We start from the raw sequence: 72,089 nt of genomic DNA on the forward strand, positions 1-72,089 counted from the left end.
AATAATTTGCTTATAAGTACATTAACCAACTAGAAGTTAAACAAAAGTCAATGCTTTTGCAATAGTTTGTTAATAGCGCACTACAAGATATGCTATATAGCAAGTGTAGCGGCATAGCCCACAATCTGATTTTTTAGCTGAATTTATGGAAGGAGGTTGATTAATTACACTAATGCTTTTCAAAGTTAAACGAAGTGGCATGGCTTCTTTAATCAAAATTAAAGCAACTTTTTAGAGAAAAATTAGGTAAATAATTGGGATTATAGGCTGCTTAATCGTGTCAAAAGCAATGAAAGGGATGCCGAATTTCTGGGTTGGAGTGATAAGACTTCCACTAATATTATCATCTCGATAATCACACCCTTGAAATACAAGTACTAATGAAGACCTTCCTATATATACTTTTTTTTTCTCTGATGCTTAATAATTTTGTCTTATTTATTATTTTTATAAAATAACGAATAATAATTTTATTAACTGATGTATGTTTGATGGAGAACAAATAAGATGTTAATTAATATAATAGATAAAAAGTATAACAAGAAATAAAAAATATTTTATAAAATTTAAATACCTAGCTAATTTTTAAAAATTTTATACGAAATATTAAACGTTGAAGAGAGAAAAAAAATGAAGTATAAATATTTTTATTTTTTACATGGTGAGGTATATTTAGATAAAACTAAATTTTTAATGAAACCATTCTCATTCAGCTGCAAAAATATAAAGGTTATGTAGATGCACTCGTGTGTTTAGCTCTCATGAAGTAGTTGTCCTTTATTACCATGGATTGTTTTAATGTGTCGAGTGATACATGTTAAGAAGTTAAGTTTTTTAATTAAATATAACATTACTTATTATCTAAAAATCATAAAAATATTTAATAATTTTCAACCTAAACTTGAAATACAAGTTAAAAAAATCGTATTATCATTTCTAAACCCACCAAGCTAAAGAATGAATCAATGAATGAAGAGAAAGAAAATTCCGGTGTAAAGGGACCCAAAAATATACGACTATGATCAATTATATTCGTCTTTTTACATGGATAGTGCTGTTTGAGCTTCAAGTAGGAATTTGGCAAACATGGCTGCGGCTACTTGCCAGCTGAATTGAATATATATGTACAAATCAAATAATTTAATAGTTGAAAAATTATTTAAAAAGTATATAAAAATAATAATAAAAAATAACGTTTTAATTATTAAATTATTTAATTTGTATACTTAAATTTTAATATAAGTACATTTTTAGTGAACAAATCAATACAAGCACATACACTTCAATTGGAATACACGGTGCTGTGAAGGTAAAAATAATAAATTATATTGATATTTAATTATAGATTATTCTAGAAGTAAAAATTAATTATTTTTATAATAATTATTTTACAAATTATACCTAAAATTTTTTTTATTTAACTAATAACGTAGCAATTGTACATTGACAATTTTTACAAAAATTAAACTCATTTATTTAACACTTTGTTCAATAAATTTTCATTTGTGGCCACTAAAACTAAAGATGACATGCATTTTGAAATGGTTAATCAATATATACTCTCAATACACTTTTCCCTTTAAACAACTAACCTATTTTCCTTTGAAAATTCTTTGAGCATGGTGGTATTTGAGGATAATTAATTGAAATTTATTCATGCGCATACAATATATATATATATATATATATATATATATATATATATATAATTAGTTTTCCAATTATATTATTTGTCTTGTATTGAATTTTAAAAGTTTTTTTATATAAAATATTTTCAATTTTTTGGTATTTTACATGAATATTAATAGATTAAAATAATTTTTTAAATAACAAAATTTAAATATATTTCATAATTTTTAAATGTAATTGAAAAGAGATTTACTTAAATTAAGACTGCAGCTTAAAAAAATGGCGAACGTAAAAAGATAATAAAAAATCACGATTGACATCACAAATGAAAAACTAACTTTTAAAATCTCTCATTTAAAATGACTATCAATAATATACTCATTTAAAAATAACAACTCATTTAGTACATAAAGGTGGACTAATTTTTAAACTTTTCAAGCTTGTATGGAAAATAAATTCAGAAACATAAGTAATAGGATTTAGGGGACAAATTATATATTTTCAATAAAATTTATAATACATGAACAAATAAAAATAAGACAACCCATACTTTAACTAATATAATTCTCTTTAAAATAAAATATAATATAATTCCTTTTGAATTTTATTTTAAAATAACTAGCATATTAAAACACAACCAATACTATGCCAGAATGAAGTTTTGAGAGCAATTCCGTTTTAAATTAGAGAGCGTTTAGAACTATTTTAAAATCTTGCGCTATCTGATATGTTATATATAAAAGAGCGGTTAAACAATCTCTCTCAAAAGTTAAGATTGGAGAGCGGTTCCGCGTATAGGTGTAAGATTAAAAAGCGGTTCTACGTGTAACTGCTCTCTAAAGTATAAATGTAGACTGCGAATCTGAAATTTGAAATTGATTTTTTTTTTAGTTTTCTACTGCAAAGTAAAATTAATTTATTATTACGTTTAAATCAAAATTTGGAATTGATTTCTTTGAATTTTCTTCATTTTTATCACAAATCAAAATTGAATCTTGAGTTTATATGTTTGGTGTTAACCAAGTCCACATCTGCGTAAACCAAACAGAAAAAAAAAAAGAACAAATTAGTAGGATGATTTTTAATATTAATAGAGAGAAAAAAGAAAGAAAGAGAGAATGAATGATTCACCGTTAACAAAGAGAAGAAGAAAGAAAGAAAGAAAGAATGAAGAAGTACTTACAAATGTGAAAACAACCAATTTGTTAGCGCAAAAAATATGAAGAGATCAAGTTAACAAAGAATGAAGAGGTACCTACAGATATGAAAAAAAAAAACTAATTGTTAGCACAGAGAAGATGAAAAGAGCAGGCTAACAGAAAAAGATAAAAAAAACATAAGAGAATAGAGAAGATAAACAAAACTTACAATAAAAGATACCAACTTTGTTAGCTAAGAAGAAGAAATACATTGAGCATGTTTCATTTATAAATAACTTTAATAACTTTAGAGAGCAGTCCTTTATTAACTACTTTCTAATATTTAGAGAGCGGCTAATAAATGACCGCTCTCAGAAGTATAGTTCTGAGAGCGGTTAACAAAGAACCGCTCTCAAAAGCATAGATCTCAGAGCGATTTTTTATTAATCGCTCCCAAAAGTATAGATCTAATAGTGGTTAATAGAGAACCGCTCTCTAAATATATAGTTACAAAACAATTTTTACTAATCGCTGTCTAATTTAGCGCTCCAAAAACTCATTTCTGGCGTAGTGCAAGGAATAATATTATGATATAGGGCAGCTGTTGAGAGGGTTTAATTAAGTGTGGAGACCATATATGTCATATATAATTTAAGCTTTAAGAATGATCCTTCAGTAAATTATCCTTAGTGAGCACTTCAATATATAGAAGCTAAATTTACAACAACTTGAAAGCATAAAAATCTTCTTAACCTTCTTCCTTAATTTTTAATTTAAAATAATATATCAAGAAAAAATTAATCAACAACTAAGAAAAATAATGTTAATATTTAAAAGAGAGCTAGGTTATTTTTAAATAAGTAATGTGATTTTTAAATTTATATATATATATATATATAGGAACATGATTTTCTTTCATTTAACTTAAATCTAATGGATTATATATATATATATATATATATATATATATATATATATAATATTTATCCAATAACCCACTACATGATGATGAACCCTTGTCAATTGACAAGAGATGGCGCATTAGAGAGGGTATACACATCATGGATTGCAGGATTTTAGGTCAAGTAATCACAACAATTAAAATCAATTACTGAGGAATTGTTAGCCATAATCTCACGACAATAAAAACAGTTTAATATTGACCCAGTGTTAGTGCAGCAATTTTTCATCACCATTCAATTTTATGTTGTTACTTTGTTTTGAATGATAATAAGAATTTAACTAGGATGTACTAATAATTTGAAAAAATTTTAAACTGTGATTTAATTATAATTTTAATATCAATAAAATCTATTAATTATAATTACATGATAGATTATTTGAATGAAAATTCTTTTCTTCATACTTGTACATCAAAATTAAATTCAGAGTAATATTAAAATATTGATCAAATAATAAACAGGGAAATATATAACTCATTTAAAACAATTTAATCAAGGATCATGCACAAATAATACAATTGAAACAAGAATAAGAACCAGTTAATACCAAAGAAGCAAACAGTGGAGAGAATAGTAACTCTCAAAGATCAATTTATGATGGTAAAACAAAGTGATCAATGTGATTAATGCAAAGAATAACACGATCTGAACACTTTACAACCAAACAAACAAGCATGTATGAAGATATAGCAAAGTAGAGGCCAATACAAACGTGGAAAACCCACAAAGCATTGTCTAGTCAATGGCCGACCCAACACAAGTTAGTGGGAGACAATCAAAACGTTAGCCACAATTCTCTTTCACTCTCTCACACAAAAGCTATAGCATCCATTTGATAAAGACTTTGACACTGACCTTGTTTGCCTTTCTTTTGCAAGATGTAGTTTACCTTTGTCTTGGCATACATAAATATCACAAAGAGTATATTTCTTTTGAAATTCACAAAATAAATGTGTATTTCTTTATAATTTCATTTAAAACATTTAGTAATTTAATTTTCTTAAAATTTCAAAATAAATGTATTCTTGTTTGTGCACTTCATACAAGAAACTCATTTAAAATGACATTATACATAAGTATATGATCTATCAAATATTATTAATATCTTTTTTAAGCTACGTAATTTGTAATTTGACAATTATCTCCATTACTGGTTCTTAAAACTATTTGTTTCTCCCACATGCATGCATACTTTTTACAGTATAGACAATGTTCTAGAGATTGATGGATTCTCAAAGTTTATACTCCCAACCCTGCACGTATTCCTTTTTGTTATACTTCTTTTGTAATATTATTTTATATACACCTTCTTTTTTTTTTTTATCAATTCAGATAAAAGTTCAGCAGAACTCATAAAAATTTGGATTTGGATTCTCAATAATTGAACTGCAGAAAAGGGAGAATAAGTGACTGCTGTACTTTCTGAAAATGTGATGTACATGATATTCTCTTTATTAACTGATCATCCTTGTAATTTGTACCTAAACTTTTAAAAATCTTAATTTTCTTTTACATCAAGCGACTGTTTTTCATCTTTAAAAAATCTGACCTACACATTTTTTTTATAAGCATTTAGGGTCAGTTTGCTGATAATTAAAAATATATATTTCCATTCAAGTCAAATATTTAATTTAATTTATTTTAAGTTTAACCTAACTTTTACACTTCCATTTAATTACTTGTTTCAAAATTAATAAAATAAATTTAATTGACTATAATACAACTACTATTCAGAAATTTTAACTATTTTAATAATATACTACATATTGTTAAAAGATAATATAATTAATGTCATTAAATGAAAATTTTTACAGTGGCAACGTGTCGTATTTAAACTATTCAAAATAATGTGTTTGTGTAAAGTTTGAATATAATATACTTCATCATAGTGTTTTTCTCATAAGATTTCTTATAATCTGATAGATTGTACATTTGATAATATTTGTGAATAACAAACAATAATTGAACTAAATTAAATTAATATGTTGAATTAATTTTTAAGCCCCTTAAACTTAAAATTTAATTATACCATTATGCTTGAAATGTTTGTATAAAATAACTTCTAAGTCATATCGTTAAAATTTTATAACAGTTCTCATAATATTGGGGTTCTAATTAGAAAATTTTAGAAATTAGTTTGACTAAAATATGAGTTTTTTGTTTAGAAATTTTTAATGGGACTAATTATTATGTTCAACCTACCGTTTGAAACTGTTAAATTAAGCTAATGATAGGGATATAATTACAAAAAATTTAAATTAGAAGAATCTGTGTAGAAACTTTGTATGAGCCTAATTTAAAATCTCGAAGTAGCAAGTATTATATCCACAAATTAATTCAACTTTTTCAAAAACATATTAATTTAATTTTTGAGTTTTGATTAAAAAAAGAAGAAGCAAGGTTAATATTCTTAATAATTTAAGTGAGTTGTTGTGGTTAAATTAAGTGATGCGACTAAGTATAGAGCTTTAGAACAATGATAACTAATAATTACATAAAATGTGTGGCATACGATCATAATGGCATTCATAATGACGTGATTAAAGATGTTTCATAATTAGTGTCCATTGACTAACACTTAAGCATTTTAACCAGTTCATTAGAAGAAAGAGATTTGGATAAAAAGCGATGATGACAGCATGAATATAATAATATAATATGAACGAAGTAAAATGAGAATCATTTGAAGGAAGAAGGCCAGGTTTACACGTATGTGTTATTCTTCTGCATGGAGTGATCAATAGCTTCAAACGCTTCGTCGTTTTCCCATCCAGCCATTATATATTTGGTCATGATTAATGCTAGTGATAAATAAATAAATAAATAACGTTATCAATAACTCTTTTATTTTTTTTGTCGTTTTTCACATATAGTGCGTAGGATATATATACTTTCCTTTCCCAAATTTTCGTATTTCTAATCAGTTTTGCTATATGCAATGGAAACAAATTTTATAATTATAAATATGGGACATAGATTTTGAGTTCATAGCTATATTAAATTTTTGCATAGCTAGCTACCTTTATATAAGGTAGGTAGGTTTGGGTAGAGAAAAGATATGGAAGTGTTTTCCATTAGGTTATAATATTATTAATGTATTAGGCTATAGCCCACAATATCTCTGTTTGGAGGCATATAAATAATATGATGATCCCAAAATAATGAAAGTCTCAATAAATTATATAGAAAGAGCCTTTTGATCATACAACACCATTAAGGAATATCCACTATATGTTTCAGGTGGACCACTACTCAATCACTTTAGTATAATGACATCCCTCACTATACGATGAATAGATTCAATGCTAAAAAGAAAGTGTGTGTGAGTGTTTTCTTTTCAATTGGATTTACATGAGTAAGTAAAGTAGTGCATTTGGATAATTTTTAAAAAAATCTGTAGATATTTTTTAATAATTTTTGTAAAGTTGATGATTTAGAACATTAAAATCACTTTTAAAAGTATTTTTTCTGAAATATATTTAATAAATTGAAAAAACATAAATAGAAGTGCATAAATTCATATTTCAAATGGATATGCTTTGTATAATTTAGGAAAAATTACGTTTATTTTTTCTGAGGTTTAATAAAATTTTATTTATATTTTTATATCATTTTTAATTTTTCATAATTTATATAATTACATAAAAAAAAATTATATAATTGAGAGGAACATACAATTTAATATCATTACATTAATTAAAAAATTATGTAAAATAAAAATATTATATAAAATTTTATTAAATTTTTAAAATGTGAGTATAATATATGATCAACTGTAAACAGTAAATCTCATACGAGAAATAATTGCTTTGAGAAAGTTGTTTCAGTGGGAAACTTCACATCTTTAATTTATGCTTTCCTTATTGGTATGATTTGTCAACCCAAATAAAATTAAATTAGAAAATAGTTTTTTAGAACAACAGTGAAGACGAGGGATAGTGATTGTTGTTGTTTGAAATTGATAAATATTTAATGTACTGCATGAGTATTTTTTAAATAAAAAAATACATAATATAAAAATAATAACGCATTTTTTGAAAAATTGAAAATAAAAAATAGCAGGACTCAAAAAATTATATTTTGAAATATAGGCAACATTATCAATATAAGCAGTAAAATATTTATTTTTTAATAGCGAATAATTAATTTTTTAAATTTTAATATTAAATTTTAACAACGCCAACGTTTTACCTCAAGTTAAATTTGTTCGATAATAAAATAATAGGTGAAGAACAAGAGACTAGAGAGAGTGAGGTACACAATAGATAGTGATCATCAAAATGATGGTAATAATAATTGTGTAGCAGAGGTGAAGGGGCTAATTATCGTTACATTGTGTATCTTTCAAGAGAAATGAGTTATAAATATAAATAAAAAATATAATTAATTTTCTTATCTTAAACATTGTAGAAAACTGTTTTGAAATTTAGTTAAAAATTAATTTAACTTTATTTTTAGTTGAACGTATTTTATTTTAAATTTATATTGAAAAAAAATTATATACACTTATCCTAATTTGAACTTTAATTTATTATTAAGGAGCTAATATATAAGATAAAATAAATTAAAAGAAAAACTATCGCTAATAAAATAAACTAAAAGAATAATTATCGTTAAGTATTCATGTGATATTAGAACAATCATTACTAAGTACTCATATGATATTAGAATTTATTTATCTATCAACTTGTTTTCAGATTCATACTACATCTCTTCACTAATTTAAAGAACTATAAACTACTTATAAAAAAATTAATATATCAGCATATAATCCAAATTGCGTCTGTAACACGTCAAAATTTAACGAGTTTAGAGATTTTAAACTCTCCAAAATAAACTATTTCACATTTCTCACTTCTAGATCGTTTTCATTTTTTGATATACATATTCTTTTCTATTAATCCAAGCTATTTTTAATAATTACTTTACGTTATTTAAAAAAATTAACGTTGAATCTTTTATCATTTCTTTAATTATACCTATGACATTTTTAAAAAAATAAATAATATAATGAAAGATTATTTAAAACAGTATTAATAAATGTTATTCTTTATTGTTGCTGCTATTACTATATTATTAGCATTATATTTTATTATCAATATTTTTTATTATTATAATTACTATCACAATTTTATCATAATAATTACCATTATTATTATTAATTTTATTTTTTCATGTATATAATTTTTTATTAGGAAATCCTATATAAAAATATAAGATATGAGCTCATTATATATATATATATATATATATATATATAATATTTTATTTATTATTTATATTTTTATCAGTAAATAATTTTAGGTGAAAATAATATAATTAATATTTATTTGTATTTTTATTTCATAATAATAAAAATTTAAATTACATTAAAACTTATAAAAATAACAGTTATAAAAAAGTAACGGAGGGAGGTGATAGAGAAGAGGTAACTATTTAATTAGATTACTCGGATATTTAAAAAATAATAATAAATATTTTTACTAATAACAAGTATTCTATTTTTGTGCATTAAAATGTATTTTTCTATTTTAATTAATTTATATTTTAAAAAATATATTTACCAGTAGTGTTGCGTCTAAAGTGTAAGCATGCACAGGTTTTTTCTCAGCGTTCACTCAGTGCAGGGAATGACTAAAGCAAGTACACATATAATGCATAATTTAGCATTCCACATAGTTAACTCCTTCCATAACTTATTTGAAATAATTATTAGTGTCTACTATGTAGATTCTATACCCTAACTATAAAGAAGTGATATTTCATGGAATCAAAATTTTCATTTCATGCATGTGCTTGTAATTTTCCATCCAGACATATTGCGTCACTCTATCTAATACCTGGAGCAGACAAGCAAAGACTTGGAACCCTCTGTTCAATAATTTCTATCTTAAACTTGAGTCTTCTTTTGAATTCTTAAGCCATTTTTCAAATTCTTCCGAGGAATCATTAACAGTGCACATAATTCTTTGTATATTTACATGCCTGTGAGGATGTGGACTATTCATAAAGTCACTCAATCTTTGGGGCTATGTCAAATTCACCAAAAGCACCCATCTCTACATGTGCTGCTCCTTCTAACTACTCATTTGCTGGAAGATTTTAAACGTTGATGTGATTTTTTATTTTAGAATTAATTTTCCATGTTATGGATTATATATATCAAGTTTCATGTATATCATCTTTGTATTGATACTGAATATGAGGTCTTTGTCAGATAAGATCTCATCATACACACACAGACCACCCATTTAGAAACCAAGAAGCAAGGGATAAAAATAAATGAATGTATTAAATATAATTTTAGTTATTTGTTAAAAACTATTTTTTTATGTAACATTTTAATTTTAAAAGCCTACAAATACATTCTAAGGATATTGATAAACATATAGTAATGAATTGAAATTATGAAAGAGCAATGGAGAGGGAGCTTGACTTTGATAATGTGGAATATATGCAGAAGATATAGTTGGGACTTGGGAGGTGAACCATTGAGACAAATACAATAATGCACTGACAAATGCACAAAGAAGGGGTGACATGTTATGGTTCCACTGAACACTTTGCCTAAATCCCATGCTATTGGTAGCCGAGTCATCACCCCCATGAAAGAAGCTTCCATGTCTCTCCTATGCTGCCAACCTGCTTGTAGGTGGGGACTGTTTTTGCCATTCAATTCAAACATGTCATGCTAACTATGTACCCTTCAGCTTCACCTAAGCATGCTCCTAACCCATCATCACCATTCATCTATGCATCATGTTAACTTCGATATGACATCTATTTAAGTCCATCTACATGCTCATGGTCAAAAAGAAACAACAAATTAATTAGCCATCATTATCATTATTAATCCACTTTCCTTTACGAGAATATGTTAATAATACATTTTTAATTATTTCTTAAATATGAGTGCCATTCAAATACTTTTTAATAAATTTCAATTAATAATTATAAATATGTTAAAAATAATGTATTGTTAACCTTCCTTTGTTAATTTTACTATAATCTTAACTTGATATTTAGACTTACAGCTGGCACTGGTAAAAGGTTTTTTCTTTATTAACTCTGCAATAATTATGCAAGTTCTTTTCTGTGAGGTTTTGAAGATGAGACTTATAAAAATAATTATTTTTTTATGTATGTTTAACTATATAAATTACAATAATAAAATATTTGAAATTTTAATATATTAATAATACTAAATGTTATATTTTTAATAAAAAAATTTATTATTTATTAATTTATCATTTCATACCATTAAACACACTTTTAAAAAGCTGATAAAAGAAAGTATGAAATATTTACTGTAATATTTTAGTACTCAAGTGCTTCACCAGGAGAGTACTTTTAACCAAGCACTATCATTTAATTTTAAATTGACAATTACTATAGGTACAATGTCTTTTTTCCTCCTAATGATAGTTGTTCTGAATGGGTATTTTTAATATGTATCTACAAATATATGATTAGAAGTCGTACATAATCAAATATTAAAAATATAAAATTTATTTTATGCATGTTTTTTTAAATTATTTAATAATCTAATAGGATAAATAAATTTATATCATATACTCTTGAATATATAAAAAAAATTCAAAGTAAGAGAAAATCTGGATAACTTATTTTATTTTTAAGAAATGAAGTGTTAAATCCCCCCTCCCCTTAAAAAGAAGAAGATAGTCAACCTTTTTTTTTCTCCCAGTTATATTAATTTTTAAAGCCTTGTGAAATATTTTAAAATAATATTTATTTTAAGATGGAAAGAATAAATAACACACAAGCTTACATTTATTAATAATTAATTTATACTACATTTACTTAACCTTTTTTTTAATAAATTATTTTTCATTTGCATTTTAAGCTTTATTACGTTTTTTATTTTAAAATAATGTTTAAAGCCAATTTTTTTAATGAAAGGATCCTCAACTTAAGACCTCACTCTTAAAGGCTTATTAATTTACTGGCATTAATTTTTTTAACAAGAAAACAATTATTAGCATCAACTTCATTGTATAGTACTCGTCAGCATTAAAATTTCACTCATAGGGTAAGGTAAAATATTTGAATTTTTTTTAATAATTTAAGGATTTTATTAATCAGTGTTTAAATAATTAAACAGAAAACATATTAAAAAATTATACCAAAAAATGCATTAAAAATTACGGTGTGTTATTAATAATATTTTAATATCTTTTATTTTTAAAATTTTTAACCAATACTTTTAAGCTACTAATTAATATTTTTTTATGATTTAATTTTCTCACACATAATAGTCTATTTTTCTAACCACACAATTTTAATTTCCTTTTTTTCTCTCTATAATACTCTTGCTTTACTTTCCTTTCAGCTGATATCATTTTACTACAACTATCCTAGGTCCTAATAAAACTCATGTGATTAAGTGATAACTACACTTCTCCTATATATTCCCATTTTAAAAGAATAGTCATCCTCATAACATTACCTTGTACAAGTATTATACCAACTAGAATTAGTAGAAATTGGTTGGAGTACATTAACTTAATGGGGGCAGAGGTTGCTTAAAAACACCCTCTCCTATCTAAAATATATTTAATACATATTTTAATTAAATACCCATTTAATAAATTTTTTAATACAGTGTCTTATAGTATAAATACAATCATAAAATTTATAAATATAAGTTAAAAATAATTTATTTTAATAAATTATATATATAAAAAATTATCAAATAATTTTTTTAATAAACTATACAAAAGAAATAAACTTTAATCCTATTTACTATGGTTCAAAAAGATGTCATAGAAAGACAGCAAATAGAAACGAGAAGTGAGAAGAAAAGGGGTGACAAAAAGGCAATGTGTGTATGACTAAAAGAATATAGATGAAGAAAGGATCAAGAAGAAGAGTGAGAGAAAAGGAGGAGAAACTTTGGATTATGAATGTTGTCTCCCAATATTCCAAAGCTGTCCATATCAAATCAAACCCCTATCTTGTAAAGGGGGTCCCTTCTTGCACTACATTTAATGGTTTTTTAAAAGCATAATTAAGATATGTATCTTAATTTCTTTCTCATTATATTAATTTCACATTTTTTATAATGAATTTAGTATTATAAGATTTTGAAATATTAAAAAAATAAGCATATCACATAATTAATTAAGTGTGCTAGGTTGGTATTAATTTTTTTAAAAAGAAATTAGTTTCAGTTAATAGAAAAAAATGAAATGAAAAACATTATCTTAAAATGCCAATCTTTTCTTTAAGTAACCAATCCCGCAAATTTAGTGAAACGACGTATCATTAACTGAGTCATAAAAGAAAATAAACATAAAATTGACTTAAATCAACTTGAGTTTTACCATCCCCAAACAATTTTATATCTTCCTATTAGTGTTAAGTATATTAACTAATCAAATAAAATAGTATTTTTTAACAATTTTATTATATGATTTTTTCATTTTTATTTTATAAAATAAATAAATAAACACTCTTTAATAGTTTTATCCTTACTTATTAACATGCATTTAGTTGAAGAATTTATTTATTTTAAATAATATAATAAATGAAAGGTTTAGTAGGAGCTAAAATAATTTTTTATAAAAAATTAAAATACTAGCTATTTTCTTAGTTTTTTTTACAAAATCTTAATTATAAAAAAAGATTAATTTTTTTTCTCACATAACAGGATTGTCCTCACTAAAAGATATTTATAGTGTAGATAATTTTATTTATTTTTTATATTAAACTATCAATGGGGGGATACGATATCGTTTGATTGTAGTTAGAATATAATTTTGTTATGTTTAAATTTAAAGTTTTAGAATTTAACACTAAGAAGCATTGTTTCCATACATTTTTCTTTTTTCATTTTTTCCTCGACTTTGATGCTAATTGGTAAATAATGAAAGGCAAAAACAATAGGAAATTTAACATAGGGGAAAAATGTTTATCAACACACTCCAATTTTGACCAAGTTTTGCATGCTTTCTTTTCCTTCATTTGATGAGTGACATGGAATCCAAGGACATTATAATATAAAATTTAACGAGACAATGATTCTGTAAATTAGCTACAATCATGATTTTACATTTTTTTTTTTACCAAAGGAAGGGCAATTCATTCAAAAGAAAAATACAAATTAAAAGAAAAAAAAAACTGATCCTGGGGTTCTTCCTATTGAATTCTCGTGATGCTTTTCTATTGCTTTGTGAACTTTTTGGTGATGCCCAACAAGCCTCAACCAAGCTTGCATGGATGCCACACGTGAATCTTCTGTTTCATCCATCATTTCTTTCATTCACAACCCCATCAAGATGTAGTACACTAGAGTTATGGGCAATGCAATCAACATCCCAAAAATAACACTGCATTGAATTAAAGAAGGTTCATTGGTTAGCATTAAAAGAGAAAGAAAATTAATGAAGGAAAAAGAAGGGTGGGTAAAGAAAGTTCTTGTTGATCAAGTAGACTAGAATTGTATACTCACGCTGTGCTGAGAATATCAGGATGTACATTATATTCCTTTGCAAAGACAAATGGGACAATTCCTTGGGGAAGAGCTGCCTATATTTTTTTGACAATCAGATGCCAAACAGGACAAGCAAACAAACATGTCAAATGTGGTTTCAAATGTTTGTTGTACTATCACAAACACACAACATATGAATTCTCAAAATTAGTACTAAGATCTTCAACTTTTCACATTATTTTTTTTTAAATGAATTTTGTTTTTTGTTTTTAATTCTTTTAGGAGGTATGTTATTTTCATGAAATGTAAGAATCTTGATATTTTGACATTCGTTGTTTTTACACTTTATAATAAAACATCTTGCAATTTATTTTATTTTTCTCTTTCTTTATTTAATGTGAAATACACTAAGAGTGGTGTGAGGAGAAAAATGATGTCAATGAAATATTTTTGGGGAATGGTGAATATCGTTGTACACTTGTACTAGTAAAATTCAACCAATTGACTAACAAAAAAGTACTAGTAAAATTCAACCAATTAGAGTTTAATTCAGAACAGTGAAATGGCTTATTTTATATAGAAAGCAATAAAATAGGTTATCATGGCAGAGGTAGATACAAGTATTAATTTAATGTAGAGGAATTTTGGAGCTTATGCAATGAATATTGTATTGGTAAGAAGCGAAGAGGGGGGGGGGGGGGGGGGGGGGGAGAATAGAGAGAAAGACATACCTGAACAACGGCAACGTGTAGGAGAACACCTTTGAGTCCAACAGCAATGGAAGCAGCTGCCATGACAGCTGGACCTGTAAGGAATCTCACAGCCATGGCAAAAGCTGCTATGGAATTTCCACATGCTATGATCCTTGGTTGCAAAGCCATGAACAGACCTGTCATTCATATGAAAAGCAACGCAAAGCATGCCCATCAGTATCACCACCACTCTCCTCACACACAACACTGTCACTCAATCACCCTTTGTGAATGACCTTTCATCATCACCACCACCACCAAACCCACATCATCACAAACTTGGCAAAAAGTGATCATAAAGAATGATAAAGGAGCCAGCACATTATCATAACAATATACTGTTTGCTTTTTTCTTTTCTCTTGTTATCACACACCACTGCTCCTTCCTTGCTTACTTATTAATAATAATAATTATTATAATAATCAAAATAAACAAGGAATCACAAAAGATTTTCTGCCTTTTCTTTTTCTAGCAAAGAAAATGTCTCCACAAGATAATTTTAATTTCTCAGTTAAAAATATTTTGTAAGATAACAATCAAGGAGAGGGACTATTATACTGACCAAGACTGAACATGGCCATGCCAAGTCCAGCATCTGACAATATGGAAATAGACTTTGCGATTATGGCAGGCATTTCAACATTCCACCTGCGAGGAACAACACCCTCAACCATAATCAATCAAAATGGAAAGAAATCCAAGAGAAACAAGATTGAATGGTCCAACTGAAATGTGCAAGATATGGAGATATTTTCCCTCAAGACATCACATACTTGAATGAAACAAGAGACCAAGTGAGGCCAATTAGGCTAGAGTAAGTGTTGGGGTTTCTGATGAGTTTTCTCCACACCATGATCAATATAAGCCTTGTCATCACACTTGCTGGAGGCATGTTTTTAGGCTTGCCATCTCCAACTTTCTCACCTTCATGCTGATTCATTTCCCTTTCCATTCCTCTATTCCCAAAGCTGAACTCATCTTTCTCTAGGTAGTCCTCTTGAGTGTCTCTGTGATTCTCCACTGATTACCAAACACCACCACAACATCCACAACCAAACAAACACATAAGCAAAAAAACATAAAAAAAAATACTAAGATTAAGAAATCCAATCCAATTTATAAGAAAAAGAAAAGTAAAAAAAAAAAAAAAAACCTTTTCCTGGAGATACAGTCAATTTGACTTCTTTCTGATCATGGGCACCATATTCATGGCCACCAAACACATCAGAAACTGGTGAAGCACTTGAACTCCAAACAAACATATGAAGGTCCCTATTCCCATCCTCAGCTTTCTGCTGAGCCTGGCCATTAGGCCTCTTGGCATTAGCATTATTAGCATTAGCAACACTTTTAGACCCTGCAGAGGGAGAGAACATGCCAGGGTTTGGTGCCGGGTAGTGGCCAGTTCCACCAGCATGGTAATGAAACTTTGGCTTACCACCATCTTCATCATAGTTAGAAGGCCTTGGAGTTGGCCCTCTTGAAGCTGAAAGGCCATAAACATCAGAAGCACCAAAGTTGGAGTTGCGGGCACCACCACCAGCCATCATTGAGTAGAAATCAGTGTGGTTGAAGCTAGAGCCTCTTGGTGTGGGGTTCCTAGAGGATTGCAGAGAGTAAATCTCTGCATTGGTGAGGTTAGAAGGCCGTGGAGTGGTTGAAGAAAGACCCTGAGACCTTCTTGAGAATATGTCTGATCTTGAAGCATTGGACTTTCTAACAGTGACATGAAGTTTACCATCTTCTTTGATCTCAGCTTCAGTTTCCAAAGGTTGTCTTCCATCCAATGACATGACATCAGAGTCAACATGGATTGAGACAATGGAAGCAGCAGTGTCAGGAAACTGCTCAGAGATTAACATTCTAGCACCCCTAAACTCAAACATAAACAGCATCAAAGTGTACCAAATGATGCACTGAAGTACCACAATTTGCACCATGAGGCTCCCTGAGAACTCACCATACATTCCTTTGAGCAAAGGGATGCCCATGACCAAGGTGTTTGGAAGCGTGGAAAGAGAGAACAGTGTTATGGTCCATTCCAAACAACCCTTCTTGGTCAAATTGCTCCACAGTGTAAGAAGGACTAAAATTATGATCTTTTGGAGAGTGTCAGCAGCTAGGAACCTAAGGTTCATTTGGTAAGGGTTGTTTGAGGCTATGAAATGGAAAGAAAGAAGAGGCACTGCAAAGAGTGCAACAAAACGGTTTATGCCAGAGCATTGATCAGGGGAGAAAATCTTCCACCACTTCACAGAACCATAGGCTAATATCATAGCCACATAGAGTGGCACCATTGCAGTCATCACATGGTAGAAGTCTATTAAAGTGATCATTTTGTTGTGGTTGATGATGATGATGGAGTCAGAGAAATGGTTTGTGATTAAGTTTTGCAAAACTAACTAGAAGGAGCAGAAGAACAAGAGTGAAAGGAAGTGAGGAAAGAGAGTTGAGGAATATATAGAAAGGTTGAAGTGGTAGTTTTGGTGATGGTGGTGATGATGATGATGAAAAGATATAGGGATGGACGAGCATGTGTTTTTGGGGTAGTGGGTTGTAATATGCAGCAGAATACAGCAAATATTTTTTCAGCTTTGAGAGCTGCAAGCAAGGTTGAACTTGCAGTCTCCAAAGCACAAGGCAGAATGGGGGGTATTTGCTTTTTTATTTTTTAATTTTTTATTATTATTGTTTTCACTTTGTTGGTTTCCTTTTTGTTTTGAAGTGTGTTTGGATTTGGGGTTTGGCAAGGGATTGAGGTGGTGCCTTTGATGACTTCGGAAACTCGGTGTGTGTGTGGCTCTCTCTACCTTCTATTCTATGGGTCCTAAATTTGTCACAAAAAGCTTAGGAAAAGCATTTTGGGTTGAGGTGGGGATGTCTAAGAGTACTTGTTTTGGGGAGTGCTTTAAGCTTTGTAAAGAGCCTCTTTCTCTCTGGATCCACGGTTTCTTTTTGAAAGAAAAATAGATAAATAAATAAATAAGTTGTATGTTGTTTAATCATACAAATTGAGCCAAGCCTTGTTAGCATAATATGACTGGTAAATAATTATGTCTATTTCAATAATGTGTCTGTGGAAATAATCAAATCTGTGTTCCTCTCTTTTTTCTCTGCTTTCCCTCTTGTTTTCCTAGTTAAGTAACAACAAATTAACAAAAGAAATTACAAGAGAAAACATCATCATTTACAAAAGAGAACAATATTTTGCAAAGTTATTATCATTTAGTTAAAGAAACAAAACATATGAACAAAAATACACCAGAAATGAATCTCTAAGACTCTAATACACCCATACACGAAGAGAATAATGTAAAGAACTAAGAAAATCACTCACAATAAAAGGACGAAAATACCACTGGTAAGTGTAATCATAATTGGCATTAAAAAAAAAGAGTTAATCTGATCAGGTTATATAGTCACACTTTTTATTTACAAAAATAGGCATTAAAAACAGTATTAAACACTTTAAGATTTATCAACATGAGACTTGAACCCATACCAATTGGGTTAAGAGGATTTTTATCTTGTTCAACTCAAATACTGATCTAACTCAAGTTTTGACTATTGTAATTGATCAGATTGTTCAAAATAGTAAACCTTTATATCAAGATGTTATTTTTCTTTATAAAATTTAGAATGTGGTGTGGTTCATATATAATTATACCATTGCCGTTTGTAGCCAAAATAGGTAGTTATTTAGGTAATATATATTTATTTTTTCTATAAAAAGCTTGAGTTTGAGTAGTTAGCATAAAAAAAATAAATTCGTCGAGTTAAGTTTATCATTCTGTACATGTTCTAAATTTAAATAAGATTATCTCTCTTACATAGAATTTAGGGTATTATGGATGATTGTTATGCTCATTCTCCTTATTTCTGCTACTGCTACTCTTTAGCTGTGGTTGTGAAAGGTGGAAGTAACTAAAAAAAACTAATACTTAAATTGGCAAAGAAATTTTAAGTTTATAAAAATATGAAATTAGATGGATGATCATACCTGAAGAATTGCTTCCTTATAAGTGATGTGTCATGATAAAATAGGGAAAATAACAGCCCAAGTAGATGAAAAAGTTTACAACCCTTTGATGAGATAAGGAAAGTAAAACATTAAAAAGGCTTTATCCTATACATCTTTCAAAGATATTGCAATAATAATAAGTTATTATCCTTATGAAGATCAAATCACGATCCTTATCTTCGGAGGATGTTTAATAATCACAATAAGTTAATTAAGACAATATCTCTACAAAATATTGAAAAATAACAATTCTAGTCTAGAACACCATCAATATTATCTTTAAACTAAAGGATCAAGAAGGTGAAATAAAAATTCTTGTACATTCCTTTTCATCACTAGCATAGGAAAATATACATTGGTTTTTATAGATTATGTAAAAATATTAATGAAGTTATGACATTAACGTACTTAAACTAATAATGCTTATATATTGAACAAGATGCATGTTAATTAACATGCTAGATTAACAATGTCGAAATATGGAACCAAAAAAAAATGAAATGTGATTTGACTTACCAATAAAACCTTGAATATTTATTAATTTAAATATATAAAATAATAATCTCATTCCTATTAAATAGCCTATTTAGTAAAATAAAATCAATGATTATAGAACTATTTTGGAAAAAAGTTAGATGAATGGAGATGAGAAAGTCCTCGATCTAAGATAGATAAGGGCATATAGGAGTTCCAAAGAGTGGAGGGAACAGAGAAGAGTGGACAAATAGATGAGATGAAGAGGGTGAAAACCATCACGTGGACATAAATTGTCTTTTTCCTAACCATATCTAATAAGCTTTACACTTCCAAGAGCTTCGGGTTCATTTTGTTAGGTGAGATAATATTAATAGGCCACTCCACAATGCTAGATTTATGTAAAATAAAATACTAAATGAATAGAAATTTTGAAATAGAGACTAACCTCAGGTTCCAGGTTCCATGTTCCATGTTCCATGTTCCAGGAGACAGTAGAAACAATCAACTTCACTTTGTAGTAGGAAAAATAATAGTAAGGAAAATAAATGAGGTGAAGACAATGTATCACTGTCTTCTTCAGTAGTGGGGAATTTTAAAGAATGAAATGAAGGGTGTGGAGTTAATTCTTCAACAAATTTAATTTTTATTCTTCAAACTTTCTCATTATTTTGACTATTTTTTAAAATTATTTTTAGTAACACTAACTGAAAGTCTTTGCTTGTAGCTTATAATTAATTGAATAAATTAAGAGTTGTTTGATAAAATTAGTAGTACAATTAGTTAAAATGTGTTAAATGATTAAAAAAAGAGATATAATTATTTCTTTAGTGTAAATTATTTTAAAAGTTATAAATTAAAAAATATTAGTAGTTAACTTTCAATAAGTTAAATATTATTTAGAGTAATTTTGTATAAGTTATTTTTCAAAAATTAGAAGCTCTTTTTTATTTTTTTTATTAAATAACACTACGAACTTATTTTAAAAAATTACTAACTTTTGAAGTTGTAAATTTGTGTTAGCAGACACACTTAAATCTATGCATTTCGTTCAAAATCAATCAATGCTCAGTTTGATAAAATGTTCAGATTCATAGAAATGGAGAAAATTATGCTCAATTGCAGAAGATTGATCAAATTAAAACAGAATAATTCAATATTGGTTATCATATCTTCTGCAACATTTCTGTTGTACCAATCTTCTCAAAGAGAACTATTCCAATTTAACATCTCTGACAATACGTTTTGTCCAAGCATGTTGAACTTGATTATTTGCTAAGTGAAATTGTTCTTAATTTGACTATCACGAAACACATGAATACATCCTTATTTTCAAGCTTCAGGGGTTTTCTAATTTTGCTTCTTATCACTCACAAACACCACAGATTAATATTCATCAATTTTGTTCAATTTAGGCACCAAAGTTAGTGTTTCTTGACTCATGTTCTAAACATTTTAGTTCCAAGAAAATACTCCTTTAGGATTTAATTTCCACTACATCAAATTTCTCAAAGAGAACCATTCTTTCATTAACAACATGATGAACTTGATTCTTGGCCAATTGAATTGTTTTTCAACAGTCACAAAACAGATGATTTTGTCATTAAGACTTTCCAATTCCTTAATTAGATCATGTAACCAAATGGCCTCTTTGAGTGCTTCAGTTACAAGTTACAACCATATACTTCAATCTAAGAAAGGTAAACTTGAACCATAAGATGGATCTCCAGTTGATTAATTAGTCCTTAGCAAGAGTGAAAAATATAAGCAGTTAGGTCTTAGTTAATCCATATCTCTTGCATAATCATGAATTAGCATACCCAAATGTTTGGATGCCATGTTTCCATCACTTTCAAATGCCAAACCAATGTGCTAAGAATCTACTTTGCATCCATTTTACAGCTTGTTTCTAGTATTATGCGCACATCTACTTACCAAATTCATAGCATGTGAAATATCAGGACATGACATCGCATACACTAAGCTTTCAACTACATTTGCATGTGGAAATTGAGTTGTATTCTCATTCCCTATTCGTACTTGAAAATATATAGGACTTAATTTGAATAAACACACATATTTATACCTCTCTTTACTTTTTCTTTCTTTCTTCCTTCTTGTTATTACATATATTAATGCTTAGTGAATGCATAATGCCTTTTTTTTTTGGCCTTCTAGATGACTACAGATAATAATAGCCTTTAATGCTATGCATAAGTAACATTATTGAAAAAAAAAATCTGCTAAGGAATATTTTAATATGTTACAAAGTTAAACAAAAGGTTGGCACTACACTGAATTAGAATTGTTTACTTGAACCAATAAAGCTGTGAACACTGAACCGAATTCGTAGTAATTTTAAAACACAGTACAAAATATCTTTTTGGCTAAGCATTGCGTGGCATCTTAATCAAATGGTAGTAAATATCAAGCATCTGCAATTTGCAGAACCTTGAAAGTTGAAACCTGTAAATTTAATGTTACTTCTGCTACGCAGTCTTACGTAACGCAGTAGTAAGCAAGATTTAATGTTTAATTAATTTATTCCGTATCTATAGCTGAAATATATGTCTAAGTTAATCTTAATTGTATATTAAAACATATGCTATGGTGAGAGAAGTTATTCTGAAAAAATTAACAAAATAGACACTTATATGTGTCACAATAGTTTTAACGAGTGACCAATGTTTTATTTTTAAAGATATGAAACAAGTGATGCATTTGTTAAATGATAATGTTTAAGTACGGAAAGTGTTTGGAGAGAATATTGGTCTGAAGCAGCATATGCAGAGTTACCATCATTGTGTTTCGTGGCCTTTGCACAAAGCATCATCATGGTAAAATAAAATAAACTTACATCTCATGATATTTGCTCAACATGTTAGAATTGCACCGTTAACTACCTTAGGTTTCTGAAGGTGTGTATTTAAAAATATGTCAAAAGTATTATAATTGTGAATTTAATATAAAATTATATTAGTAAGATTAAAAAAAATTATGAATTCATCAACTTCTGAACATGATAAAAATAACTATTAACAAATAATAAAAATCGGTTTAAGGGGTTATGAAGTGATCACTCTTGGAAAATAACCTGCTGCAGAACTAAATGGAAAGAGTAATCCTTGGTTTGTTTCAATTTACAACTATCTCATATACTCGATGAAAGAAAAAGTGCATTTATAACATAGTATGCAACAAAATAATAATTAAATGAAGTATTGACAACAATAGAGAAATATTGTCAAAGTATCAAATAAAGATTATTTGAGCAATTAGACATCTATGTTCTGCATTTTATTTTACTTCATGGAAAAATAATTCTTGAGGTCTGGTTATTCAGAAACTGATAATGAGTATAATCAGAAAATGTAATACTGAAACAATTACGAAAAATGAAATTAAAAATAAGAAGATTAAATTATAATTTTAAACAAATTAAAAAATGAAATAGCACTTGCAGTAATTATATTTGTACATATAGAAGATTATAAAATTTTTGTGTTGGACCAAATATGATAGTAAAAGACAATAGAAATGATAATGAAAAAAAAGCAGCATTAGTTGTAAAAAGAAAATGTTACTGAAAACGCTAGCAACCTTTACTCTGTTTTATCGAAAGTGTTAAAATAAAACCAGCATGAACAACAAAAATCTAACATATGAAAAAGAACAAGTATGTTTGATGAATGTCATGGGTAAGGTGCATAATTATTAGGGCCTATCCTAATACAAACTCTTGAGTGGACCGATCTAAGCCTCCTTAGACTTTTGAGCCTTTTTATTATTATGCTTAGCAGTAACTTTTAAATTAGCAGCTATGACACAAAATTAAGACAACATAGAGGTATGATGGAAATAGTAAAGAAACATTTCTCTATTAACCTTCTTGCTAGGACAAAAACCCATAAATTAAGATTAACTTGAGTGGTAAATAAACTTTAGCTTAGCAGTTGAAAGCCATATGTATGTTGATAACAAACTCAATGACAAGAACTAATTTAAACCCAGCTTAATTGACTCAGTTTGAGTAAACTTTTAATATATATATATATATATATATATATATATATAATTAGTATAACAAATAAATTATTTTCATAAATTTAATTTTTTTAATTTTTTAAAATTTTAAAAGATAAGTTGTTTATAATTTATGAGAGATATTTTATTTATTTTTATACTAATTTTTTATAAGAAATTATCTAAAAATTTACTCAAATTTACTATATATGCAAAAATTTCATAAAAATAATAATAATAATGTTAATATTATTATTATTATTATTATTATCATGAAAAATTAAATATATTATTTTTTACTTTAAACTTTTATTTTTCTTGTAAAACAGACATTAAATGAATTAAGTCGTGTAGACATGCTTTTAAACATATTTATATAAAATAAATTTGCATAGACTGATGATTAAACTGATTTAATTTATATATTTTATTTTTCTATTAATTGTTATATCTATTTTATTTGTTTACTTTAAAATAATCAAAAGAATAATTTTATTTATATATTATTCGTTTAGACATGGCTCCAAATCAAAGTCTACATATCTCTCTCTACTTTTACTCATATTCACAAGTTTTCTTGATGGAACAAAAGTTATATTTTGAATTTTAGATGTTGTTTGTGTGATTATTAATTAAAAATATATTATTATAAAAAAGTTACATTAATATTACTATATATTATGAAAATAAAACTTGAATTTAATTAAATAACAATATGAAAAACATCAACGGTCTTCACCTAGATTTTTGTTGAAATTAAACTTAAACTCTTAAAGCACCTAAAAGAAAAGAATTAAAATGCATAGACAGAGAGATAATCTCTGATAGAAATGATAACAAAAGCATGCATGCGTTGAAGTGAATGATGAGCAGAGAATGAGAGTAAAGGGACTTGGGAACACTGATTGACATGTCAGTGGGTCATAGAGTTGTTAAGTTTTTTTTTAAATCAAAACCCCAAACACCATGCTTAGATGCACGCACAGCAACACCTTCTTGTGTTTCCTAGCTTAAATTTAATGCACGCATTGCATTTGTTTATTACACTCTTCTTTAATCTATGAACTCTTTTGTCTTATTTACCTTCCTCATCTACCCCAAAATTACTCTAGTCATTGGTAATAATAATAATAATAAAAAAAGAATTCACTTGTTCCCAAAAATTTTGTGCCCTTAATATTTTAAGTTGCCTAACAAGAATGGGTGGCTAACACACCGCATTTACACTATGATACTGCAATTTTAAACATGGAATACAACAACAATTAGGACATTCCAATGAATCTGAACAATTTGTGGAGTTGGATAAATACATTTATATTATTCAGGGAACAAGGCCAAAAAAGGGTCAGCAAGTTTATATATACAATTTAAAAACATGCACATCTTTCTTGAAGATAAAACCTCATGTGTTCTATTGGTAAAGTCGAATATAGTTGATAGATATTTAGTCATTTAGTATATTAACATATTTGATGATGTAAGTGAAAAAACTCATACTACTCTAAACCATGTTCTATACATGGTATATCTCCTAGACACAAATGGACATAGGCAATATAGATATATTATTATTATTATTATTATCATCATAGTTCTTTAACTCATCATATCAAAGAAATAGGAAGTGAATTAAATGGATGTGAGACAAAAGAAGCAAGCAGGGGGAAATTTTCTGTAGCAGACATGTTTTGGCTGTGGTTGCATGGGCAATTGGGTTGTAGATAGGGAAACCAACTTTTTGGAAAAGAAAAGCAATTAAGATAAAATGTTACATATAAAGCTCCTTTCATACATGCAAAAGCAAAATTATGTTGGTATAGAGAGATTTGATAAAAGCATTTTTGTGTGGATACACAAAGGATTTCAAACACACTATTCAATGTTGATTTTAGTTCAGATTTTGTAAAAGATGCTTCCCAACTGCCAATTCAATTTTATCCAGATCAAATTCCTATATTGCTATGAGGGGTCACTTTTATTTTATTTTTATACTAAAACATTAATGTCTGAAAAGGCAAATATGATATAATTCTTGTCCAATTTTGTGCCATCCTAGTGTATAATGCAATTGCCATGGTCTCCCAAAACTGTCTCATATTAGCTATCTCAAAATTTGAAGATTCAACCCAGAGATCATATTTTAATTTATGTTATAATGAAATATTTTTAAGCTGGTTCTTTAAAAAGATTAAAATGAAAGGCCAAATTAAAAAAAAAATATATGATTTTTTTATAATTAAAAATCCATTTAAACCAATAACACATGATTTGTATTTAGACTTATCCATTAAACTTGGTAACATTAACGTTCCTAGAAGAAATTTGATATCAAATTGGATTAAGATTTAAGCCGCAATATGTTTTTCAAAATTCAACTGATATTGCAATATTTTTATGTTATTTGTGAACAATGGCATAAATTGGCTGTAGTGTGTGAATTACTAGTCAAAAAAATTAATAAATAAAAAATTATTTCTAAACTTAATAAATAAAAGTTAGTAAAATAAGTTGAAAAATTGCGAAAGAATTTTTATAATCTCATAAAGAAACTCTTTCAAATTCCTTAGCTGAAAACTTAAACGATAGAAAAAGGGGTGGAACAGGAAGGAAAAAGACAGAATAAACTTTTAATTATACCTTAATATCTTGTGTTAATCAGAAACTATTGCCCTTCTCATCATAGGCATGATTACTTGACCCGTATTGAATCTTTAATCGTTGAATAAAATGTAAAATTTCATATATATCTATATTTTATTTTATTTTATTTTGGCTTTTAACTATTAATATCTTTAGACTCTGCTATCATTATTCATTGCCCTGTTTTGGTTTTTTCGTTCTTGCCTATTTTATTTATTTCTTTTCAATGTACCAGAAGAAAATAAAAGAAATTCTTTCTCGTACCTAACTTTCTTCAATGTTTATCGTTTATTATTTTGGTGATTGCATTTCATAAAGATCTATAACATTACTAACTGCTATGGCTTTTTTATTTTTTTTCCTTATTAATGGCTATTGACTAAAATTTCCTCTCAAATATTCATTTTTCCTTTTTCTCCCCTAAAACACTATTGAAAACTTAAGTAATACTCGTAGATGGGGTCATTACAAGGTGGTCCAGTACTTTTGGATCACTAATGGTGCACATATTTTATAATTGATGTTATTATTTTGAAATTGTATAAGCTCAGAGTTTAACTTTTTGTAAAATTGAATTGTGATCTTCTTACTAAAATAGAGAAATATTCCAAAATACAATATCTAGAGCCCATTCTAGAGGCTCCCCACTTACCCTATCACTGGATATAGTATCTAAGGTGGGTGCCTTGTAACACTTTAATTTAATTTCAATAAATAAAAAATTTTGTAAATTTTTAAAATAATAAAACTTTTATTTTTAATCCAAGTTTCGTCAAACATTTCAAATAAAGAAATGAGATTACAAATTTTATCAAACAGTTGTTACATGACTTATTCAAATACAATAGTTTTGAAAATAATATCTTAAGTCCTATAGCAGTTCCATTTACCCATTCACTAAGTTTGGTGTTGATCGTCTTGATTACCTAAAAAATGAATGTAAGGGTGAGTACTCTACACTACCCAAAGACACACAGTCAACACAGAGTCTCACCTCCAGTACATTTCCAATACATTAAACAATTACAATCACAAGTAGCATTTCACATCCATAAGTACAATTCATAAACCCATGCATACGCACGCTAGCCACACTCACTGTGGCATTATGATAATAGATTTACACTATGAATGGTCGCCGGTTACCTCCACTTCACGGATACCACGTGGGCAGTCACGGGTCTCTCAGCAAAGATAATGGTCAGATATTTAGTTAGGAAGAGAGAGTGTGACCCGTTGTGCACCCGTTCCACAGTCGGTGTCATCACCACTCCCTCTTTCTCAAGGTATTTCTACCGTCCTCATCTTCCACACCCCAGTGTATCGCTGAACCATTCACAGCATATTACAACGGCGCTAACACGCCCATTCACACATATTCCATTCATGCATGCGATAATCATACTTACACACAGCACTAGGCCCACATTCATTTCACATTACACGACACATAGTCAATATTCATCTATATTACACAGCCCTCGGGCCCACATTTATTCACAATATTCATTTTATCATGCAACATCTAACATATAATTCACATTCATTTATTTCGGGTAAACACACACAATGTTCACATATCAATGCACATGGCCCACATTACATTTCTCAATCAACTCATTCTCTGCACATTTTCTACTTTCTAATTCAGCCACAACTCCATATTCAGTCAATTACGCATAAAAAGAGTAAGGTAGAGTCCCCCTTACCTTGGATCGAAGACCCACACGTTAAATCCACCAAGAAGTGCTTCCCCTCACAGATTTTGTCCTAAACACATGGAGAAACTCTATGAGACCCCAAGGGAAAAAGCAAAAACAGAGAAAAGGGAATATAAACAGAAACCTTAATCATTAAAACTCACCTCCAAGCATTTCCCACACAAATTCAACCTTTAATCTAGCTTCCGAACGGCTTTGGAGGCAATGTAATCGGTAGAGTAAGGTTTGGGAGTGAAGGGATCAAAGGAATTTCGAAGAAGAAGGGTGAAATGAAATCTCCCCGAACCCTAACCCCTTTAAATCCCTTCTGGTTGCGACACTCTCGCTACAGCGAGATATTCTCGCTGCAGCGACATGCCCTCACGCTGCAATGAAAATCTCAGACGAAACTGTACCCTGATTTCTGTAGAATCTTGCTACAGCAAAACTCTCTCGCTACAGCAAGACTGCACCCAGAAATGCATCCCAAACTATCGCTCTGTCGCTATAGCGAGACGTCTCTCGCTACAACGAGAAGGCGACAGTTTTAGTCCTTCCTCCCATGGCTCTCTCGCTACAGCGAGGACAGCCCAGAATTACACCATGCACTTAGGCACTTAGCCCATTTTTTGCCCAACCAATCCAGTCCCATCAATCATACATCCACACACACACACACACACACACACACATTTAGTAGCATTTTTTTTATCATTTATGATTTAATCTTTTAGATCTGGATTTTATGTTACTTTTACTTTTCTATATCTGTATAGTTCTTTATTTTCATGAAATACTTTTACTGGAAGTACAACAATTCTTAGTTTTTTTTAATGGAGCTGCAGTAGTAAGGCCCGTGTAGTTGAAGGGCAGTAAGGCTGATTTTGTCGATGCTGTATTCAAAAGAAATTAAGAACATAAGAAGCTGGTGGCTATAGTAAAAGAATTTCTGTGTTTGTATATATATATATATATATATATATATATATATATATAAAATAAAAAATAAAAAAATAAAACAATAAAAAAATAAAAAAAATTCATCCCCAAATAACCAGATCTAGTTGAGAAAATTATAAATGATTAACTGATATATTTTTATGGAACCAAATGAAGGTAATGAACCAGATATATTTTTATGATGTCTCGTCTCTTTCGCTCTTTTTCTCGTATTTCCTTTCGATCCGGTTCTAGCTCCTCCTCTCCAACTAAAAACACACTCTTCAATGATAAGGAGAAACAGTCTCTTGAAATTACACCCAAACACAATCTTTTTGACGAAGAAGTTCGTTTCGAAGAGATCAATCAAAGCATGGACGACTAGACCATTCTAGAAATCCCTCAGGATACATTTTACGTTCCTAAAGAACATTTCAAGAAAAATAGTTCTGATTACATAATTAAAACTGTTTAAAACAATATCCCTTTAGGAAAAGATATAAGAGAAGAATTTCATCTCATGTCCAAATCCTCCATTAATGACCATAAAAGAAAATATAAGTATCTTCATATAGGGTGTGTTCAAGTAGCTATCAAACCTTTGATAGATATGGGTATAGATGCAGCCGTCTTAATGTGTCTTAGAGACGTTAGACACAACAAATTTGAAGATTCTCTCATAGGAATAGTTGAAACCAGTCTAGGTCAAGGACCAATCTATTTCAATTGTTTTCCTAACAAAACGGTAAGTCTTATGAATGTTCACATCCTAGACTCCCTTTTTCTCAACATATGCTTTCATGGTTTAGACATGAAAAATGGATCTATTCTCGCAGCTCTAATATATAGGATTCAATATAAATTCAATTCATGTGCTTCCAAAGTCCTCTTTAAACCACAGAAAAATGAGACTACTTTGTTTATTACTAATATGACAAATGCTAACGTTTCTTTACTTAGAATCACCAAATGAGACGAGGTTACTCTCCCTGAGAAGTGGATTATGGATAAGGCTGCACCTTGTATTCCTAAATCTGCTCCTCAAATCCAGGACATTTCTCAGTCTAATTCTGGGAAGGTCGAAATAACTTTTGATAGGAGAAACTTTTTCTCCTCTAGGATTGATACTTACAGCAATCGATCTGATTTTGTTTCTACGAGGAGATCATTCTCTTCCAAATCTTAAACGTTTAGATCTGAAATTCTTAGGTTTATTAATCATGATCCTTCCATAAACCTACAAGGTTTAGATACTTCTTCTAGGATTCCTAGAAATGTTTATCAATCTACTGACAAAGAAGAAAAAGAAAATCAGAGTATCCAATCTCCAACTTATTCCTCCCTTAATGATTTTTATCATATTATCTCATAAATTCATTATAGATAAGGAATCCCTTAAGAAAGATTTCTACTCTGAGGATTGGAAACCTCAAAGAGAGTGGTTCTTTCAGAATTACAAGGGTAAAAATGGATCTGATATCTAAGAGAAATTTTATAAATTTCTCAAAAAAGTAAAACAAAATATCCTATTTTTTTGATTGGTTTCATGCTTACACCATTCAAAATAATATTGACTATCCCTAGCAAGAGGATGTTATTACTACTTCCTCTGCTAATGTCATTTCTTGGCAGATTAAAGATGGACAAATAGTCCATAGTGACCTGCCACCATCAACCTAATATTAATTGCCAAACCTTAAAGACAAAAATGGTAATCATGTCATTGCTACCCCTTTCAAAACTAAAAATACTGATGAATCTATTACTCCTAGTGATATTCAAGGTCTTATGGAACATCATCTCTACTAGTTCTATTAAGCCTAAAGAGGAAGAAACATCATCTTCTTCTCAAACTCCTTTAGAAAAACCTCTCTTCAAACCTTTCAAAATTAATGCCAAAGTTAAACAAAAAATCTTAGAGCTTAGGCAAAGAGAAAAATCCAAAGCCCTTGAGGATAATCAAAATGAGCTTATCAGTAAGATTAATAGTATGCTTACTATTGTCCCTGATACACCTCAGACCTCTGAAGAGTTTAGGCTAGAATTAAGACTAGATCTCTTACCAAAACTGTCAATACCATTTCTAAAGCTGATTTGGAATAAGATTCTGAAACAAATTATGTCTTAGCTGTCAATCCAGTTTACACCAACAGTAAAACTTAGAAAAATTCTTCTAAACTTTATTATAATAGATCCACTGCTCCAGATTTAGTTTTAGAAGAAAGCCTTAACCATCCCATCCAAAGTTTTAATTCCAATGAAATCTATATATGGAATATTGACGGTATTTCTGAGTATAATATAATTTCTAAACTCCAACACATGACTGTTGTAGCTATGGGTTACTTCACTAATAATAATTATGATGAAGAAACCATTGTTTATATTCTTGTAACTAGTTTTATGGGTCAGCTTAAAGGTTGGTGGGATAATTATCTCACTGATATTGACAAAGAAAATATTCTCTTTGCAGTAAAAATCGATGACAAAGGAAAAACTATTGTCAATAATAATGAACAACTCCCTGATGCAGTATATACTTTACTATACTATATCGCTCAACATTTCCTTAGAGATCCTTCTTTATGGAGAGAAAGATCTGGCGAATTGCTATCTAATCTCAGGTGTCATGACCTAGGCCAGTACAAATTATATAAAGATACTTTTATGTCTAGAGTATATACTAGAGAAGATTGCAACCAACCCTTCTGGAAAGAAAAATTCATTGATGGGCTACCTAAATCTTTTGGAGACCTGATTAGAAGAAATCTCCAAAATCATTTTGTTAATGAAGAAATTTATTATGACAGTTTTAGTTATGGACAACTTAGTGCTATTATTGTCAATAATACCATAAAAGTTTGTCAAGAAGATAAACTCCATAAACAACTTGCCAAAGAAAGAGCCTTGAACAAAAAAGATTTAGGGTCATTCTGTGAGCAATTTGGTCTCCCTTCTTGCTCCAACAAAAAGAAAAAACAGCCTCATAAGAAAGAGACTGTTGAAACCTACAAAACCCCATACAAAAGGGAGTTCAATAGAAAACCTCCTAAGAAGCCTGAGGAAAATGTCATCCCAACAATATTCCTAAAAAACCCAGAACATGTATAACCTGCTACAACTGTGGCAAACTCGGTCATATTAGTAAATACTGTAGACTTAAAAAAAAATTAGTAATCTTAATCTTGATCCTTCAATTGAAGACTAGATTAATAATCTTCTTATTGAATCTTCTGATGAAGAATCTGAGAAAGAAATCAATGAAGATATTAATCAAATCCAACAGGATGATCAAGTTTCTTCCTCGGATAGTAATGAAATTCATGAAATCAATATTTTAACGAAAGAACAAGATCTTCTTATTGAAGCAATTAATTCTATTTCTGATCCTCAAGAAAGAAAATAATTTCTCAATAAATTTAAAGATGTTTTAGAAATAAAACAAAAATCTAAAGAAATCTTTAGTGCTAATAAATTTAATATTACGAATATTTTCAAAACACTATAAAACAACTCTAGTATCAAACCGACTACTGTCCAAGATCTTAAGATTGAGATTAATAATCTTAAGAAAGAGATTCGTGAAATTAAAGATCAACAACAAATTCATCAAATTATTCTTTCACAACTAGAAGATGATAATGATTCTGAAGTTGTAAAAGAAAAGAATGATTCAGAGAAAAAAGATTCTGGTGAACCAGAAGAAATTTTCATGAATTTAATCAACAATGTTAGAATTTAAAAATTTTATATTATTAGAATCATTATTGAAGATTTTGTTCTTGATACTTTAGCACTCTTTGATACTGGTGCTGATTCAAATTGTATCTTAGAAGGATTAATTCATACTAAATATTTTGAAAAAACTTCTGAAAAACTCAACACTGCGAGTGGTTCAAAGCTTAAGATTAATTATAAATTATCTAAAGCTATTATTGAAAACTAAGGTTTTAAAATTTAAACAAACTTTCTCCTTGTTAAAAATTTGAAGAATGAAGTTATTCTAGGAACTCTTTTTATTAAAGATCTTTTCCCGCTTCAACTTTCAAAAGAAGGTATTTCTACTTATCATTTAGGTAAGCAGATAACCTTTAAATTTTCAAGCAAACCTTTTAACAAAAATATTAATTTTATCCAAAATAAGATTAATCAAATTAATTTTCTAAAAGAAGAAGTTTCTTTTGCTAATATTGATAAACAATTGAAGAATCCATCACTACAGAAGAAGATTAAATCTCTTTTAGAAATTATTCAATCTTCTATCTGTTCTAATCTGCCGAACGCATTTTGGAATAGAAAGAAGCATATTGTAAATCTTCCCTATGAGCTTGACTTTAAAGAAAGTCAAATCCCTACCAAAGGGAGACCCATTTAGATGAATGAGGAACTCTTCCAATACTGTCAGAAAGAGATTAAAGATCTCCTAAGCAAAAAGCTCATTAGAAGAAGCAAAAGCCCCTAGTCTTGTTCTACCTTTTATGTTAATAAACAGGCAGAATTAGAAAGAGGTACTCATAGGTTAGTCATAAACTATAAATCACTTAACCAAGCTCTTCAATGAATTAGATACCTTATTCCCAACAAAAAGGATCTTCTTAACAGACTTAATTCTGCTAAGATTTTTTCAAAATTTGACATGAAATCTGGATTTTGGTAAATCCAAATCTATGAAGAACACAGATACGAAACTGCCTTTACAGTTCCCTTTGGGCAATATGAATGGAATGTAATGCCCTTTGGGCTTAAAAATGCTCCTTCTGAATTTCAGAAAATCATGAACGATATCTTCAATCCTTATTCTAAATTTGTCATTGTCTACATTGATGATGTTTTAATCTTTTCCCATTCTATTGATCAACATTTTAAGCATATAAATGTGTTTATAAATATTGTCAAGCAAATGGACTTGCAGTTTCCAAATCTAAAATCAATATCTTTCAAACCAATATAAGATTTCTTTGTCACAATATCCACCAGGGAACTATCATTCCTATTAGTAGATTAATTGAATTTGCTAATAAGTTTCCTAACAGAATCCTTGATAAAACTCAACTTCAGAGGTTTTTAGGATGTCTTAATTATGTAGGTGAATTTATTCCTCATCTCAACAATATTATAAAACCTTTACATGATAGGTTTAGAAAGAATCCTCCTTCCTGGATAGATGTCCATACCAATGTTGTTAAAGATATTAAGAATAGAGTCAGAAATATGAACTGTTTCTATCTTCCTATTCCTCAAGCTTTTAAAATTGTTGAAACTGATGCTTCTGATATAGGTTATGGTGACATTCTCAAACAGAAAGTAGACTCCCATGAACACATTATTGCATATACTTCAAAATATTGGAATTTTGTACAACAAAATTATTCAACTGTTAAAAAAGAAGTTTTAGCAATTGTTTTATGTGTTTCAAAATTTCAATCTGATTTATTAAATCAAAAGTTTCTTATTAGAGTAGACTGCAAATCTGCTAAAGAAATTTTACAAAAGGATGTTAAAAATCTTGCCTCAAAACAAATCTTTGCAAGATAACAAGTAATTTTAAGTGTTTTTGGTTTTGATATAAAAAATCTTAAAGGCACTTCAAATTCTCTTCCTGATTACCTTACCCATGAATATTTACAGGATAAGTGAGATGCCCAAAAAGGCAACAACCCCCTCTAGGGGTGGCAGAACATCCAGAGGAAGAGTTAGGCTAGCCCTAACTCTTAATAAATCAAAATCAAAGTCTGCCTCTGTAGACTCTTGTTCAAATTCTTCAGAGTCATCTACTCAGAAAGCTATCCAGATTGTAGAGTCATCCACTCAACAATCTGCGATTCCTAAAAAAGACTCATCCAATAAGGCTGATTCTTCACAAACCCAAACTAAAATTGTTAAACAACCTAAAACAGACTATATTTTTCCTATTAACACTCTTTTATCTATCTAACAAGGAAACTTGAGCAGTTTACAAAAAAAGCTTGGGTAGATATTGCTTCAGAAGATGACATGGAAATTGATTTAGCAAGCCTAAACACTATAATCCAGTCTTTTAGTCAGACTCAAAAGACAATCAGCCTCCTTGATAAAACAGAGAAAACTATTAGCCTTCAAAAAGACAAACAAAAAGTCTCAAATACTAACCATTATATGGCAAAAGGAAAATTTTCTTCTATCATACAAATGGAACCTGCGTTCTGGGATAAAAACCCTTACAAAGCCATCACCAAAGTTTTTCCTCCTGGATTTCAATTTAGACCTTATGCCATGAACAAAAGCAGGCAATTCTATGAATTTATTTTAATAGATTCAGATTCTGTTTCTATCAAACATTATAAAGATAAAAAAGATCCTTCTATTATCACCCACTCCACAATTTAGATTCTTAATGTCCTTATGCCAAAGAAATTTGGAAAAAATTTAAATTCTTATAAAAATTCTCTCAACCATTTGACCCAGTAGGATATAATTACTAGGATTATATTGATGCTTGGACAAGAACTTTTTGGTTTCAAAATAAACTCAATCGACATTCTTGGTTGATATATTTCAAAAGAAATCAAACTTATGATTTTCTAAATTGGTTCCTCCAATGGTGGGACTATTTCGGACCAATTGATGATATACTTCCTTCTCCTGTAAAAGAGGGATATACAATATTTAAAGAAAGAATTTTGCAAGACTTAAGAATTCCTTCAGACCAAAGATATTTTTCTGATTTTGCTCTAGCATGGGTATTCTCTTGGCAGTATAGATATAGCAAGACAGAAAATGAAGAAACTCTTTCTCTACTTCATAGATATTCCTTTGTGAAATGGTGAAACCAGTTCAATGCAGATCATGCTGGACTATCTGGTGTTGCTGAATACTTGGGGAAAAAAAATCCAAATTTATTAAAATTTGCCGATCCAGCAACATTTCAATTTATGAATCAAAAATCCAAAATAGCAACCTTCTTGTCAGGATGTGATTCAAGAGAAAAAATGAAACAAAATTTGAAGGATGTTCTTCTTCTCCTAAATCAAGAGGAAGCTGAATCATCTACCAAACAAGAAAATCAAGATGACATCTATCAAAATGAAGATGATTGTTTCGAAATAGATATTCGAGAGCTTTGACTTATATTGTAGTTAATAGTTCCAATAATCAACCAGAACTGTAGAAACAATATTTTAATTTTTTATATAAGGAGTCATCGACTATGTTGTGAGGCACCCTTTCATTTACACATTCAAGAGAGTTTTAGAGAGAAAAGCTCTGAGTAAAATAATTCTTGTAAGCTTTTCCTCTTTGAGATTTTCAATAAAAATTTGTTGTTTCAAATTAATTTTCTCTCTTCTCCCTCTCAGCCGGTTCTGTTCGGACTACCGTCGTCCAACTTTTTTCTCTTCTTCTTCCACTAGATTTGTTTTGGTTCTACCGCCGTTCTAGTTTCTTATGTTTTAATATTACATCTTTATTTTCTGCATTTTACATTCTTTATTTTCATTTAGTAGTAGTTCTGTTACTGCCTACTTTTCTTACTATACTAATTTTCTTCCTTTGATCCACTTTGAGAATTCTGGTATATATATATATATTCATACTCATTACACACAAAACACCATCATTACGCATTCAATGCAAATTTTCAACATCCATTTACACTCATACATATATATATGTATTTTAGATTTATATAAATAACAATAATTAATATTACAAAATTTAGAGTGTTACATGCCTTCACAAAGGAACCAGCACTTAAGCATCATAGAGTTGGTGGATGAAACTGAAGATTGGTTGAGGTTTAAGGCAATCCCTATTCAGCAACAACTTTTAACAAAGGGATTAAATAGTGATTATAAATACATTGATTTTTACTTATTTTTTTTATTACAACTTAACCATTTATTTAAAATAATATCCATCTTGTTAACTTCATTTTTCAAAGATTGAGTTTAAGCAATATAATAATGTTTTTTTATAAAAATATAACATTTATTACACTTTTATATTTTCAAGTAATAAATAATTTATTTTTAAATTTTTTACCACTAAAATCACTTTATATAAAATTTTTATAGATAATTTAAATTTACTAATGAAAGATGACAAATACATGTTTAGTTTAATTTATTTTAAAAAAATAATTTTTTGCTTAGCATTTTTAGACAAATTTTAAAAAATAAATGTTTTTTTAAAATAGTTTCTAGAAAAATATATGCTAACTCATCTTATCTAAGCTTCACTAACCAATTTAGTTCACGTTGAATAATAACACATAGGGCTCTAACCATGTTACAACTTGTGTTTGATCAATAGATATCTATGAATTTTCTGACTACAATGTTGATCTCATTGATTGCTCTTAAAATAAAATTTAAGTAGTTAGTGAAATTTGTTGTTCCAAGTTTATGGCATTGCAACCAATACTGATAGAAACAGAAACCACAACAACTTATAGCAATCTCAGCACAATGACACGATTGAACATTGACCCAAACCATAGTTTCTTCTCCACATGCCAGGCACAACAAATCTGGTTATGGGTGTAGAGTGAAGAAATGCTGGTGAGAAACTAAGTTTTTGGAGCTGATAATATCAGTAAAATAGCTGCATCAGCATGAAGGCCAGTGGACATTCTGAAAGATTCTTGGATGTCTTTGGATTTGTTAAAAACATGTAGTAGAGGAAGAGGCTTATGTTACACAAATGGAAGAGCTCTCACATGTTTTTCTTGCCTATAAGTCCTTAGATGATAATTGAACCTCTTCAATTTATTTTTGTGTAGCTTAGATTGCTCACACCTCTTAGAATTGATGTGAGGAAATTTTTATCCATATTGGCGGGGGGGATAAAAAATGTGAAATTTGAATATTTGTGAAAGGAATGGTGCAGAGATTTTTTATTTCATCTTCCTGTACAATGGCACAGATAGTCAAAAGTAGCATTCACTAGAAATCGTATATACATGGAGTATTATCTAGTAAAAGCTTGATATGTGAGAAAAATTAATCTTGTTCATATAATGATGATTAAAATTGTTTTAATTAGCTCTAATTTTAACAATCCTTGAATTTTCTTCTTATCACAATCTCTCATCTTTCACTTTATATGCTTCCTGTATTTCCTTCTTATGATTGCTTTATATAGAACATTGCTATTGTGCATTTATTAATTCATTTCCTTTTCAAATCAAATACGACATGGCATAAATAATTAAAACTTATATTAAGAAGCAAACCACTCCTTTCAATTTTTATTAGGAAAGTAATAAGTACAATTTATTTATATATAGTGAGAATAATTTAAACCATTTCAACACAGTTCAAGGGAAACAAACTTACAATCCAATGACTAACAAAGATAATGCAATTATTGTTTCGCTTTCCAAAAAAAAAAACAAAAAACTAGAGACCCAGACGAGATCCCAATATATAGACAAGGAAACAAGAGTTCAGCAATATGATAAGAAAAACACAGACCGAAGGATAGATTCTTAAACATGAAAAAAGAAATTTCTCAACTGTACTAATGCAACATAAACCTGATATAAATACAAATTTAGTATGTTCCTCCAACAAAGTCTTAGTCTTAGATAAACCGACCATAGGTAGTAGTACAAGGCAAAAGCCAGTTTATATTCATGTAATTGTTAATACACAAACATCCCATAAGATCATAAACCTTTAGAACCCGGAAGATCAATCCATTGCAATTGGATTTCCACTTCGCCGCATTCCACGTTTCGCAATCTAAGGATCATATCTTGGACAACCTTGCCGTTGCTATAAGTGATGCAGCTCTCATCTGCCAGACAGTTATTCCTGCTTGGTTGTACTCTAGTGATTGTGGTACCATTTGGAAGGCCAGTTAAGTTCATCTTCAAGGCTTCTAAAAAGGGCAAGATGTCAAATTCTGCATCTCCCATTTTGTCGTCTTTGCTAAAAGTGTCGTGGTCATACACAGTCTGCAATCAGAAATGATCATCATCAATCAATAAGAAGTCTAATTATGATGAACCAAAATTGATGTGTCAAAACATCTCCAGAAAAACAAATACCCAAAGGATTAGAGCACATCACCATATATTAGAGAAAAATCACTTTTCTTTTGTTCATTTTGCATTTCAAAGTGAAAAATTAGATTATAAGTAACACATCAAAGTCCAAATTGATGCAAGAATGACATTAAGAGCACTCATTTTTGTCATAGCAACCTAATGTTTGAGGGTTGCAAACAGGAATTTAAGGGGAAAGTTTGTTTGGTTAGTTAAGTTAGAATTAATTTTATACTAAGTTTTACTACCAACCTGCTTTTGAGATTGAAGTTTCCAAACATCACTTTTTAAACAAACTTTTAAGCAAAACAAAATCACCTAAAATCAATTTTGCAAACTCTTCATAGTATAAAATTATTGGGACCATATCTGGCTAAGGAAGTTTACTTCCTCCAGGTATGACATATGAAATGATTAAATTTATTGCATCAAAACAGAGCAATTCATGAAGTGTATATAACTGTTAATTTAAAGATGATAGTTCAAAATAGTTCAGGCCTATCTGTGTCTGCAGTTTAGGTTGTGAACTCATTCTTACTTTTGTTCCCATGAAAACTCTTTCTATTTTTAAGTTACAGCATAGAAGCAAGGAAAACATGATCAATTTTTCACCTATTTTCACCACGTCCCAGAGCCAATAAAGAAAGAAAACTCTATAACACCTTCTTTTGACTGAACTGAATCTTACAACACAAACTAAAAAAGAACATTAACCAATTCAGTCACTTACCAGTTGGACTGGGTGATTAGGATTTACAACAGAAAGCGTAAGGTCTTCATTCCACTCAGGATTCACATCTTTCTTAATCACACGAGTCTTTAGTTTCTGAAAATAAAAAAAAAAAAAATCATGATTGCACCCAATTACACAAGATCTACAAAAAGATAAACTTTACATTTAAAATGCTTCAATCACTGCAATCTTACCAAGCGCCACACCCCCTATGTTACCATGCAAGTTCAACATAAATTAAAACATGACACAAACTAAGAACCTTTCACAACACGGAAATTAAAGCATGATATTCTTAATTAAAAGTTAAGAAAAGGAACCGAACTTTATAAAATTAACAGCTTTTAACAACAAAATCAACACCCCAATTGGGAAAAAGTGCTTGATTCAATAACAAGTAAAGTGGGGCATTAAAAATAAGAAATAAGATTAAATTTTTACGAAGAAAATAGAAAAACAAAGAGAGAAAGAGAACCTGGTTGGACATCTTGATGACAACGTAAGGGTCACTGCTTCGGACATCACGAACGGCGAGGTTGACACCACGCTTGATACGAACCCTCAAAAGGCCTAACAGGTTTTCCATCAGAGACTTGGGGGTTGAATTTGATTGTGAATCCTCCATTCCTTTCCTTTTATGATAATAAGATAATACTTTCTGTAGAATAATCAACAAATCCAAATTCATGAATAAAAAATAATTTAATTTTTTATATTTGTTATTATTAAATGAATTAATGGGTATGTGAATCTCTGGTTATTATGTTGTAAATTCGGAAATGAAATAGAAAAAGCAGGGGACGTGCGTGTGGGGAAGGAGAGAGAAGAGAGAGGGAGAAAGGTGGGGCCCACCAGAAATGGCTGTGGTGTTGGAAGGAGGAAGAAACCTTAACCAGATGGTAACTTTTTTATTTGTTATATTCTTTTTCTGTTTTTGTTTTTCTGTCTGGAATGAGAGAGAGATGACCAGTGGTTTCCTTAGAAAGTTTGGATGTATATGACAATCCAATCAACAAAGGTGTCTCTGTCTTTGACTTCTTGTTTTTTTCTTTTCTTTTCTTTTTTTCAAATATTTTGAATGTCATTTTCAGAATATTTTTTTCTTCTGCTGTGAGAGATAAGATGTTTTCCAAAATTAAATAAATGACATTATTTTATATTTAAGTTATATATTTATTATGACTAAAATATAATAATAATAATAATAATAATAATAATTAATTTTAGTTAGATTATAAATTTAATTTTTATACTTGACATGCTTTTTATGTTAATATCATTATATGAGAATTAGGAAGGTCTGAAGTATAACAAAAAAAAATACATATATTAAATATAGAGAATATTTTTTAAATAAATATCAACGATAAAGATTAAATATATATTAAAATTAAAAATAAAAAATTTGTGAATTTGTCTATATATATATTTTTAAAAAATTATACAATAAAAATTATTATAAAAATATTAATATTGGTACTTTATTTACTTATTTGAATGTAAGAAAAAAATATATAAAAAAAAATTAATTTAAGTTCTTCGAATTATAATTTAATAAATATACGTTTTAATCTTTTAAACTATATTTTTATATATAAAATATAATTTTTTATTAATTTTAATAAATTTTTTATACACATTTTTTAGCAAAGATATTAAATTAATTATTAAAATAAAAAAAGGCAATTAATGCTTTGTTTAATATTTTATTTTTAACTTTCTAGTTTTATATACAATTAATCTTAATAAATTTTTATTAAATATAATTTATAACTAATAATTTATTTTATTTTTAAGATTTTATATCTAGTTGGCACCAATCAAGAGTTATTATATATAATTTATTTCAATCAATTTTTTGTTAAATACAGTACAGAATTAATATTTTTTTTGTTTTAAAAGTTTTATGACTATAAATAATTGAAAGAATTAAATTTAATAAATTTTAATAATTTTTTTAATTTTTTTATCTGTTCTATTCTAAATTTAACTTGAATCATACAAATTTGTTATTCAAACTAATTTCTGTTAATATTTTAATAAATTATTAAGTTTATTTATTTTTTAAGAATTTTAATAATTATGAATTAATTATTATGTAAGTTTATATATAAAGAATAATAATTTATTACAATTAATTAAAATTATAATTCATAAACATTCTAATAATGTAAACATTTATTTAATATCCCGTTGATCTTTATTTCGCTTATTATTATATTATGTGTGTTTAAAAAAATAACTTAAACATTAATTTAATAAATTTTTATCATACAAAACTTATACTGTATATTTGATGATAAATTTATTTGAATAATTTTTTAAAAAATATTTTAATAAATTATAATAACTTATTAAAATAAGTTAAAAAATACTAATAAAAATTATAAATTATTTTTATAAACTCTTTTAAATGAAATTTATAAACACAATTATTTTAGGATGAATTTTTATATTAATAATAATCATTAATATTTATAATAATTAATTTAAAATCTTTTACTCATTATGTTTATTTATTTATTCTTAGCTTGTCTAGTCTCTCTCTTGCAATAAAGAAAAGCAGCAGCACAGGAAAGTTCATCCATCCATCCATCCATCTTAACCTCGTGAAGTCTAAATCCACTCTTTCACTTTTGATTTTAATTTTGGGACAAACGGAAGGTGTCATTAGCAAAGTCAAGGTATGTTCTCTCCCTCACTCTTCTCAAGTTTCCCCCTTTTCCTCTCTCTTACTCTGCGAAGCTTCACACTCACCCTTCGCCTCCATTTATTCACAATGTTAATGATGCTGTTGCCTTGTTCAATCGCATGCTCACTATGCGTCCTTCCCCTTCCATCGTTGAATTTACAAAGATTTTGGGGTTCCTTGTCAAGGATAAGCATTTCCACATTGCCATTTCTTTTTTTCAACTATTGGGATTAAAGGGAATTCAGTCAAGCTTTATTACTTTTAATATTCTCATCAATTGTTTATGCAACTGCATCAGGTGAACTTAGCTTATTCGGTATTGGCCAAGTTATCAGCTAAGTATCATGACCTTAATTCCACTTATGGTCTCTGTCTCATCGGCAATGTCAAAAAAGCACGGCACAAATTAGTAAGACAAGGATTTCAGATAGTTATCAGCTAAATATCATGACCTTAATTCCACTTATGGTCTCTGTCTCATCGGCAATGTCAAAAAAGCACGGCACAAATTAGTAAGACAAGGATTTCAGATGATAGTTACGGAAGTAGATCAATGTATTGTATAAAGTGGGAGAAACAAGACCTGCCAGTTGTTGAGAAAGATTGAAGGGCAACTGATTGATTCAGCCTAATGTAGAGTGTAATCACTAGCCTGTACAAAGATAAATTTTTAAATGAGGGCGTGTGATTTTTTTTTCAGAAATGGTTGTCAAGGGAATCCATACCAAAGTTGTCACTAACAGTAGTATAATTTCATGGCTTTTGCATTATGGGTCAATTAGATGAAGCAGTTGGTTTGTTCTGTGAAATGGTGTTGAAAAGCATCGACCAAATGTGTTGGCTGTGATGATAAAAGAAGGAGAAGGAGTGAAACCTAGTGTTATTATTTATAGTACTTTAATGGACCGCTATTGCTTAATTAATGAAGTAAAGAATGCAAAATATGTATTCAACACGATCACCCGAAGTGGTGTAACACCTAATGAACACAGCTACCGCATCTTGATTAATGGATTATGCAAAACTAATAAGGTGAATGAAGCCATGAATCTTTTTAAAGAAATGCATTGCAAAAGCCACAAGATTTTTAAGGATCTTTTGGTTAAAGGCTATCATCTTAATGTTCATTCATACACTGCTATGATTGGTGTACTTTGTAGAGAGGGTTTGCTTGATGAAGCGTTGGCCTTGAAGTAAAAAATGGAAGACATTAATTGCTTTCCTAACGCTGTAGCTTTTGAAATAATTATCAGTGCTCTCTTTGGAAGGGATGAGGATAATAAGGCAGAGGAACTTCTACTTGACATGGTTGCTAGAGGCCATGCTTTCTAGTTTCACATTATTTTGAATTTTACTAATGACTGGTGAATTTTATTTTTGGTTAGTTTCACATACTATGATGGGCTCACTATTTGACTAAAAAAGCATGTGTTTATTCATATATTCTCAGGTTGTTACAATAACAATCATTGATATATTTGAGTCTTGACATAAATATCATTCCTCTACCCAACTTAATGTTCATCTGCTGTATCTACTTTGAAGAATTGTTCAATCACTGCTAAATTGTTAATGCTTCATATAACTAATCTTGATGAACCTAACATGATTAGTTTGAATGCTGTATCTCTTGTAGTTGACTCTATTACCCCTGATTGTATCGGAAATATGAATATAACTTTTATTTTTCTTTTTATTTCTTATGATTTCCTTTTGAGAAAGGTAAATAGTTTAAATTTAAAACATAAGCATTATCTGTTTGCAACATTTCTTTCAGCCTCGAGTGTCGCAACATTGGGGTCATCACCTAGGTTTTCCAGGACTATGCAAAGGCAGAAGACAAGGATGCACAACAGGTTTTTGAAGATTTTTTTATTAGCTCATCTAGGTAGAACTACTGGTTAGATGGAGTTACCCTTAAGGAAGAAGTAGCCCTTGGGAGAAAAAGGTTATTAATAAGGTAAAACTACCTTAGACTTTGTGTTTTTCATGAGTGACTTTTGTAGCATTATATTGACACCTACTTTGTGATGTTTTATAAAATTAATATTATTTAATTAAGGTATATGCGTACTTTTTTATGGTAGTCGTGGTTGAAATGATACTTTTCTTAATAGTATAAATTTGTAAACTTTTAAGCATGCTCATACTTTTGATAGAATAGCTAAAATAAATTTATTTTAAAATGGTATGTTTTAACATCTATGGCTGCGAATTACTCGTGCAATGTTTGTTTCCCTTCCTTGTTCAGTGTGATTTTATGTCCTCATCGAGTCTATGTGAATCTCCTGTTTATTTAATATTTATAGATGATCAAATAGTGGAGTTGCAAGTTACTGGGAGCATCAGTCCATCCCTATAAAATCTCTACTGGTTGGTCTCCATTGTTTTGGTGGCATTGACATTTTTTTTTTTTAATGTTTTGAACATTATGCTGCTGTTAAAGAGTTAGACTTTTTATGTTATATATGTAATAGATGTTCTAGTCTTCATATTAAAATGTGTTAAGAGCTTAATTGATTTTGGTTGCGTTATAAATTAATCTTCACAGATTATTATAATTTGAAATAATGAAAATATAGAGAAAACTCTATCAAAATTTTGGCAAATTTGTCATATTACTTGATTGAAAGGGACTATTGTCTCGTGTTGGTTTCTCAGTAGATTTGTCATATTAATTGATGTTTATATGTAATTTAACCTGTGTAGTCACGGTCCCATTTTTTGGTCGGGATAGTATTGACATCTTTGTTGGCTGCTCTCTCTTGCATTTTAGATACCACGTGTTTCTGGAAAAATTTTAAAATTGCTTTGCAGCAGAACCAAAGAGCAAAAGTCAGCAGATCAGAAGACACCAAGAAATGTATACTGAACACAAGTATCAAATGCAGACAACATAAGAAAAATAGAAGAAAAAACTGGCAAGTCATTTTAGATTAGTCAGTTTGACATGCATGATTGCATATGGACAGAAATTCGTGTAAGAAAGGCACTTCATATAACTTATTATTTACTAGTGTTATAAGAGTCTTTTTGGAAAGGTAGCTGACAAATACACAGAAATAGAGCGTGCCTTACGAGAATAGCTGGTAAACTACCAGGGGACTTACTCAGGATAGATCCAGTCTCCTTCCTTCGTTATAACAGTAGAACCAATATCCTTAGGCTTATCTTCATTACAATTTAGGCATTGCATATTCCTAGAAAAGTTCATGGAATTGCATCTGCAAGAAATTTGAGGAAAAAACTCACTCGAGTGAATTATTAAATAGCCATGGCAAGATCTAAAAATTGTGATTGGAAGGATATTTATATTGACCGTTATATATACCAAACTTTTGTAAGGGATATTAGGATGAATTCTTTATAAGATTATGTATTATCAGTAAGTTTTAAAATTGCCCCTTATTTCAGAAATTAAATCACATAAATTCTATCAACGTTATTTAGTTTTCTCTCGTCTCTTAACAATAACATTTTTATACAATTGAATCATTTAATTAATTGATTAATTTAAATTGACATAATTATATATATATATATATATATATAATGTATATTTACACTTTTATTTATTGTTAAAAAATCTGAAAAGTTTAAAATTACAATTACAGAAACACCTATAGACTTTCAAAGGAACGAAGGAATTATTTCCTTGATTCGTCGTGTCCATGGTTCGTGCAGTAACAAATCTCAGCCATCTGTCTTTTATGCTAGAAAAGAAAACAAAAATTATAAACACATCATAAAACAAGTTGACATTAAACTTTTTGTAAGAGAAAAATAGGTTGGCATTTATTTTTCTTAGCAATTTTTCTTCTTATTTCGTTTCAGCCGCGACCAAAACCACTACCTCATGTTATTCTTATGCTCATTTCATAAAAACTTAAAGCTGCTGTTATAAATAAATTTACTGTTTTATATCAAAATTTAAGAGAAAATTATAATTGGGAAATCTTTTCATGCACGTAAGTAACTTTATGAGTTATATTTATTCCTAAATTATAGTTGTCATTCCAAATTCATCATTATTTTGACCCAAAAAATATACTGTAAAGCACGATCAATTTGAAAGACGATGTAAGGTTTAAAGCTTTTGACAATTACAATAGTATTTCGATTATAGAATGGTTCAATATTAAGAACTTTACTTCTCTAAAATGAAGAAAACAAAGAGATAATTTACACATACCAAACTATAAAATTATTAAATTTTATTTAATTAAAATTTCAATCTATCTTTATAATTTTACAATATATGTTATGAAATATACTTTAGGAGAGTCAAATCTTAAATTCACATCGATTCAGTTTTAAACATTTGTTCACATCCATTGATCAGTAGGCAAATGAAACTTCATGTTCAACTGAATCAAGTTCTTTCAACTATTAAATTGATCAAAACCAAAGTTTTAAATATCACTGGCACAACAGATGTTGCCTTATTCTTTGATACAGCTCAAAGATTTCTCTGATCTTTACAATAACAGCAGCTATACCAGATATGAATCATTTTATAAAAGAATCAATTGTTTGGCAAAACGTTGGACTATGTATAATTAGCACCGCATTGTAGTATCGTTCTAAAGAGCCAAATATTTTCCCTTCTAACCAGTGGAAGCAAACCCCCAAGAGTAACAGAAGCATTAAAAAACATGTTTGGAGTCTGGACTCAAAAGATCCCACTTTAGGCTTTAATCCTGGAAGGCTCTCCCACAACACTCTCCATTCTTGTGTACCACTCACCAATTCGTGTGTGCTCCACCATATCTTTGCCAGACCTCAAATAGCGTATGGGTCTTAAAACCCCAAAGACGGCCAGGTCGGCTAAGTTGGGCCTAGACCCTCCTGAAAAGACAGAAAGTAATCATTTTATCACATCTAAGAATGCAAGATGATAATTCCTCGCAATTCACCGAGAAAAATGAAGTAAACTGAAGCAAGCGCTAACATATCTGTAGCTAAAGTAACACATTGATAAGTAATGGCCACCTCTCATTTTAAATGGTTACAATGTTACATGCAGGTTCTGAACTATAAACAGCCTTTCAAAGGTCAAATCAGACAAGTCCAGTCAAAATATTGTAAGATCCCATCAAAAAGAAAATCAAAACTGTTTCACAGGGAGTCTTTGTGATCAATATATTGACAAATCAAGGGTATATGAAGCCATAATTTATCTGTTACTCCTTTACTTGGCTAAAAAACCAGCATAAAAGAAAATTAAAGCATTTTTGAGATATCTATGGATTCAGTTTAACATACACACTCAACATGATGCATGCTTTTGCATTGATAATATAGTCTCCTTAACACAGAAACTGTACATACCTAGGAACTCCCGGCCATTCAGAGCATCTACCCATGTTTCTGCTGCCTCATAAAGAGCAGCACGTTCATCAGTGATGTTATATTTCTTCTTCAGATTCTTAGACACAAAATACATAGCTGCAGCTCCAGCATACTTCACTGAAATTTTTTCCATAAAGCTGAAATTGCCTAAAATATTTTAAAAAATGGAAAACGGTAAGTAAGCATGTTCAAATAAAAAAGTTCAAATAAAGTTGTTCAAACTTCAAATAAAGTAAATTAAGGATTTGTAAGCATGATATGCAAGGGCTGAAAGCAGATAAAGCATATGTGCAAAAGATTTGAAGGCAAGGCATCTCCCTTTGTATGTACACAAGGAAGAATAAAAGGGTAATAGAAAAGTTTCAGCAGTGTTAATTAATCATGAAAATGTACTACTACGGATACAGATTGAGCAAAGACAACAAATAGGAAAGGTTTAGTCTCTCAGAGAAAAAATGACGACTGCTTATTTAAGAATTGTTGTATAGTGAAAATGAGATAAAGCTGGTGCTTTTCTTTATGTGTGCTCATTACAGGATCACAGCACCCATGACAGTCATTTTTCGTAAGAAATTTTTGAAAGAATCAAACTGGAAGAAATAAAGCTTGAAAATCTACTTTGTATCCTTTAGTATTAGCAAGAATGAGAAGAAACTATTATTTTACTCTCTTTTTTACCTAAAGCAGATTGAATGTAGTAGTCCTCTAATATCATCTATAAATCATAAGATGACGTGTCTATTGTTTCTTTTGTTGTCACATGTTAGACCTTTTCCTATATCCATCTTGAACCTTTTCAAAGCCCATCAAATTTTCAAAAATCAAAAAGCACCCCATTTCACAAGGATTACACCACCATGGGCCACATTTATCAACTTGCAAAAACTACAGATTAATGGAGTTGTATAAAGCTGATTCTTTCACACATTAGTACTGTAGTAAATATTATCTTGAAACATGTCACAATCACAGTTAAGTATCTTGTGTACTTCATATCTCTTGTACCTTGAGTTTTTTTCTTTGGCTGATAAAAGGTATCCACCAAAGCATATGTTAAATGAAGAATTTTGTGGGAACAAACCTCGGGACAAAATGACTTACCCCAAATAATGAATATTATTTATTAAAAGCATAGTTATTAATCCTGGATAACATCAAATTTGGGCTGACCTCTAAAACGCTATAGCAGAATAGCATATAGTAGGATGATTGCTATATAAAGATTTATAATATGCATATATAATAGTGCAAAACATTAGTGTTATATTAAACAAAAATACTTTCATATGATAAAGTTGAAGCAAGAATGATTAGTGAAAATTAGTCTGATTTTTCTGGTGAACAATGAAACAGGGTACGCTGGAGGGGAGGCACTGGAAAAGCTGATTCCTTTGGCAAAATGGAGCAAGTGAGCCTCTGGACAAGCTGATTTCTCTGCAAATGGAATGGGTCAGCCAGTGAGAATAGCAGAAACTGCGACGCTGAGGCTCGAACTTTTTGCAGAGAGAGGAGTGTGTTGGGAAGATGAAATCAACATATATGTTTCATAAAGGGTAAATGACCTTTCTACCCTTAAAAATAATCCAAACGGTGTTTTATTAAAAAATAGAATAGGGTTTCTTTCTTTCCCTCAAATCGCGCAGTCGCAACACAAACGTCTCCCTATTCTTGCCCCTGCACCTGCCGTGATGTGCCAAACGCCTTGCAATGTGGTGCCAGTGGCAGCCGACATCCATGTTGCACAGCATAGCGTGATAGCGCTGCTATAGCGCGCTATTAACAAGTATGATTAAAAGTGAAAGGAAAAAGAAATAAGATTCAATATAATGCCCAAAAATCCCCAGATAACTGAGAAAATTTATGACAAAAGTAGAAATAATGTTCATTACCCATAAATGCCCCTCTTCATGTTGAAAAACATACAACATTCCACAATATGTCCATCTTATCTACCATGCATAAACTTTTTCAAAAACCATGCTTATTGAGTTATCAAGGACAGCTTCATGCAAACTTAGTGGAAAGGAATATAAATCATTCACACGAATAAGTTTAAATAATGATATTAAAAAATATCTATAGCAAAGGCCACTACCAACTTACCATTGCTCGTAATATACTCAAAAGACTCAAGTGCTTCAGATGTATTTCGATATATGTTAGGTGACAGAACATGCACCAAATGATTATCAACCCACCTATATCAGAATAGAATATTTCATTAGCCTAGAAGAAATACACACTAAACCAATAACAGGTACAAATTACTGACAGCAACTCAGGTTGCCCATATTACAGTATCTTGATCTCAAAGCCAATTGTCAAATTGTTAGGCTATACAAGCTTAATTTGAAAAAATGGATGCTAAATTGAGCATCTTTCTGAAAAAAAGTGCCCAGTCACAAGTTGCCTGGTACTAAGGTCCACAGTCTACACATAACCTTTATTACTTAAACGAATGGCATTGATTGCAATTAGGGAGACCAACGAAAAATATTTATTGGTGAAGGAGCAAAATGAGTACTTTTTTTTAATTAATATTTGCAGTGAAAAATGTTATAAGAATATTTTTATTTTTTTTTTTCAATGCTACAAATCAAGGGAGTCAAAAGTAAACAGCTGAAATATTAGAAGGTTGACCAAAATCTAACCCATAAAGAAATTTAATGAATTACAATCATGCATAGACATAAGATTCCTAACAAGTTATGCATAATAAAGACGACTGAAATCAAATTGCCACATAAGGAAGGCTAAAAATTTAACAGCATCAAACTTTATAGTGTTTTTGAGTTTTGGCATAATAAATGTCTGGTGATATGTGAGCCTGTTAGCACAATAGCACACTGCACTCATATTCCTATTCTTCAATCCTAAAGGTAAAGTGAAGAAAGAACAAAAGGCAGAGGAATTTGCTTCGAGTCACACACAGCATATCCTTTGAAGTCAGTTCAAATTGAAGTGCAACACTAAAAGAAGCTTCTAAAAATAAAAAAAAAATTAATTGAATCAAATTGTTAAAAAATATTTCTGCCACTTCACCCTCTTAAATTTATTAGACACAAGCTTGACTGAAAATAGAACAGGACTAAGAGAAAGAAACATACCGCCGCCATTTTGTTTCTTCATCATCTTCAGAGATTGAATCTTCTTTTTCCTTTGACAGAATCTTATGTCTTAGCTTGTCAATTATAACTGCCAAAGAAACAAGCATTGTTGAAAAATTACAGCAGGGATCATTCAGTGGGCACAAGTCCATGAAAAAATTTCACTCAATCAATTGTCAGAGAATGTAAAAACCTGATGAATCATTTAGCTGCTCGCCATCTACCATCAATATTGGCACCTTCTGATACTCAGACCATTTAATTTCTTTCTTACTGAGTGGGTTGACCTCCACGACTTTGTAAGGTATATCGTAGTAGTCCAAAAACGCTGGTAAATCAAGTAGAAATATCAATATTCAATAACAGAAACCAGGAAAAAAAATGCTGCAAAATCAGAATGAAAAATAAAAGGTAAATTATAAGTTGCTATGTAGAATGAAAGGGTATTTTATACTCTCTTATATGTGAAACAATTATGATTGTTAATTTTATATTAATAGAAGTGGAGTTAGTAATTTATTTGAAAAAGATATAAATATACTTTAATTTCAAAGATATTAAAGGAATCACAACCATCAATCTAAAAAAGGTATTCAATGCTCCTTAAGTTTATGAATACCATAACAAGTAAAAAAAAAAAAAAAACACTACGGTAATCAATTTATTTATTTATTTTTGAAAAAGAGATGTATAGCAGAATAACCACTAACGTCTTAGCACAAGTTCACCATTATACGCGAGATAAATCAATATCAAAATGGTTGAATACAATATAACCTCATTCAAAATTGTCCATGGACTACCAAATTATCATTGTTTTTTCATCATCTGTCAATTTCTATGACTCAATGCTTCTGTTTAAAATTCTCACTCAATGTTTCCATATAATTAGCTTTCTTCAATTCATCAAAAACCAAACTAACTTTCCGCAATTTCAAACTAAAGAGATGGCTACAAGGAATCGCAATTGGAAGAAAATAACAATCATCAATTGCAATTTCACAACAAACTAAGTAATTCAGCATCTGAACCGAACAGAACATGACTCCTATTCTAAAATTCCAAAACCTTCGACACGTTGCAGTTTTTTTTACCTTTCACTTTGTTGCAGAAAGGACAAGCCTCGTACTGGTAGAGAACGACGTCGCGCGGGAGAACTTCGGGCGGCGGAGGCTCCTTGGCGAGGACTTCCTGAGAGATCAGAGCTCCAGCGATGCCGAGAGACGCGGCGGCGAAGGGGCCGAGAAGGGAAGAGAAACGGCGCCGGTGAGCGTGGGCGCCGCCGGTGGAGCTGCAATATAGACCGGTCTGAATAAAACGGTTACGGACGGCGAATGAGGCGGCAGAAACACCGCGCGTGGCGGCGAGGGATCTGAAGAGAATGGAGGGTACTCTTCTCATAGCGTCGGAGATTGGGAAGCAGATCTCTCACGCTTCGATCGTTAGGACTTAGAAGGGTTTATGTCGGTTTTGGAGATCCACAGAGACAGGGTTTTAGCTTTCCCCCCTGATTGCTCGTTTACGCCTCACGTGCGCCATCTTCACGTTATTTTCTTTCTTTCTTAAATATATATTTAGTTATTACATATTTTATTGTGAAATTTTGATTTGACTTTGGCAAATGTTAGATTACTTGTTAATGAATTAAAAGTAGATATAAAAAACCATAATAATACACTTCTTCTATAATTTTTAACATAATTTTAATACAAATTTATCCTTTTCAATTTCTTATCTAATTTATAAAAAAACAAAAAGGAACCATTCGATTTCAATTTTGGACTTCTTTTTTTAAAAAAAATAACTTTTAATCATTAATGATAATGTGACTAAGAGAGTGTCATATTTATGTGTTAATTTTTTTCTGAAGTTATATTATTATTAATGATTAAAACTAATAAAATTAAAAATTATAATTTAAATTTTATTTAAACAATTTTAAAGATCAAGTTAAACAATTAATAATAAAAATAATACATTTATGTTAAAAATTACTTTAAAATTAAACATATCCTTAACAAATATTTATTATATTTGTAACACGGTTAGAGTTAAAAAATAATAATAATTTTTTCAGTGATAAATTAAAGTTCTGCTTTGCAAGTTTCCATAATTACAACTCTCTTTACTAATTTGAGATATTAATAGCTTTCATAATAATTTTGTTTGGGATCAACTCAGTAATTATTTAGCTAATAATTGAAAAATTAAGTGTCTGCAAAGAAATGTTGATCCTGTGCTTTAATCTTGCATTAAAAAAATAGAGGTAGAATGATACTTTTAACTTCGCACAATGACAAACAATTTATCAATATTGTATAACATAGAGGTCTAATATCACAAAAATTGAGTAAAAATAAACAAAACAATCTTAAAAGAAAGAAATAAATTGAAGACAAGCATTACAACGAAAATTTGGTACCTGAAATAACAACTACAGACAGAGAAACAAGCCAAAACTGATTACAATGGTTAATATAAACATGAATGAAAATAAAGTAGACAATACTGTATTGATTTAAATGAAAATAATTACTCTATCACCTTAGAAATTAAAATACCTCAGCTTTTGCAGAAAAGTTTTCTACCAAACAAGCATTAATAAGTATCCAGATATCTGTTTCTTTCTTAAATGTTAAATATAGTTTGGGTCAACGAAAAAGAACTCTATGCTATGAGAGTAAACACAATTTTGCCATATGTCATACTATGACCAAAACAATGACAACAAAAATGATTAATAGGAATTTTTTATATAGAAACTAATGCTTCGAGCAGCATTAATGAAACGAGAAACTTGCTTTGTATCATTTCATCTGCTAGCATCTTGTAAGACTTCCAATGAAGTGTACTTAACATTTACTTGACCTATTACCCACTTGCATTCTATCATTTCATCTGCTAGCATCTTGTAAGACTTCCAATGAAATGTACTTAATATTTACTTGACCTATTACCCTTAGGAATAATCCAAAAGAAAAATTTAAGCAAGTGGACTAATGATTACCACACAACTAAACATGGCGCAATTGATTTTCTCAGTCTAACTTACACTGATAATACATAAAGAAGGGTTATACCCCAATGTTGCGACACTGGGGGTAAAAAGAAACGTTGCAGACAAATTGTCTACTATTTCTGACTATAAAACTAGACAAACTTGAAAATACAAATCCAGAATATCGGTAATCAAATGAGATAATAATCAATTGAAGGCATAATAAAATGAAAAGTCCTTAGTAAGCACCTGTCATTTCTAAAACATGCATAGCATTTACAATCAAATTATCATATTAAAGAATAATAGTTCTCACATATGTAGAATCTTATTTGACAGTTTTGCATGTTTCAGCTCAATTATAAGGCAACTAGCTCCAATATTGCAAAAGGTAGAGAAGGTCTACCATCAAAACCAATCATTACTGTTCATGCAAAATTATTAAGCCGCAGTTAACAAGCAGAAATAAGAAACACTACTTCCATGTACACGCATCTTTCTGAAAAATGAAAAATAAGAATACAACAATCATTACTAAGCTAGCAGGGCCAACTCATAATTACAAGTTAGGAGTCTCTATCCCAGTATGAAAACAATAGGATGCAAATGGAGTGTCTGTCATAGATCTAAAGCAATTACTTACAATAAGCCTCTAGCAATCATTCCGCAAAGAAGTTTCTAGCTACTACGTGAATGTTTATTCAATTTGTAAAAGATTAATTTTCTATTGTTTAGAACCTAAACTTTAGGATCGTTTAATTATGTTTTTTGTTAGATAAACAATGCCTAAAAGCATGGGATATATTTATCTTTCAGTTTTGACTAAAGCTCTATTTAAAAGAGCTAATGCATAATAAGAAAACATATCCTCCGCAAAATCTCTCATTCTTTCAACATTTGATATCTACACTTTATAGGGGACTCTACAAGTAATTTAAAATAAGTGCCACTTGATCTCGTGGGGGGAAAAATATGTGCTCCAAAATGTGAGGGAGGGTTGGGTTTCAGAGATATGAAAAAGCTGAATTTAGCTTATATGATGAAGCTTGTGTGGAGATTTTGTACTAATCAATCAAGCTTGTGGGCAGGGTGCCTAAGGCTAAGTACAATTATGATGATCAATATCGCCCTAAGTTAAATAAACGTTATCTACGTCCTATTCTTGGCATGGGATGATGGCTGCCTGGGGCTATGTTGATCATGATGTGGTTTCTAACATTGGCAATGGTAATAAAGTTAAATTTTGAAAAGATCATTAGATAGTTGGTCTGAAAATTTTGTCGAATCATACAATTGACAATGTCTTTTGACATATTCTTAATTCTCCTGTGGCACAATTTGCTATTCAAGATAATTGGAATTGGAATTTGATTTCTAGAATTTTTCCTCCTCAAATTGTTTGTCAATTTGCTTCTATTAATCCCCAGAAAACTGAGGTGAGTGAGGATACTATTAGTTGGTCTTTAAGTATTGACGGGATGTTTTCTCTTAAATCTGCTTAAATTCATCTTGATAAAATTCATAGACCTCATAAAGAGGAAGATCCTACTTTCAAACTGATTTGGAATTGAGATGGCCTTAAAAAATGTTTTAAATAATTTTAAAATTTATATTAAATTCACCTGACTATTTGTTGAGAATATATTACAAAATCAATAATTTTTGTTAGTAGTATTTTTGTGTGAGCTGAAACTTAAAAAGTTTGAACTTGAATCATTGAGTCTAACGTTAAATTTAAACTTATTTATTCAGGTAATTAAACTAGCTTGCGGTGCAAATTTTAAAACCTTCATGTGTGTTAAATGCACTTCATTATAAGTCTTACATTATTTTAGCAGAAGAAATCATATAAAAAAAGTATATTGTTACTTGAATGTTGTTCAACGCATTTGTTTCTATAAAAGAATTCCTATTAATAACTTTTGTTGTTATTATTTTGGTCATAGCATGACATATGGCAAAATTATGTGTACTCCCATAGTGTATAAAATTATGTATCGTTAATCGAAATTATATGTTGCATTTAAGAAAGAAACATACATCTTGATGAGAAAGTAGATTAGAGCCATATTTAGTAGATAAGAAATGATGTTATTAGAATTTGCAATAGCGGATCATATATGTTTCTCACATGAAGGGAGAATTGCGCTTTGACAAAAAGAGCAAGTTGAACCCTACATTCATGTCTCTGTTAATATATGCAGTGGACCATTTTTCTGCAATAAAATTCTATTAGAGAAATTTCCAAGTTTTCAGTAAGGTTCAAACTATCGAAATTGGTTTCAAGTTTAATTTGAAATGATATTTTATTACAATTGAATGACTTGGGACAAATGTTGCCATGCACTTTACCATCAAATTTCAGGCAAATAATATTAATTTACACAAGAATGGGCAGCATGACTGTCTTGAACAAAACAAATTATTTACACAGAACAAAGCATATAAAACATAAAAACAGGACGAAAGTTACATAATAGTCCATCGGAGAATCTTGTTTGCAGTGCTATCTATCCATATCCTGACTAGTAGGACAGGGTGGTCAAAGGAATGCGGAGCAGACATTAAAGAAACAAACAGAAGAGGCTTGAATTTATGAATTTGTAATGGACATTAGGGAGATGAAAACATTAACGTATTTAAAAGGAATAGCGTAATTTTTTAAGATTATTTAGTTTTTTAATGTGTTTCATAAAAGAATTCTTTAGTTTTTTAATCTTACAATTTTTTTTATCTTAAAATAAGAAATTTAAAATTTAAACTAAACAAATGGAATCTCAAAATTTCCTTCTCAAAATTAACCATTGAGTTAGTTTCAACAATAATCGCATTTTCATGCCGTTTCAATTTTCTCACAATTAATGTTGGAAGCGAAACAATGAGTACTCTTTTATGTTAATTTGCAAAACCATGAGATGAAGGGGCAATATTTGAGTTGATAGACACAAATCTAAGCATAAACTTCATTAAAAAGTTTGATCATAATTATCAACAATATTAAAGACAAAACTTAAATGCAGTTTCATTAAGTGTTCTCAGTATTATTTACTAATTAAATATAACTTTTATTAAAATAAAACTTTAACTTCAATATATAAACAACACCTAAAAAGCAACAAATAAGTTTTGTCCTTCTAAAAACTCAAATTTCATCATTCTGCCAATAACAAATTTTCTATTAAACATTTTGAATCTCAACAAATTCATAGATAAACAAACAGAATCTCTAAATTGCCTTCTCAACTAACCATCAATAGTTAATTTCAACCATGATTGAATTTCCATGGCTTTTGCAAATTTCACACACTAAATGGTAGTAGCAAACTAATTAGAAGCCTTTTACTTGAATTTGAAAAACCATAAGATGAAGGGAGTTGATCGACATCATAGATGAACAATGCATCTATTTGTCCTTCCTTTCAAAGATTGGATTGTTCAAATATTTGACTATGCAAGTGTCTAGAAAGAAATGCTAATGTTGTGCTTTAATATTCCATTTATAAAGAAAAAAGTGCGTGGAACGACCGAACAATGCTTTCAACTTCACACAGTCACAAATAATTTACAAATATTGTATGAGGCAGAGAAGGTCTACCATCATAAGAATCATCACAACTTATACAAAATTAAGCCACAATTAATAAATAAGAAGCAGAGAAATTCACTTAGACTTGAATTTGGCGGTGGAGCAGAAAGTCTCCCAAAAGAAAGAAATAAATATAAAGACAAGTATTAAAATGGAAAATTGGTGCCTAGGATAACATAGACTCAGAAAAATTAGCTAAATCTTGTTACATGAATATAGACATCATTCAATGTACCATTTGGTTTATTTTATTATACTATGACTTTTAAAAATATTTAACCGACTTTAAAAGTAATTTAATATAATTTGTACATCTAACAGATAGTACTGTATTTAAAAATAATATTTGTACAATAATCTAAGAGTTCATTCAACTATTAAGGATCAAACAGTTCACTTATAAGACTAAGGTTTAACTGTAATGTTTATCAATACAGCTGTATCGATTTAAAGAAAAAAATTATTGTTTTATCATCTTAGAAATTAAAATACCTCACTTTTTGTAGAAAAGTTTTCTACCAAACAGGCATTAACATGTCTCAAGATCTCTGTTTCTTACTTTCTTTCTTTAATGCAAAATACAGTATATGCTATGAGAGTACACATAATTATAGAAACTAATTCGTTGAGCAACATTTAAATAATAAAAAAAATGCATTATATCATTTCATTTGCTAGCATCACGTAAGAGTAATAATATCGTGCACTTAACATTTGTAAACCCATTACCTTAGGAATAATCGAACAGAAATTTTTAAGCACCCAGTGGACCTAACGTGAATTTACACATACAATTGGTGAAGGACTTGTAAGCAAGTGGACTAATGATTATAGACGTCAAATAATACATATTGAAGATGAATGCCACAAAAAAATATATTTTCCTACAGGAAAAATAAGAAGAAGTTCAAAGTTGTAGATATACATAAGCAAAATTTACACAACTAACATGGCACAATTGATTTTCTCAATCAAACTTACACTGATAATACATAAAGAAGGTTATACCCCAATGTCGTGACAATGGAGGTCGAAAGAAACATTGCAGACAAATTGTCTACTATGTCTGAAAATAAAATTAGACAAACTTGTAAAATTCAAATGCAGAGTATTGGTAATCAAAGGAGACAAAGTAATCAATTAAATACATAATAAAATGAAAAGTCCCAAGTAAGCACCAATTTTCATTTGTAAAACATGCATAGCATTTACAATCAAATTATCATATTAAGTAATAATACTTCTCACATATGTAGCATCTTATTTGGCAATTTTGCATGTTCCAGTTCAATCAAATGGCTACTAGTTCCCATATTGCATAAGGCAGATGATAAGTAAAAAGAACAACCACTGCTTCCATGTAAACGCATCTTTCTAAAAAATAAGAATACTACGATAATCAAAAAATAAAAAACGTACTAAGCTAGCGAGGCCAACACATAAATCCAAGTTGAGTCTCTTTATCCCAGCATGACAGCAACAGGTTGCAAATGGGGTGTCTGTCATAGATCTCAAGCAATTACGTACAGTAAGCCTCTAGCAGCCATGTCAAGTAGAAGTTTCTCTGCCTTATCATGCTCATCCTTTTTAAAGAGAGCACGGATAATTATTTCAAAAGTTACAGCGTCGGAAATGCAACCAATGTCTTCCATTCTTGACCATAAGGCCAATGCTTCGTCAACCATGCCCTCCCTACAAAGTCCATTGATCATAGCATTATATGAATGAACACTAAGATGATAGCCTTTAACCAAGAGATCCTTAAAAACCTCTTGTGCATCCTTTAGTCTTCCACTTTTGCAAAGTCCATCTATAACTATCGTGTATGTGTATGCATTTGGATGAATGCCCTTGTCTATAACTTTATTGAATAATGCAACTGCCCGATCTACATGATGGCTTTTGAATAATGCGCTATTAAGGAACTGTAGGTAACTATATCAGCACTTTGACCCCTGTCATCCATCTCATCAATAAGCTCCTGAACACAGGTTTTGCACAAACCATCAATAAGTCAATAAGAGAATTGTAAGTTGCTTTATCTGTCCACACTTTTGCAATGCATTTCTTTAAAAAGATTCATGGCTTCATCCACTTTTTTATTCTTGCATAATCCACTAATCAAGACGGTGTAGCTATGTACAGCGGGGGTTACTCCATTTCGGATCATGTTGTTGAATACATATTTCGCATTCTTTACTTCATTAACTAAATAGTAGCCATCCATTAAAGTAGTATAAGTAGTGGCATTAGGTTTCACACAATCCTTTATCATCACAGCCAACACATTTTTAGCTTCTCTCACCTTTCCTTTTTTGCACAGAGCATCAACCAATGTGTTATAAGTGACAACGTTGGGATAGATTTGCTTGGCAACCATTTCTGAAAAAAAATCACATGCTTCCTTTACAGATTTATCTTTGCATAGGCTATCAATGATTACACTGTATATTACCACATTAGGCTGAATCATTTGTCCTTCAATCCGTCCTATGTGAATAATGTAATATACACATTAGGCTATCAATGATGGGCGGAGAAGGACTCACAGTGAGCATGCGATTGAACAAGGCAACAGCGCCATCAACGTTGTGAATAGATGAGGGCGAAGACTGAGCGTGAAGCTTTGCAGGGTAACAATGAGGAAAAAGGGGAAACTTGAGAACAGTGAGCGGGAGGGCATACCTTAACCTTGAGAATGACATGTTCGGTTTATCCCAAATTCGAAACCAAAAATGAAAGAATGGGGTCTAGGCGCTCAGATTACCAACGAACTGTACCATTGTTCCCAAACATTTTAGGATATATACACTTAGAAAGACCTGTAAACAAGATAAAGAAATAATTATTCATATTATGTTAAACAGTGTATTATCAATAAAATTTCTATAAAAATAAATTATAACTTTTATAAATTTTTTAAATTTATTTAACAAGTTGTTAAATGTATAACTTGTCAAACTTAGCTTTTCTTTATTCTTTTTTATTTATTTTATGAGAATTATGGTTTATAAATATAGTGTTTGTTTAGATATACAATTTATTTAATTGATTATTTAACATTTTTTTAAATGATAGTTTATGTAGTAAATTTAATTATTAAGTTTATTGAGATAAATTTTAAAAAAATTATTTTAATGTATTATATCAAAAAATTTATGAAAAAAAATTATTTTTTTAAAACCGTTTATAAACTTTTACAAATAAGTGCATAATATAATCGTATAAAAAGTTATTAAATAAATATTTAATTAAGTTTATTTTCAAACACATTAATGATATAATAAAAAAGAGATTAAAAATGATTGGAGTATTAGATCGATACTGATTCTATTAGAAATATAGATCAAAATTATTAGACATGAAAATAAGCATGTCTAATTTTTTAAATTGTGGATAAAAAAATTGATACTATAATATTGTATCTATTGTCATTCTTATATATAAATTTGAATCGTTAATTAAATTTTAAATAATAATATATTTTATAATTTAACATTTATATATTTTTTATTTATGTATTCTTCATTTCAAATGGGTCAAAAAATTTGTCATTTTTTTTAAACAATCATATTATCTAATTTTATAATTAATAATCTTATGCATAGTTAATTTTAGGAAATTAGACAATTTTTTGAAAGAAAATTATGGTCATTTATTTAAAATAATTCTTATAAAAATTAAATTTAAGTAATGTTGCGCATGTGTATATGCAAATTATTCCTGAGTTATTAATATCATGTTTACGCAGTCTAAACTTAAGTCGTTTGTATGATTAAACTTAACTTTAAATTCAATAAATAAGCATAATTGAGTATTTAACGAGCTCAACTGAGTAATTTACAAATAACTTGACTCAGTTACGTCTTTAGTTATAATCTTTAGGATCTCATATAAATATAATTTTAAATTTATATTAAATTAATGTGCAGACTAAGTAACCATAAGACTTACTCTTTTAGTAAATGGATCCCTTCCAATATATATATATATCTGTTATATGTTTAAATCTAACATTATTTTAAGTTATTTGTAATGTTATGGAGGTTGCTACCGATGAAAGAAATCCAAGTATATCGAAATGTTTCTTTTGAACGTCTCTGTTCAGTTTAATTTGTCCACGAGACAACACAACGATACCTATTACGTCTATTACGTATTTAAAATAAAAAGTCTTAACTGCTAAACATATGCAGAATATCCAAAGAAAAAGTGTCAAGCCACCAAAATAATAGAAGCCTACCAATGAAATTGTTTTTAAAATGCTTTCAGGGCTACCAAAATAATGAAAATTCTTTTAAGATAAACTGATATTTTTCAATAACAAACAACTCTACTACTTGATAATATATAAATATTAATTAAATAAAATGAGTCAAATAGACTTAAAAAAATATATAAATTATCTAAAATTAAAGTCTAAAAACTACATTTGGATAATTATATAGAATTGAAAAAAATATTCAAACAAAATTGTCAAATACACTAATTTGTCATTAATTGCAAATGACATAACATTTAAGAATAAGTTTAGATGAAATGAATAGATATAAAAAATAAATTCACTTACTCTATTCTGCTAAAAAAATTTATAAACATGGACTTCACAATTTTTTAAAATTAAAAGTCTAAAATAAATAATGCACTAAAAATTATAAATTAATTTTTATAAATCTAAAAGAAGCAACAATTTCTTTGTAAAATTACTGTTATTATTATTATTAATAATAATAAATTTATATTTTAGTCTTTAAATTAAAATTATTAATCTTAGTTATTTTAATTTTATAAAATAATTTTTTATTTACTCTCGTCGTTAACTTGCTATGTAGCATCATGCACTGGATGTGAATAATCTGGCGTGGAAAATCCATTAATCATTATTTATTTTATAAAATAAAAACTCAACTACTAAAAGGGTGAGATCCTTAGATAATGTCACTGCAGATCCTGGGGCACTCGGGTGGAAAAGCAAAACCCTACGTAAACCTCACCAGAGTGAGCAATTGAAACTTGGAAGAAAGAGGAGGGAAAGCAACGCTGATAACAATGTTAGCCTCAAAGATTACACTGTACGGAATCGGAAACGCACTGTTCCGCACCCCTCGAACTTCACCCGTAACCGCCAAACCTCTCTTTGTCTTCTTCAAAGCCATTCCCTTCCTGCCACCGCGCCGCGCTTCCTCTTCCTCCTTCTGCTCCTCCGCCGCCGCCGCCGAAACCCTATCCTCCGTCGATCACCCCTGGCCCGAATGGCTCTCCTTCGTCGACCGCTTGAACTCCAAAGGTTATCTCGCCAAACCCTCTTCTGATGACTCCCTAAGCGTTTACACCAACATCAACCTCTTGAAGGACGCTTGTCTCAGCTTCGGCCGCGACCGTTACGACCTCTTCAAGTTTGTTTCCTCATTTCCAACATTTTCTTCTTTTATTGTTAATCCAGATTACTTACTTCGATTGTTATTTTTGTTCTTACTCAATTTGACCGTGTAACAATTTATGATGATATATATATATATATATATATATATATATATATATATTTAAAAGCAGGAATGAAGTTACACCAAAATAACTATCGGTTTAATAATCATTTTATAAATGTTAAATTCTCTCAATTCAACCATTATATAAGACTATATATATATATATATATGTTCATCATGCATATTAAGTTCTGTATAAATTTAATGTTCATAGATATGTAATTTTATAATCAAAATTTACTCATATTTTTTTTTTAAACGTTGAAATTAAGCTGCTTGATGAATTTTTAATGAACTTTTTGATTTGTTTAATTTTTTGAAGACTTGTTTTATTTAAGAAGAACCTTCAATTTAACAATTGGATTGACAAATTCAATGTTTATAAAGATATATATCCTTTCTCTCTCTCTCTCTCTCCTCTTATATAGAGAGATAGATAGATAGATCTCCAAGTAGTTGTTATACGCATCTATTGTTTAGGAGTATTTTAGCAAATTACACCTGGGTGTATTTTAAAAAAATAATAGTTATAACTTGCAGAAATATTCCTTCTAAAAAAGTAAGTAGGTGTATATTAGCGAATCTCATATGTAGATATGAATAACGCACATAGGGAAGGGATTCACTTTCTCTCAGAGTAAGTATTGGTTAACTTACTCTGCTCAATAACTTTTTATCAAAATCAACATTACAAAATTTTGTATATTTTTAAAATTATTTGATATTTCAACAAACAATATCATTTTAATGTATAATATACTTTTCAAAATATAAGCAAATGTCACCTATAAGTTTACATATTTATGAATATTTAATTTGTCTAAAATTTGACATGCATGATTATGAAGAGTAAATATTACATGATTCAACCATTAATTAATGAAATTTTACTGAGCAGAGACTTACTCTTAGAGTAAATGGATCCCTTCCAATGTATATCTGACTATTTGAGGTTACATGTTAAAATGTAGGGTTGATTTAAGTTGCTTGTTATGTTATGCAGGTTGCTACCGATGAACGATATCCAAGCAGTTGTTGAAGGAGGATGCCCTAATATTTTCCGAAAAACTGTTAATTCAGCTAAAAGGCTGCGCGCCCACCTGCATTTAGATGAAGGGGATGTATGTGTGTTAATAAGCATTTATGTTTTAAATTTATTGGTCCTAACTTGCAAGTAATAGTTAATAAGAAGAGAAATATTAAGAATACACACTTTTGAAATCTTTTTAAATGCACTTTTTATTATCGGGTGAAATCACATTTTGTTCTCATAAATAATAGTGGAAGTTGTTTAGTGTAGGATTTTACTCAATAATAGTGTTGTGAAAGTAAATGTCTAAGAGTGTATTGTTAGTATTTACTCTTGTGATTGTGAACAATCTGTTCAATGATGTTATTAGTCTATGATATGGCCAAATGGGATTTTATTTTGTTATTAGTTTCTTAAAGTTTTACTCCAGTTTGAGGGGGCGTTTTGAGACCCTATGGTCTGAAAAGGCAAGTTTGCTTCCATCCAGGTTTGTAGTGCTTGCAATCTACGAAGCTCCTGTGATAGAGCTTATGTGATTCTAAAGGATTTTGAAACTGATGCTAGAACTGTTGATCTAGTACGGATACTTTTGTTCTATGCACTAGATCCACTTGTCCTTTCTGGTGGAGACAAACCACCAGGCCAAGAAGTTATTGAATCATCTGCCAGAAAACTTCTCTCTCAGCTAATTGAGTTGAGTGAGTTGTCCTCTGCACCTGCTCCTGCACCCTCCTCTGCTTGTTCAAAGCTTACTGCACAGGATACTGTGGCAAAAGGCCATCCTATAAGTGTTATGACTAAAAAGTTGTCTAAAGATGTTGAGATGAAGAAAGGTGACTGGATGTGTTCAAAGTGAGTTATTTTAGCTCATGCAGATATATTTGTCATGTGTTTTGTAATCTCTGCATGTGGAATTTGAGTTTTTGCATTTTCACATACAATTTGAATGATTGTTGATGCGAAAGTAAATTTTATCAATCAACCAGCCATTTTACTTCAGAAATCAAGCAAGTGATCTTTCATGGATCGATTTGCAGCAACTTTTACTAAGATAATAGCAACTGGATGCTATGGATATAAAACTCTTAAAACATGCAGTGAGAATTATTTCTTTGTTCCTGCATAATAAAATTTATTTTCTGTGTAATAGTTTTTAGTTATAGCATTCATTTAGAGGTAGTTTTGGCCCTTGGATGAGTGGTTCTGTTTTATATCGATTTTGTCAGTGATACAATCTTTTTTCCTGTGTGATAGATTTTAGTGGTAATATTCATTCAGAAGAATTGTTGGCCAGTGGATTAGTGGATTTGTTTTATATCCCTTTTGACAGTAGTACACTTCGTTATCATGAATATTGATGATTTACCTTTGTCAATTATTCCTACGATTGTGGAAATATTCTATGTCATTTGACATCTTAAATTAGATCTTGCCTTGGCTATTCAATAATTCACTCGTAAGAGTTTTTCCCCAAATTTCTTGCAGATGCAATTTCATGAACTTTGCTAGGAATATGCAATGCTTGAATTGTAGTGAAGATAAGCCCAAGGATATTGGTCTGCCTACTGTTGAAATGAAGGAAGGAGACTGGATCTGTCCTGAGTAAGTCCTCTAGTTGCTTACCAGCTATTCTCATAAGGCACGGTCAATGTCTGTGTGTATTTGTCAGCTTTCCTTTCCGATAAGACTCTGATAATGCCAGTTAATAATGATGGAATTATATGTAGTGCCTTTCTTACATGAACTTTGTCCATATGCAATTATGCATGTCAAACTGACTAATCTTATATGACTGAATTTTTCTTCTATTTTTCTTATGTTATCTGCATTCATGCTGTCATCCAATACTTGTGTTCAGTTATACATTTTCTGGTGTCTACCAATCTGCTGACCATTGCTCTCTGGTTCTGCTGCAGATGCAATTTTCTAAATTTTTCCAGAAATACACGGTGTCTAAAGTGCAAAAGAGAGGGGCCAACAAAGACTGTCAATAAAAACGAAGTTGAAAGGAAAAAAGGAGATTGGACTTGCCCACAGTGAGTTCTCTTTCTTACTGACAAGAAAATTCCCATTGACATATTTTAGTTTCCGTTTCCTGTAATAGCATATGAATCAATTTATGTCAATAATTTTAATTTTGACTACTATTGATAAATTTAAACATTAATAACTTTAAAACAATAACTGGGTAACCGTTCTTCTTATCTATCTCTATATTCTCTTACCATTCCTCTTTCATATAATGTTTCTCATTTTTCATGCTTCACATGTTTCTCATTTATTTTAGTTTTCTAAAGATGTTATAAGAAGAAAAAAGGGCTACCTGATAAAATTGCAAGACTTGTGAAGTGCAATTTGACAGTGATTGATAATTACCAGTCAAACTATGTTTCTGAAATTTGTAATGAATTTTTTTAATGAGTTCATGTTTATTTATTTGTAAATATAAATATCAAACTATGTTTCTGAAATTTGTTTTTAAGTACCATTCAGCTTGTTATCTGTTTTATGTCTTGTGGCTGCACTTGGTACTAATTAGTAATGACTAGTCTTAGGTCTCTCTGCGTTAATAATGTGATTCCCGATCCTGAAAGCTTCAGTTTTAAAAGTTCTCTTGCAGCTAACTCGTCCATATGATCGATCATATTGGGCAATCAGCCAATCACTGGAATACACGAACGTGATGTAACTATTTTAGTATATTATACATGATTGTATGCTATATCCTTTATTGTGGCTGCTGTCTAATTTATTCTGCCGCATTTTATTCCTCTAATGTGGTGTACTGTGGGGATGGTGTCTTGGTCTTTAGGGGTGTTTTAGTGGCCACATATATTAATTTAATTGATTAAATCATGCCCTTAAGAAATCTCTTCTTCCCTTTATTTTTGTTATAATTCATGGCTTGGCCATGGACTGTTATTGCGGTGCTTGTTATGCTACATCTGCCAACATTATCACCGTTATGACTCTTCTATTCTAGTATTCTAGTATAGCACTGGATGACTAGAATCAATGGCTTTTTAACAGTTAGATACGGTTTCATGAATGTTCCTCTACATGTAGGTGTGGGTTCATGAATTATGCTAGTAACATTAAGTGTTTGCGATGTCCTGAGCCAAGGCCCAAGAAATATCCTGGGGATTGGAATTGTCAAAAGTACGTCATTTTCGTTTCCTTCAACCATGAAAAATCCCTGTTTCCCATGTTACATCATATCTGATTTCTTCTATTATGCAAGGTGTATATAAATCAACATGTTGGCACTTGCATGAAACAATTTTATTTTTTTGGTGAATTTCCCTTGTATGTAGGTGTGGGTTCATGAATTTTGCTAGTAAAGTGAAGTGTTTGCGTTGTCTAGAGCCAAACCCAAGTCCCAAGACATTTCCTGGGGATTGGAGTTGTTCCAAGTAAGTCCATTGCTTTTCTTTGCCCTCCCCAGGTTTTTTCCTACCACGCTCGCATAAAGTTTCTTGTATTACTTTTTGTAGATGTAATTTCTACAATTATGCAAGAAATATGGCTTGCCTGAAGTGCAATACTGAACGCCCTAAAGAGCAACCAACCAGCGGTTACGAGGACCATGTATGGAGACGATCCAATTGATGAAAAAATAGAAAGTCATCGGGCTTTTTCTTGGTGGTGTCACAATTTTGGTTTTTGCTGTAACAAATATTTTGCTATAGATGCATTCTCTGCCCATTTTTTCTTTCTCAATCTTTCCATTAATGCAGTGCCAAGTACTACACCTTTGGATTAGAGTTACTCAAAAGGTTATTCGATTGCATATGAATTTGTGTTTCATCGGCATCTATTTGAGCTTGCTTGCAAATATTGGATTGCTAAAATATTTAACTAGGCAAGAGTTTAAAGAGAAATGCTGATGCATTTAAAATAAATGGTGTGGAATATGCTTTCAAGTTTTGACATTGTAAAGAATCATCACTATTTATACAGAATTAAGCTACAGTTAACAAATAAAAAACAGTACATAGAATATCAACTTCAGTAAGAGAAATGAGCCAAAACTGGTTACAGAGATTATTATAGACGTGAAAATAACGCAGGTAATACAATTTTGCATGTACCTATGTAAAGCAGTTACAATTAATTTTGATTAGAACTTAATAAAAAATTATCATTAAATATACCATTTGATTGATTACATTATCCTATAATTTTTTAGAATATTTAACCAACCTTAAAATTAATATAATACAATTTATAAATTTAACGGATAGCACTGTATTTTAAACTAGCATTTGTATAAAAAATTAAGAGTTAATTCAACTATTAAGTATAGGGCTACGGTTCAATTGCAATGATTATAAGTACAGCTGTATTGATTAGAAAAAACAATTATTTTATCACCTTGTAAGTTACAATACGTCACCTTCCGGAGAATAAAGTCTCAAGATCTCTATTTCTTTTTTAAATGCAAAATATAGTTTGGGCTAACGAAAAAGAACTATATATGCTGTGAGAGTACTTATGACTTTGTCATATGTCATAATATGACCAAATCAATGACAACAAAAGTTATTAATGCAAATTCTTTTATAGAAACTAATTTCAAGTAAGACACACGAATTATATGTCAAAATGGAAGACATTGGTTGCATGCTGAGCACGAATAATTATTTCAAGGCCAACGCTTCATCAAGCAAGCCCTCCCTACAAAGTCCACTAATCATAGCAGTGTATGAATGAATATTAAGATGATAGCCTTTAACCAAAAGATCCTTAAAAACCTCTTGTACATCCTTAAGTCTTCCACTCTTGCAAAGTCCATAAGTATCGTGTATGTGTATGCAGTTGGATGAATGCCCTTGTCTATAACTTTATTGAATAATGCAACTGCCCGATCTACATGATGGTTTTTGAATAATGCATCTATTAAAGAATTGTAGGTAATTATATCAGCACTTTGACCCCTGTCATCCATCTCATCAAGAAGCTCCCAAACATAAAAAATTCTTCCTGTTTTGCCCAAACCATCGATAAGAGAATTGTAAGTTGCTGTATTTGGAACCACATTCTTGCAATGCATTTCTTTGAAAAGATTCATGGCTTCATCCACTTTTTAATTCTTGCATTCCACTAATCAAGATGGTGTAGCTACGTACATTAGTTGTTACTCCATTACGAATCATGTTGTTGAATACATATTTGGCATTCTTTACTTCGTTAACTAAACAGTAGCCATCCATTAAAGTATTATAAGTAACAACATCAGTTTTCACACAATCTTTTATGATCACAGCCAGCACATTTTTAGCTTCTCTCACTGAATTGCACGATGCATCAACCAATATGTTATAGGTATAAGCATCTGGTCGATGTTTTTCAATACCGTTTCATTGAACAAATGAACTGCTTTCTTCACTTGACCCAGAAGGCAAAAGCCATAAGTTTATCTTCGCACATGCTATTAAGGAGTGTAGTGCACATTAACACGTCAGGCTGAATCGATTGCCCTTCAATCTGTCTCAGCAACTGAACGGCAGCTGTTTCTCCCACTCTACATAATTCATTGATCAACTTTCCATAACTAACTATGTCCATATGAAATCCTTGTGCTACTCCCTTGTCATGAAAATGCAGTGCTTATCTGACATTACATCAAGAGAGAGGCCATTCATTAGTGTGGTTAAGGTTATGGTATTTGGCTGTGATACAGGAAGAAAAGGCAGTTGCTAGTTAGTTAGTTGGAGAATAGCCTTATCAAGTGGTATCAAAGACCCAGGTCCTTCCCTCAAGATTACATGGCGGATAATACCAGGAACCATACAACAATTCGTGAGGTGGAAGATCGTATCACCGCAAACATTGATGCACGATTTCAACAACTGGATGCGCGGTTTCTTGCGCAAGATGACAAACTGGATGCGAAGTTCATGGATTTGGCTGCAAACCTCAACAATTCTCTTCAAGAAATGTTTCAGCAACGCTCTTTAAGGAATTCTTCAACGCAGAATCATGGCAATCAGTATCGTGGGGACAAATCTTCCTCCTACTCTTGTAATACTCGCTTAGCTCGTCTAGATTTTCCGAGATTCAGTGATGAAGGAATAAAACAGTGGTTGATTCAATGTGAAACATTTTTTTTGATTGACAATACTCCTGAGGATTATAAGGTGAAATTGGGGGTCATACATTTTGACGGGAAGGCACTTCAGTGGTATTCTGCATATGTCAAATTGGTGGGAATAGGAAATTTACCTTCTTGGAGAGAGTTTACTCAGATTTTGTTAGATAGATTTGGTGAGGTATGTGAAGACCCTATGGCGGAACTGATGAAATTAAGGCACAAAGGGACGGTGTTAGAATATCATGAAGCTTTAGATGCGATAGTTTCTAGGGTGGACTTGTCTCAAGAACATCAATTGAGTTGTTTTCTTGGAGGGTTGAAACAAGAGGTACAAATGGTGGTTAGGATGTTCCAACCAGACACAGTTAGAAAAGCATTTTCCCTTGCAAAAATGTATGAATCTTCCTCTATGACACAGGTGCCATCCAAACCTTTTGTGAAGCCACAAAAATCAACCTTCGCTGCCAACCAACCTCTTTTGCCTAACCCACCCAAACAACCTAATAATCCCTCCCTCAACCCTTTACCCAAAACACAAAATACTAGGAAGTTGACACCGGAATATATGGCAGACAGAAGATCAAAAGGGTTGTGTTATTTTTGTGATGAATTTTTCACACCAGAACACAGTTTGAAACACAAGAAACTCCAAATTCATATGTTAGAAGTAGATGAAGATGCAGTATTACAGCATTCAGAAGATCCTGTCAGTGAAGAAGAGGGGGATCATCCGTTGGAGCCATTGATTTATGTTCATGCTTTGACTGGAGTGGCCAGTTTCAGAACAATGAGGGTGTCTAGACAGAACAATAAAAGAACCCTGCACATCCTAATAGACAGTGGAAGCACACATAATTTCTTGGATGAGGCAGCGGCTAAGAAGATGGGATGTAGATTAGAGGAAATGCAACCTGTAGCTGTTACTGATGCTGATGGAAATAAGGTCCAAATCTCCGCGATGGTAAAGAATTTCAGATGGTCAATCTAGAACACAACTTTTGTTTCTGATATGATGATCTTACCTTTGAGCTGTTGTGATCTGGTATTGGGAATTGAATGGTTGGTGACATTGGGAGATATAACCTGGAATTTTAATAAACTAATAGTGGAATTTTATGTACAAGGAAGAAGACACATCTTGAGGGGAATTACAAGTGTTGGGTTACAAACAATTAAGAAACAACAAATGCATAAGACCTTGTCTTCTGGTGTGCATTTATCCATGATAAGCCTTGCTGAGCCAAACACAGATTCCTTGCTGCATTCCTTGACAACTCACGCCACCCAATCATCCTTGCACCCTGACATTCAGAAACTGCTTAATGATTACAAGGATGTTTTTGAATTACCTACAGCGTTACCCCCTAGCAAACCTGGCGATGATCACAAAATTCCTTTAACATAAGGAGTCAATGCTGTCAATAAGAGGCCATACAGATATGCGAAACAACAAAAGGATATTATTGATGGCCTACTGCAGGAATACCTTAAAACTGGAGTGATTCAACATAGCAACAGTCCTTATGCAAGCCCGATTGTTTTGGTGGGAAAGAAGGATGGAACTTGGAGACTTTGTGTGGATTATCAGGAGTTAAAAAAGGGCACTGTTAAGAACAGATTTCCAATTCCATTGGTGGAAGATTTGATGGATGAATTGCATGGATCAACTATCTTCTCTAAGATTGATCTCCGATCAGGTTATAACCAAGTAAGAATGGATGAAGCTGACATCCATGAGACTGCATTCAAGACTCATAGAGGCCACTATGAATATCTCGTTATGCCCTTTGGACTTACAAATGCTCCCGTAACCTTCTAAGGCTTAATGAACTCAGTTTTTCAGGGTTTTTTAAGGAAGTTTTTTCTTTTTTTTTTTATGATATATTAATATACAGCAAAAGTCTCCCTGCCCATATCAATAATCTTCATCAGATTTTAGAAACAATGAGATTAAACAGTTTATTTGCCAAGCAATCTAAATGTTACTTTGGTGTGGATAAAGTGGAATACTTAGGTCATTTCTTCTCTAGAGAGGGTATTGCTACAGACCCTGCAAAGATTGAGGCTGTGCAGCAGTGGCCTCTTCCTCAGACCGTGAAGCAGTTGAGAAGTTTTTTGGGTTTGGCTGGGTACTATAGAAGGTTTGTTTATAGGTATGGTTCTATTGCTAAGCCATTAATAGAAATGTTGAAGAAGGATAAATTCTCTTGGACTCTTCAAGCCAAGGCAGCATTTCAACAACTTAAGC

At 30.2% G+C, this 72,089-nt stretch overlaps 4 protein-coding genes and 1 pseudogene across 9 annotated transcripts; 1 reads left to right on the forward strand and 4 right to left on the reverse strand.

The window, feature by feature from the left end:
- Positions 1-13,740: 13,740 nt before the first annotated feature.
- Positions 13,741-17,729, reverse strand: LOC113866969 (auxin efflux carrier component 1-like). Of its 3 annotated transcripts, none has more exons than XM_027501821.1 (6): positions 16,090-17,729; positions 15,710-15,932; positions 15,499-15,584; positions 14,915-15,072; positions 14,202-14,278; positions 13,741-14,079 (listed from the first exon to the last, which is right to left on the reverse strand). In XM_027501821.1, exons 1-6 carry the CDS (start codon positions 17,270-17,272, stop codon positions 14,013-14,015), a joined length of 1,794 nt encoding a protein of 597 aa, XP_027357622.1. In that variant the 5' UTR covers positions 17,273-17,729; the 3' UTR covers positions 13,741-14,012. The 3 variants fall into 3 exon arrangements, with proteins under 3 accessions (XP_027357622.1, XP_027357621.1, XP_027357620.1); XM_027501820.1 differs by having other exon boundaries at positions 15,710-15,941; XM_027501819.1 differs by having other exon boundaries at positions 15,710-15,956; positions 16,090-17,728.
- A 20,444-nt stretch (positions 17,730-38,173) lies between these two features.
- On the reverse strand, positions 38,174-40,380 carry LOC113867671 (protein C2-DOMAIN ABA-RELATED 4-like). 3 transcript variants are annotated; one of them, XM_027503095.1, is made up of 4 exons: positions 40,349-40,380; positions 39,972-40,154; positions 39,494-39,589; positions 38,177-38,673 (listed from the first exon to the last, which is right to left on the reverse strand). In XM_027503095.1, exons 2-4 carry the CDS (start codon positions 40,119-40,121, stop codon positions 38,383-38,385), a joined length of 537 nt encoding a protein of 178 aa, XP_027358896.1. In that variant the 5' UTR covers positions 40,122-40,154; positions 40,349-40,380; the 3' UTR covers positions 38,177-38,382. The 3 variants fall into 3 exon arrangements, with proteins under 3 accessions (XP_027358895.1, XP_027358896.1, XP_027358897.1); XM_027503094.1 differs by having other exon boundaries at positions 38,174-38,673; positions 39,972-40,367; XM_027503096.1 differs by lacking the exons at positions 39,494-39,589; positions 40,349-40,380 and having other exon boundaries at positions 38,281-38,673; positions 39,972-40,138.
- A 6,107-nt stretch (positions 40,381-46,487) lies between these two features.
- On the reverse strand, positions 46,488-52,186 carry LOC113867820 (prostaglandin E synthase 2). Its single transcript, XM_027503309.1, has 6 exons — positions 51,742-52,186; positions 50,841-50,975; positions 50,648-50,735; positions 49,644-49,738; positions 47,520-47,687; positions 46,488-47,036 (listed from the first exon to the last, which is right to left on the reverse strand). Exons 1-6 carry the CDS (start codon positions 52,046-52,048, stop codon positions 46,876-46,878), a joined length of 954 nt encoding a protein of 317 aa, XP_027359110.1. The 5' UTR covers positions 52,049-52,186; the 3' UTR covers positions 46,488-46,875.
- A 6,556-nt stretch (positions 52,187-58,742) lies between these two features.
- Positions 58,743-72,089, reverse strand: part of LOC113866752 — a 15,850-nt pseudogene continuing 2,503 nt past the window's right edge.
- On the forward strand, positions 62,153-67,551 carry LOC113867087 (zinc finger protein VAR3, chloroplastic). 2 transcript variants are annotated; one of them, XM_027502075.1, is made up of 8 exons: positions 62,153-62,627; positions 63,721-63,838; positions 64,235-64,599; positions 65,233-65,349; positions 65,664-65,783; positions 66,814-66,906; positions 67,062-67,160; positions 67,242-67,551. In XM_027502075.1, exons 1-8 carry the CDS (start codon positions 62,281-62,283, stop codon positions 67,354-67,356), a joined length of 1,374 nt encoding a protein of 457 aa, XP_027357876.1. In that variant the 5' UTR covers positions 62,153-62,280; the 3' UTR covers positions 67,357-67,551. The 2 variants fall into 2 exon arrangements, with proteins under 2 accessions (XP_027357876.1, XP_027357877.1); XM_027502076.1 differs by lacking the exon at positions 66,814-66,906 and having other exon boundaries at positions 62,172-62,627; positions 67,242-67,550.

The sequence above is a fragment of the Abrus precatorius genome, unplaced genomic scaffold, assembly GCF_003935025.1.
Source record: "Abrus precatorius isolate BTA unplaced genomic scaffold, Abrus_2018 Scaffold5, whole genome shotgun sequence".
Taxonomy (NCBI): Eukaryota; Viridiplantae; Streptophyta; class Magnoliopsida; order Fabales; family Fabaceae; genus Abrus; species Abrus precatorius.

Bases quoted from the DNA above. Each gene is read 5' to 3' on its own strand.
- LOC113866969 (XM_027501819.1), bottom strand. From the start codon at position 17,272: ATGATCACTTTAATAGACTTCTACCATGTGATGACTGCAATGGTGCCA. The intron at 15,585-15,709 runs GTATGTGATGTC...TGTTCCTCGCAG, and splicing joins TGGTCTCTTGTTTCATTCAA to GTGGAATGTTGAAATGCCTG. The intron at 14,279-14,914 runs GTATGTCTTTCT...AAAAAAATATAG, and splicing joins TACACGTTGCCGTTGTTCAG to GCAGCTCTTCCCCAAGGAAT.
- LOC113867671 (XM_027503094.1), bottom strand. From the start codon at position 40,184: ATGAATTTGGATTTGTTGATTATTCTACAGAAAGTATTATCTTATTAT. The intron at 39,590-39,971 runs GTTCTCTTTCTC...TTTTATTTTCAG, and splicing joins TCATCAAGATGTCCAACCAG to AAACTAAAGACTCGTGTGAT. The intron at 38,674-39,493 runs GTAAGTGACTGA...TTCTGATTGCAG, and splicing joins CTAATCACCCAGTCCAACTG to ACTGTGTATGACCACGACAC.
- LOC113867087 (XM_027502075.1), top strand. From the start codon at position 62,281: ATGTTAGCCTCAAAGATTACACTGTACGGAATCGGAAACGCACTGTTC. The intron at 63,839-64,234 runs GTATGTGTGTTA...GCTTCCATCCAG, and splicing joins TGCATTTAGATGAAGGGGAT to GTTTGTAGTGCTTGCAATCT. The intron at 64,600-65,232 runs GTGAGTTATTTT...AATTTCTTGCAG, and splicing joins GGTGACTGGATGTGTTCAAA to ATGCAATTTCATGAACTTTG.
- LOC113867820 (XM_027503309.1), bottom strand. From the start codon at position 52,048: ATGAGAAGAGTACCCTCCATTCTCTTCAGATCCCTCGCCGCCACGCGC. The intron at 50,736-50,840 runs GTTTTTACATTC...TTTCTTTGGCAG, and splicing joins GCAGCTAAATGATTCATCAG to TTATAATTGACAAGCTAAGA. The intron at 49,739-50,647 runs GTATGTTTCTTT...ATTCTGATATAG, and splicing joins GAAGAAACAAAATGGCGGCG to GTGGGTTGATAATCATTTGG.